The 72,089-nt window shown below is 44.0% G+C and overlaps 2 protein-coding genes and 1 long non-coding RNA gene across 3 annotated transcripts; 2 read left to right on the forward strand and 1 right to left on the reverse strand.

The window, feature by feature from the left end:
* The first annotated feature begins 39,389 nt into the window (after window positions 1-39,389).
* Window positions 39,390-41,341, forward strand: LOC124675453. Its single transcript, XR_006993288.1, has 3 exons — window positions 39,390-39,430; window positions 39,927-40,036; window positions 40,648-41,341. It is a non-coding gene; the product is annotated as an uncharacterized LOC124675453 (long non-coding RNA).
* Window positions 41,342-42,427: 1,086 nt separating this feature from the next.
* LOC124679393 (pentatricopeptide repeat-containing protein At3g26540-like) lies at window positions 42,428-44,852 on the reverse strand. The gene has a single exon (XM_047215160.1). The coding sequence runs from the start codon at window positions 44,850-44,852 to the stop codon at window positions 42,756-42,758; it is 2,097 nt and encodes a 698-aa protein (XP_047071116.1). The 3' UTR covers window positions 42,428-42,755.
* Window positions 44,853-70,761: 25,909 nt separating this feature from the next.
* On the forward strand, window positions 70,762-71,571 carry LOC124679368 (NAC domain-containing protein 104-like). The gene is made up of 3 exons (XM_047215142.1): window positions 70,762-70,921; window positions 71,021-71,313; window positions 71,422-71,571. Exons 1-3 carry the CDS (start codon window positions 70,762-70,764, stop codon window positions 71,569-71,571), a joined length of 603 nt encoding a protein of 200 aa, XP_047071098.1.
* The last annotated feature ends 518 nt before the right edge of the window (window positions 71,572-72,089 follow it).

Here is a 72,089-nt window from a genome sequence, read left to right on the forward strand (position 1 = left end):
GCTTGGTCGACATTGATGTCTACGGGTGCTTCTATTCTTGTAGACAGTGTTGGGCCTCCAAGAGCAGAGGTTTGTAGAACAGCAGCAAGTTTCCCTTAAGTGGATCACCCAAGGTTTATCGAACTCAGGGAGGAAAAGGTCAAAGATATCCCTCTCAAGCAACCCTGCAATCACGATACAAGAAGTCTCTTGTGTCCCCAACACACCTAATACACTTGTCAGATGTATAGGTGCACTAGTTCGGCGAAGAGATAGTGAAATACAAGTAGTATGGATGTGTATGAGTGGTAATAGCAATCTTAATAAAATATGGCAGCGAGTAAACACGCAACGTAACGAGTAAATAAACGGAGATTCGATGTTTGGAAACAAGGCCTAGGGATCATACTTTCACTAGTGGACACTCTCAACATTGATCACATAATAAAACCACTCTACACTCTCTTGTTGGATGACAAACACCATTAATTGTGTAGGGCTACAAGAGCACCTCAATGCCGGAGTTAACAAGCTCCACAACATTCGATGTTCATATTTAAATAACCTTAGAGTGCATAATAGATCATTGCAATTATACCAAGTACTAACATAGCATGCACACTTGTCACCATCACACTATGAAAGGAGGAATAGATCACATCAATACTATCATAGTAATAGTTAACTCCATAATCTACAAGAGATTACAATCATAACCTACGCCAAGAACTACATGATGCACACACTCATCGCCATTACATCATGAAGGAGGAATAGAGTACTTTAATAACATCACCAGAGTAACACATAGATGAATAGTGATACAAAGCTCATATGAATCTCAATCATGTAAGGCAGCTCATGAGATCATTGTATTGAAGTACATAGGAGAGAGATTAACCATATAGCTACCGGTACAACCCTTAGCCTCGATGGAGAACTACTCCCTCCTCATGGGAGACAGCAGCGGTGATGAAGATGGCGGTGGTGTCGATGGAGATGCCTTCCGGGGGCACTTCCCCATCCCGGTGGCGTGCCGGAACAGAGACTTCTGTCCCCCAGATCTTGCCTTCGCGATGGCGGCGACTCTGGAAGGTTTCTCGTACCGTGGCTTTTCCGTCAATCCGTGTCGATGTTTTAGGTCAGGAGGCATCTTATAGGAGAAGAGGCGGAGTCGGAGGGGCCACGGGGCCTCCTCACACTAGGGGGGCGCGCCCCCCCTGGGCCGCGCCGCCCACACGTGTGGGGCCCCCAAGGCTCCCCTCTGGTCCCCCTTTGACTTTCTGGAAGGTTCCGGAAAAAATAAGATGTTGGGCGTTGATTTCGTCCGATTCCGAAAATATTTCCTTTGTAGGATTTCTGAAACCAAAAACAGCAGAAAACAGCAACTGGCCCTTCGGCATCTCGTCAATAGGTTAGTTCCGGAAAACGCATCAAAACGATATAAACTGTGAACAAAACATGTAGGTATTGTCATAAAACAAGCATGGAACATCAGAAATTATAGATACGTTGGAGACGTATCAGACATCAAGGCTATGTTGCATTTGTGACTAGCCAAGGTGCTTGTGTGTTGCGAGGCATCCACCAAGCCTTGTGAGTTGTGTGGTTGTTCCTGTTGGAACTTGATCTAGTGTGGATCAGCTCGGCTGTGTTGTAATTATCCACCAGATGGTCATTTTCCTTAATAGCCAAGTGGAAACCTCTCAATACGAGAAACCGATAAAACCACCCAACTCGAAAATATGGAAACTAGTGGGGGTGATTTTATATGATTTTTAGAGTGAAACCTCTCAATACGAGAAACCGATAAAACCACCCAACTCGAAAACGCAACAAGTGATATACACGAAATCCGTTTTCGATGAACTAGAGATTGTCATGGAAATAACCACAAGCTCTAAAACACCACACGGATAAAATCCAAATAATAACCAAGAGATATGATGCAAGGATGCAAAGGTTTGACCACACTCCGAACGATACGATCGAGTTACTTACTCGAGAGCCTCTTGATAGTGCGACACTTAACCTATAAACCGGTCTCCCAACTAAACCATGAGACCGGTAAGAAAGAAACCCTATCAAGAGCAAACCTTTAACCTTGCGCATTCCACTTGAGCTCGATGATGACGATCTTGGCCACGAGATGGAATGCCTTTCTTGATTGTGCTTGCTTGCTGAAGTCTTGCGGATTTCTCCCCCATAATCCACTATGGGAGAGCTTCTTCTTCGGTGCATCTTCACAAATCCATGAACACATATGAATGACAATCTTCAAGCATGTGAGCTCTTCAAGTTTGACTCATCTTGAACTTGCCTCATTTCTTTATTGCAACCTTGACGCCAACTTATGGTTCAAGCATTGCCTATGGACAACTCCTACACATATAACTTAATGCAAACATTAGTCCATAGGGATTATCATTAATTACCAAAACCACACATGGGGCTCTATGCACTTTCACTAGGCTGCGATGATACGACATTGCGTTGCAAAGGCCCTACCAAGAAGTTGTGCACCTGGTCTCTCAAAAGAGAAGCAGCTTGCGGCGGCGGAGGCTCCACCGTAGCGATGCAGAACGCCTGATGACGAGCAGGCGGGTCTTGAGCGGAGTAGTAGTAAGAGCGCGGAAAGCGCACAGGGCCGCCATCGATGAACTGATGCCCGCATGGCAGCCAGGACAGAGGGTCAACCTCGAACACTGCCATCGTCTCTGAGGAAGAAGGCGAAGCGGCATGGTCTGGTGGTTGCTTAGGGTTAATGCACGGCCGATTCTGTCCTGACCCCAGGGGATTTTCCAATAAAGAACCAGGAGGTGGAACGGCGGACTCCTCTATTTCCTTAACGGGTATTGAATGTGTACTCTGTTTAGGAATCCATGTCTGAGACGATTTTCGCCGAGTTATTAAACATTTTTTCCTTATATGCCCATAATTAAAGCAAGCCCTGCATCTTACATCATTGACACAATCAGACGTGGCATGGCCCATATTCAAACACCGCCCACAGGCCCAAACTTTGTAAGCCATGTCATCTATCATCTTATGAAAGGCCTCATCCTCCTTAGTAGTTTCCACCGGCCCAATGATACGTCCATTTTGCATCACTATTTTATATCACAATTTGCTGTTATTCATTGATATATTTCATATTTGGAGATGATACTTATGTTATTTCATCTATTTTGCATGTTTCATGATTATTTGGGGATCGCGCACCGGAGCCGGGATTACGCTGAAAAAAGCACCGTCGAGAATGCAATATTTCGGAAGATCAACGATTGACGGAAATTATATGAAAAATCCTATTTTTCCGAAGTCGAAGGGAGCCGGAAGGGGAGCCGAGGGGACTCGAGGTGGGCCCACCTCATAGGCCGGCGCGGCCCAAGGCCTGGCCGCGCCGCCCTGTGAGGAGGGGGCCCACAGCCCCCTCTCGCCTCCTTTTCTTCGCGTACGTCTTCGTCCCGAAAATCTAAGCCCCAGAGGAGAGTCACGAATCGTCACAGCCGCCTCTGCAGGGCGGAAAACACCAGAGAGAAAAGAGCTCTCCGGCGGGCAGGAATCCGTCGGGGAAATTCCCTCCCGGAGGGGGAAATCGACGCCATCGTCACCATCATCGAGCTGGACATCATCTCCATCATCATCACCATCATCATAATCATCATCACCGCCATCTCCACCGCTGCACCTCATCACCGCTGTAACAATTCGGGTTGGATCTTGATTGTTTGATAGGGGAAACTCTCCCGGTGTTGATTTCTACTTGTTATTGATGCTATTGAGTGAAACCATTGAACCAAGGTTTATGTTCAGATTGTTATTCATCATCATATCACCTCTGATCATGTTCCATATGATGTCTCGTGAGTAGTTCGTTTAGTTCTTGAGGACATGGGTGAAGTCTAAATGTTAGTAGTGAATTATGGTTGAGTAATATTCAATGTTATGATATTTAAGTTGTGGTGTTATTCTTCTAGTGGTGTCATGTGAACGTCGACTACATGATACTTCACCATTTATGGGCCTAGGGGAGTGCATCTTGTATTCGGTTGCTAATTGCGGGGTTGCCGGAGTGACAAAACCTAAACCCCCGTTGGTATATCGATGCGGGAGGGATAGCGAGGATCTCGAGTTTAAGGTCTGTGGTTAGATTTATCTTAATTACTTTCTTGTAGTTGCGGATGCTTGCAAGGGGTATAATCACAAGTATGTATTAGTCCTAGGAAGGGCGGTGCATTAGCATAGGTTCACCCACACAACACTTATCAAAACAATGAAGATTAATCAAGCTGTAGGAAGCGAAAGCACTAGACTAAATTCCGTGTGTCCTCAAGAACGTTTGGTCATTATAAGTAAACAAACCGGCTTGTCCTTTGTGCTAAAAAGGATTGGGCCACTCGCTGCAATTATTTCTCTCGCACTTTACTTACTTGTACTTATTTCATCTGCTTTATCAAAACCCCCTGAATACTTGTCTGTGAGCATTTACAGTGAATCCTTCATCGAAATCGCTTGTCAACACCTTCGCTCCTCGTTGGGTTCGACACTCTTATTTATCGAAAGTACTACGATACACCCCCTATACTTGTGGGTCATCAAGACTATTTTCACGGCGCCGTTGCCGGGAGTGAAGCGCTATTGGTAAGTGGAATTGGTAAGGAAAACTTTTACTTGTACGTGCTGTTTTTATTTCTGCTGTCTTGCTATAATTCATTATGGAGAGATCTTCTCTTGAATTCCTATTTGGGAAATCTACTACTACTGCAAGGGTAGTGGATGAGGCGCCAGGTGAGAACGAGGTTCCATACAAAATACCTATGAAAATTATTGAACGTGTTGTGGATAACCGCTATGAAGGGGATGGAAGCTGTCCATCCTGGTGATCATTTACTTGTTTTTACATGAATTATGCGGGTTATTCAAATGTGCGGGTATTGCTATGGATGAAGTTAGAAAGAAACTATTCTCTATATCGCTTGTCTGGTAAAGCGGCGCAGACTGGTATAAATTGCTGAAGAATAGGGATTCTCTTAATTGGGAGGACATTGTGCCTTTATTTTATTCCAAATTCTATCCTCCAAGTGAAATTCACAAAGATCGGAACCGCATATATAATTTATGGCCTCATGATGGAGAAAGTATTGCCCAAGCTTGGGGAGATTGAAGTCTTTAATGCTCAAATGCCCCATTCATGAGCTTCCTGGTAATATTATTATTGATAATTTCTATGCAAGATTGTCTTTTCAAGATAAGACTCTGCTGGATACTTCTTGTTCTGGATCATTTACACGCAATAAAGAAGAGTTTAAAAGGGACCTTCTTGATCGGATCCAGGAGAATACTGAAGGATGGGAGAACGATAAAGATAGAGAGTCAGGTATAAACTATGATTATAAATGCATTGAAGTTTTTATGGATACTGATAAATTTCGTAATATTAGTGCTACTTATGGTCTTGATTCTCAAGTCGTTGTAAATCTTTATAAAGCTTTTGCATCTCACTTTGAATTGCCTAGGAAGAATTTTGATAAGTATCATGAACCATATAAAGATAAAATTGATCCATCTATAAATAAATGTGCTATAATTGAAACTGTTGATCATATTCTTCCTGAAGCTTATATTGAAAAAACTCCTTTCCCTGCTAAAATGAAGGAGTACTCGTTATATCTAGTGCGGTTAATAAAAGTGCAAAGAAACCTATAGAACTCGAAGAACAAATTAAGGTTGAACCTCGTTGTTGCAATAGTTAAAGATCTTGTGACTGAAAATGTAGAAGATGGTCATATTATTTTTTGTGAAGATGCTTCTAATATTGTTTCGCATCCTAATAAGTCTAGTAAAGCTAGTGTTCCTATGCTCTCTGTTAGAATTGGTGATCATTGTTATTATGGTTTATGTGACATTGGTGCAAGTATTAGCGCCATTCCTTATGAGCTTTATACGGAGATCATGCATGAAATTGGTTCTTGTGAACTTGAAGATATTGATGTGGTTATTCGGCTAGCTAATAGAGAAACTATCTCTCCTATTGGTATTGTTCGAGATGTGGAAGTTACGTGTGGTAAGATTAAATATCCTGCCGACTTTCACGGTACTTGGTTCTCTTCGCTAGTAAGTATTGTCCTATTATTTTTGGTAGACCATTCCTAAATACTTGTGGAGTCTGTTATAGATTGCAAGAAGGAAAAGATTGTTACTAAATTTGCTGGTGAATCTTATGAGTTTAATTTCTCTAAGTTTGCCAAAACTCCTTATAAAGCTGATTTGCCTAATAATGATTTTAGAGTTGAACAGTGTGCGTCTATTGCTCTTGCTCCTAATAATCCTTTGCAGCAACATTTGGAGAATAGTGAGAGTGAAGTCTTTAGGGAAGAAAGGAATGAGCTTGATGAAATTTTCCTTCGTCAACCTATTCTTAAACATGACTTGTCGGTTGAAGATCTAGGTACAACACCACCACCAAAGGAAGATCATGTTTTTGATTTAAAACCATTGCCTGATAATCTTAAGTATGCTCATATTGATGATAAGAAAATATATCCTGTTATTGTTAGTTCTAAGCTTTCAGATATTGAGGAAGAAAGGTTACTGGAAATATTGAAGAAACACCGAGAGCTATTGGCTACACTCTTGATGATTTGAAGGGGATTTCTCCCTCTATTTGCCAACATGCTATCAATATGGAAGATGATGCAAAGCTCGTTGTTGAACATCAACGTCGTCTAATTCCGAAGATGAAGGATGTGGTAAGGAATGAGGTATTAAAACTTCTTGAAGGCTGGTATTATATATCCTATTGCGATAGTAGATGGGTTAGTCCTGTGCATTGTGTTCCTAAGAAAGGAGGAATGATTGTTGTGCCTAATGATAATGATGAGCTCATCCCTCAAAGAGTAGTTGTAGGGTATAGAATGTGCATTGATTATCGAAAAGTTAATAAGGTTACTAAGAAAGATCATTACCCTTTACCATTTATTGATCAAATGTTAGAAAGGTTGTCTAAAAATACTCATTTTTTGCTTTCTTGATGGTTATTATGGGTTTTCACAAATTCGTCATTAAAGCTAAAGATCAAGAGAAAACCACTTTTACTTGTCCCTATGGAACTTATGCTTATAGACGTATGCCTTTTGGTTTATGTAATGCTCCTGCTACTTTTCAAAGATGCATGTCTGCTATTTTTTATGGCTTTTGTGAGAGTATTGTAGAGGTATTCATGGATGATTTTTCTGTCTATGGGAATTCTTTTGATAATTGCTTGCGAAACCTCGATAAAGTATTGCAGAGATGTGAAGAAACTAATCTTGTTCTTAATTGGGAGAAGTGCCACTTTATGGTTAATGAAGGAATTGTATTGGGACATAAAATTTCTGAGAGAGGTATTGAAGTTGATAGAGATAAAGTTGAAGCAATTGAGAAGATGCCCTATCCTAGGGATGTTAAAGGTATTCGTAGTGTTCTTGGTCATGCTTGGGTTTTATAGGAGATTTATTAAAGATTTCTCTAAGATTTCAAAGCCTCTTACTAATCTTCTTCAAAAAGATGTACCTTTTGTTTTTTATGATGATTGTAAGGAAGCTTTTGAAACTCTAAAGAAAGCCTTAACAACAGTGATGTCTACGTTCCCCCTCCTTTCCTGTAGACAGTGTTGGGCCTCCAAGAGCAGAGGTTTGTAGAACAGCAGCAAGTTTTCCCTTAAGTGGATCACCCAAAGGTTTATCGAACTCAGGGAGGAAGAGGTCAAAGATATCCCTCTCATGCAACCACTGCAACCACAAAGCAAGAAGTCTCTTGTGTCCCCAACACACCTAATAGGTGCACTAGTTCGGCGAAGAGATAGTGAAATACGAGGTGGTATAAATAAGTAGTAGCAACGGTGCCGAGAAAATAGCTTGCCGGCGTGTAGTTGATGGTGGTAGTATTGCGTGACAGTAGTAACGCGATAGAAACAAGTAAACAAGCGAGTAGTAACTCAGACGGTATTTAGGAACAAGGCCTAGGGATTACACTTTCACTAGTGGACACTCTCAACATTGATCACATAACGAGAATAGATAAATGCATACTCTACACTTTTGTTGGATGATGAACACATTGCGTAGGATTACACGAACCCTCAATGCCGGAGTTAACAAGCTCCACAATAATGCTCATGTTTTAGTAACCTTCGAGTGTAAGATAGATCAACGAGACTAAACCAAGTACTAGCATAGCATGCACACTCGTCACCTTCATGCATATGTAGGAGGAATAGATCACATCAATATTATCATAGCAATAGTTAACTTCGCAATCTACAAGAGATCATGATCATAGCATAAACCAAGTACTAACACGGTGCACACATCTGTCACCTTTGCACACGTGCAGGAGGAATAAAACTACTTTAATAACACATCACTAGAGTAGCACATAGATAAATTGTGATACAAACACATTGCAATCATAAAGAGATATAAATAAGCACCTCACTATGCTCTTCAACAGGTGAATAAGTATTCCGTGAAATATGGCCTAAGAGACCCACACGGTGCACACACTCGTCACCTTTACACACGTGGGACGAGGAGTCTCCGGAGATCACATAAGTAAAACTCACTTGACTAGCATAATGACATCTAGATTACAAGCATCATCATATGAATCTCAATCATGTAAGGCAGCTCATGAGATTATTGTATTGAAGCACATAGGAGAGAGATGAACCACATAGCTACCGGTACAGCCCCGAGCCTCGATGGAGAACTACTCCCTCCTCATGGGAACAGCAGCGGTGATGAAGATGGCGGTGGAGATGGCAGCGGTGTCGATGGAGAAGCCTTCCGGGGGCACTTCCCCGCTCCGGCAGGGTGCCGGAATAGAGACTCCTGTCCCCGGATCTTGGCTTCGCGATGGCGGCGGCTCCGGAAGGTTTCGTGGTTTTCGTCGAACGCCCCGAGGTTTTTAGGTCGGGGCTTTATATAGGCGGAGAGGCGGCGCGGAGAGGGCCGACGGGGGCCACACCATAGGGGGCGCGCCCCCCTTGGCCACGCCGGGGTGTGGTGTGGTGGCCCCTGCCCCCTTCTCTCGGCGGTTCTCGTGTGTTCCGGATGCTTCCGGGTAAAATAGGAACCCGGGCGTTGATTTCGTCCGATTCCGAGAATATTTCGTTACTAGGATTTACGAAACCAAAAACAGCAGAAAACGAGAACCGGCACTTCGGCATCTTGTTAATAGGTTAGTTCCGTAAAATGCACGAATATGACATAAAGTGTGCATATAACATGTAGATAACATCAATAATGTGGCATGGAACACAAGAAATTATTGATACGTTGGAGACGTATCAGCATCCCCAAGCTTAGTTTCGCTCGTCCGAACGAGGTAAAACGATAACAAAGATAATTTCTGGAGTGACATGCCATCATAAACTTGATCATATTGTAAACATATGTAATGAATGCAGCGATCAAAACAATGGTAATGACATGAGTAAACAACTGAATCATAAAGCAAAGACTTTTCATGAATAGTACTTAAAGACAAGCATCAATAAGTCTTGCATAAGAGTTAACTCATAAAGCAATAATTTAAAGTATAAGCATTGAAGCAACACAAAGGAAGATGAAGTTTCAGCGGTTGCTTTCAACTTATAACATTTATATCTCAATGATAGTTTGTCAATGCAAAGCAATATAACAAGTGCAATATGCAAGTATGTAAGAATCAATGCACAGTTCACACAAGTGTTTGCTTCTTGAGGTGGAGAGAAATAGGTGAACTGACTCAACAATAAAAGTAAAAGAATGGTCCTTCAAAGAGGAAAGCATCGATTGCTATATTTGTGCTAGAGCTTTGATTTTGAAAACATGAAACAATTTTGTCAACGGTAGTAATAAAGCATATGTATCATGTAAATTATATCTTACAAGTTGCAAGCCTCATGCATAGTATACTAATAGTGCCCGCACCTTGTCCTAATTAACTTGGACTACCGGATCTTTGCAATGCACATGTTTTGACCAAGTGTCACAATGGGGTACCTCCATGCCGCCTGTACAAAGGTCTAAGGAGAAAGCTCGCATTTTGGATTTCTCGCTTTTGATTATTCTCAACTTAGACATCCATACCGGGACAACATGGACAACGAGATAATGGACTCCTCTTTAATGCATAAGCATGTGGCAACAATTATTATTCTCATATGAGATTGAGGATATGTGTCCAAAACTCGAAACTTCCACCATGATCCATGGCTTTAGTTAGCGGCCCAATGTTCTTCTCTAACAATATGCATGCTCCAACCATTAAGGTGGTAGATCTCTCTTACTTCAGACAAGACGGACATGCATAGCAACTCACATGATATCCAACAAAGAATAGTTGATGGCGTCCCCGCAAACATGGTTATCGCACAACAAGCAACTTAATAAGAGATAAAGTGCATAAGTACATATTCAATACCACAATAGTTTTTAAGCTATTTGTCCCATGAGCTATATATTGCAAAGGTGATGATGGAATTTTAAAGGTAGCACTCAAGCAATTTACTTTGGAATGGCGGAAAATACCATGTAGTAGGTAGGTATGGTGGACACAAATGGCATAGTGGTTGGCTCAAGGATTTTGGATGCATCAGAAGTATTCCCTCTCGATACAAGGTTTAGGCTAGCAAGGTTATTTGAAACAAACACAAGGATGAACGGTACAGCAAACCTCACATAAAAGACATATTGTAAACATTATAAGACTCTACACCGTCTTCCTTGTTGTTCAAACTCAATACTAGAAATTATCTAGACCTTAAAGAGACCAAATATGCAAACCAAATTTTAGCATGCTCTATGTATTTCTTCATTAATGGGTGCAAAGTATATGATGCAAGAGCTTAAACATGAGCACAACAATTGCCAAGTATCACATTATCCAAGACATTTATAGCAATTACTACATGTATCATTTTCCAATTCCAACCATATAACAATTTAACGAAGAAGAAACTTCGCCATGAATACTATGAGTAGAGCCTAAGGACATACTTGTCCATATGCTACAGCAGAGCATGTCTCTCTCCCACACAAGCATGATGTAATCCAATTTATTCAAACACAAACAAAAACAAAAGCACACAGACGCTCCAAGTAAAGTACATAAGATGTGACCGAATAAAAATATAGTTTCAAGAGAAGGAACCCGATAAGTTGTCGATGAAGAAGGGGATGCCTTGGGCATCCCCAAGCTTAGATGCTTGAGTCTTCTTGAAATATGCAGGGATGAACCATGGGGGCATCCCCAAGCTTAGACTCTTCACTCTTCTTGATCATAGTATATCATCCTCCTCTCTTGACCCTTGAAAACTTCTTCCACACCAAACTTTAAGCAAACTCATTAGAGGGTTAGTGCATAATCAAAAACTCACATGTTCAGAGGTGACACAATCATTATTAACACTTCTGGACATTGCTCAAAGCTACTGGAAGGTAATGGAACAAAGAAATCCACCCAACACAGCGAAAGAAGCAATGCGAAATAAAAGGCAGAATCTGTCAAAAACAGAACAGTCCGTAAAGACGAATTTTAAAATGTCACCAGACTTGCTCAAATGGAAAAACTCAAAACTAATGAAAGTTGCGTACATATCTGAGGATCACTCACGTAAATTGGCATAATTTTCTGAGTTACCTGCAGAGAATTAGACCCAGATTCGTGACAGACAGCAATGCTGTTTCTGCGCAACAATCCAAATCTAGCATCAACTTTACCATAGAGACTTTACTTGGCACAACAATGCAACAAAACTAAGATAAGGAGAGGTTGCTACAGTAGTAAACAACTTCCAAGACACAAATATAAAACAAAGTACTGTAGCAAAATAAACACATGGGTTATCTCCCAAGAAGTTCTTTCTTTATAGCCGTTAAGATGGGCTCAGCAGTTTTAATGATGCTCACATGAAAAATAGAGTATGAAGCAAAAGAGAGCATCAAGAAGCAAATTCAAAACACATTTAAGTCTAACATGCTTCCTATGCATAGGAATCTTGTAAATAAACAAGTTCATGAAGAGCAAAGTAACAAGCATAGGAAGATAAAACAAGTGTAGCTTCAAAAATTTCAGCACATAGAGAGGCATTTTAGTAACATGAAAATTTCTACAACCATATTTTCCTCTCTCATAATAACTTTCAGTAGCAACATGAGCAAACTCAACAATATAACTATCACATAAAGCATTCTTATCATGAGTCTCATGCATAAAATTATTACTCTCCACATAGGCATAATCAATTTTATTAATTGTAGTGGGAGCAAATTCAACAAAGTAGCTATCATTATTATTCTCATCAAGTGTAGGAGGCATAGTATAATCACAATAAAATTTACTCTCCATAGTAGGTTGTACCAAAAGACCACTATCATTATAATCATCAGAAATAGGAGGCAAAGTATCATCAAAGAAAATTTTCTCCTCAATGCTTGGGGGACTAAAAAGATCATGAAAACCAGCTTCCCCAAGCTTAGCATTTCCATATCATTATCAACAATGGTGTTCAAAGCGTTCATACTAATATTACTACCGACATGCAAATAAGATTTCATAGGTTTTTTAATTTTCGCATCAAACAATCCATGTTTTAAATCGGGAAATAGAATAAGAAGCTCATTGTTGTCCATTATGCCAAACTAGTGTAAACAAGAAACAAAAAGATGCAATTGCAGGATCTAAAGGAAATAGCTTCGAGCACAAACACAATGGCGCCGGAAAAGTACTGTTACACTGGAACCGGAGTATGAGTGCCTTTTACCTTTCCTCCCCGACAACGGCGCCGTGAAAATAGCTTGATGTCTACGTCCCCCTCCTTTCCTGTAGACAGTGTTGGGCCTCCAAGAGCAGAGGTTTGTAGAACAGCAGCAAGTTTTCCCTTAAGTGGATCACCCAAAGGTTTATCGAACTCAGGGAGGAAGAGGTCAAAGATATCCCTCTCATGCAACCCTGCAACCACAAAGCAAGAAGTCTCTTGTGTCCCCAACACACCTAATAGGTGCACTAGTTCGGCGAAGAGATAGTGAAATACAGGTGGTATAAATAAGTAGTAGCAACGGTGCCAGAAAATAGCTTGCTGGCGTGTAGTTGATGGTGGTAGTATTGCAGCAGTAGTAACGCAGTAAAACAGTAAACAAGCAGTAGTAACTCAGCAGTATTTAGGAACAAGGCCTAGGGATTACACTTTCACTAGTGGACACTCTCAACATTGATCACATAACAGAATAGATAAATGCATACTCTACACTTTTGTTGGATGATGAACACATTGCGTAGGATTACACGAACCCTCAATGCCGGAGTTAACAAGCTCCACAATAATGCTCATGTTTTAGTAACCTTCGATGTAAGATAGATCAACGGACTAAACCAAGTACTAGCATAGCATGCACACTCGTCACCTTCATGCATATGTAGGAGGAATAGATCACATCAATATTATCATAGCAATAGTTAACTTCGCAATCTACAAGAGATCATGATCATAGCATAAACCAAGTACTAACACGGTGCACACACTGTCACCTTTGCACACGTGCAGGAGGAATAAAACTACTTTAATAACACATCACTAGAGTAGCACATAGATAAATTGTGATACAAACACATTGCAATCATAAAGAGATATAAATAAGCACCTCACTATGCTCTTCAACGAGTGAATAAGTATTCGTGAAATATGGCCTAAGAGACCCACACGGTGCACACACTCGTCACCTTTACACACGTGGGACGAGGAGTCTCCGGAGATCACATAAGTAAAACTCACTTGACTAGCATAATGACATCTAGATTACAAGCATCATCATATGAATCTCAATCATGTAAGGCAGCTCATGAGATTATTGTATTGAAGCACATAGGAGAGAGATGAACCACATAGCTACCGGTACAGCCCCGAGCCTCGATGGAGAACTACTCCCTCCTCATGGGAACGAGCAGCGGTGATGAAGATGGCGGTGGAGATGGCAGCGGTGTCGATGGAGAAGCCTTCCGGGGGCACTTCCCCGCTCCGGCAGGGTGCCGGAATAGAGACTCCTGTCCCCCAGATCTTGGCTTCGCGATGGCGGCGGCTCTGGAAGGTTTCTGTGGTTTTCGTCGAACGCCCCGAGGTTTTTAGGTCAGGGCTTTATATAGGCGGAGAGGCGGCGCAGGAGGGCTGACAGGGGGGCCACACCATAGGGGGGCGCGCCCCCCCCCTTGGCCACGCCGGGGTGTGGTGTGGTGGCCCTGCCCCCCTTCTCTGGCGGTTCTCGTGTGTTCTGGATGCTTCCGGGTAAAATAGGAACCTGGGCGTTGATTTCGTCCGATTCCGAGAATATTTCGTTACTAGGATTTACGAAACCAAAAACAGCGAGAAAACGAGAACCGGCACTTCGGCATCTTGTTAATAGGTTAGTTCCAGAAAATGCACGAATATGACATAAAGTGTGCATATAACATGTAGATAACATCAATAATGTGGCATGGAACACAAGAAATTATTGATACGTTGGAGACGTATCAAACAGCTCCTGTAGTTGAACCTCCTGATTGGAATTTGCCTTTTGAGATTATGTGTGATGCTAGTGATTTTGCTGTAGGCGCTGTTCTTGGACAGCGGGTAGATAAGAAATTGAATGTTATTCATTATGCTAGCAAAACTCTTGATGCTCGCTCAAAGAAATTATGCTACAACCGAAAAAGAATTATTAGTCGTAGTCTTTGCTTGTGATAAGTTTAGATCTTATATCGTTGATTCAAAAGTTACTATTCATACTGATCATGCCGCAATTAGATACCTTATGACAAAGAAAGATGCTAAGCCAAGGCTTATTAGATGGGTACTTCTTTTGCAAGAATTTGATCTGCATATTATAGGCAGGAAAGGTGCTGATAATCCTGTTGCTGATAATTTGTCTAGATTGGAAAATATTGCTTATGATCCTGTTCCTGTTAATGATAGTTTTCCAAATGAACAATTGGCTGTAATAAAGGTGAGCTCGCGAGGTAGTCCTTGGTACGCTGATTATGCTAACTTTATTGTATCCAAGTACTTGCCTCCAACCTTTTCAGCTCAGCAAAGGAGGAAATTCTTTTATGACTTGAGGCATTATTTTTGGGATGACCCACACTTATATAAAGAAGGATTGGATGGTATTCTGCGAAGATGTGTTCCTGAATATGAACAACAGGAGATATTGAGTAAATGTCATGGTAGTGTTTATGGAGGACATCACGCCGGAGATAGGACCGCGCAAAAGGTTCTACAATCATGTTTTTATTGGCCAACTCTCTTCAAAGATGCAAGGAAGTTTATTTTATCTTGTGATGAATGTCAAAGGGTTGGTAATATCTCCAGACGCAATGAAATGCCTATGAACTATACTCTTGTTATTGAACCATTCGATTGTTGGGGATTTGACTTCATGGGTCCTTTCCCTTCTTCAGAAGGTAACACTCATATACTTGTTGCTGTTGATTATGTTACTAAATGGGTGGAAGCCATACCTACAAGAAGTGCTGATGGTGAGACCTCTTTAAGAATGCTTTTGGATATTATTTTCCCTAGATTTGGAGTTCCTAGATATATTATGACTGATGGAGGTTCTCATTTTATTCATGGTGGTTTTAGAAAAACTCTTGCTAAATATGGTATTAATCATAGAATTGCTTCGCCTATCATCCTCAAACTAGTGGGCAAGTAGAATTATCAAATAGAGAGATTAAATCTATCTTGCAGAAGACTGTTAATAAATCTAGAAAGAACTGGGCTATTAAATTGATAGAAGCACTATGGGCTTATAGAACTGCTTATAAAAATCTCATGGGTATGTCACCGTATAAAATGATTTATGGGAAAGCTTGTCATTTACCTTTAGAACTAGAGCACAAAGCTTATTGGGCTGTGAGAGAACTAAATAAAGATCCTAAACTTGCCGGTAAGAAAAGATTGCTACAATTGAGTTCTCTAGATGAATGGAGAAGTGAAGCATATGAAAATGCTAAACTCTTTAAAGAGAAAGTTAAGAAATGGCATGATAGAAGAATTATCAAAAGAGAATTTAATGTTGGAGATAAAGTCCTATTGTATCGGTCTCGTCTCAGATTTTTCGCAGGGAAATTACTCTCAAAATGGGAAGGACCATATGTCATTGTGGAGGTGTATCGTTCAGGGGCAATTAAAATTAGCTCTCTGCAAGGTGATGCCACACAAGTAGTAAATGGACAAAGACTCAAGCACTATATTTCTGGAGATTCTTATAATGAAGATGTTGATGTTATTCAAGTGGTAACTCCGGAAGCTTTCATCAAAGGTCAAACTGACAGTTCTGCAGAGTTCGATTTTGAGTAGGTAACAGTACTGGTAATAAAAAGTCCGCGTTTTACTTTCCGAACAATGTTTTTGCTATTTTTGGAAAATATGAAAAATTACGAGATCGAAACGGAGTGGAGGAGACGCACGAGGGCGTGCCCCCACAGGCCGGCGCGGGCCCCAGCCTGGCCGCGCCGCCCTGTGAGGAGAGCCCCTCGTTGTCCCTCTCCGACTCTTGTTCGACCTGGTACTTTCCTTGTGTCGTGAAAATTTCTGCTATATAATCCCCCGGACCCCTGGAGGTCCGTATATCGTTTTCTCGTCGCGTTTTGTTTCGAGCTGTTTTCTGCCAGGATTTGTTTTTGATCTAGAAGCATCATGGTCTCCAACAACAAAGACAAGGAGCCTATGGAGGAAGATATTCAAGATTTCGAGCTGAAAGAAGAATTCAAGGAGGAAGTGAAGGAGACGTCATCAATGAAAAGGAAGCGGCAAACTGTGGGGAGTAAGCCAATATTGGTGGGATCGGTTAACACTGGACGTTCTTTTTCTCATAACTTGCAGGGACCTCTACCGCCTGCTCTTGGCCTCGACTCTTTCCCTTGCGTGGAAGAAGCACTACGGGTTACCGATGAGTTTTGTGATCAATACCGTGCACTGAGAAGGGAAGTGGAGATACTTCTTGAGGAGAACAACCGACTTCGCAGAATGTTGGAGTATTACTCGATTCCTATCACAAGGCCGCCACTGCCACTTTCAGATAACAATGAATCTCTTCGAGTCTTAGTGCAGAATTGCCAAACTGAGAAGCTGAAGCTGAAGGATATCCTTAAGGATCGCAGGAACAGACCATCACCATCATCATCGAAGGAGTAATTCATCATCGGTATTGGCATTCCCTTGGTTTGTTCCAAGCTTGGGGGAGTGCCGCGGTATCACATCATCACTATCTTTTACCTTTTTACTTTCAAGTAGTGTCATATCATGAGTAGGGAAGTTATCATATAAGATGTGTTGCGGTATGGGAGTATCTCTCTTTAGTTGGTTATCTATGTATCCCTTGGTGTGAGTTATCGTTATGGAATATTAATGAGAAGTTTTATCATTTACATATTGCACATCTTATTTTAGTTTGCAATCTCTATTATATGATTAATCTTGTTGTTAGTATTGGTATCACTTAGGGAGCATTGATTAAATCTATTTGGTTTTGGCAAACTTAGCATTGGTCAATAGCAATAACACTTTGAGTTTTAAGTAGAGAAGAGGAAATACATGTAGATATGTTATTATCTTTCTTGTTAGTCCTTAGCTTAGTATTCTGAAGTTAAAATTGTTTGTGCTTACAAGTAAGATGCATGATTGTTTCTATCACATGTATATTTGTTTGTTTCCCTCGACTCTTATGCTTGCTAATTAACCTTGCTAGCCAAAGACCTGTACCGAGAGGGAATACTTCTTGTACATCCAAACCCTTAAACCAAACCTATGCCATCAGTGTCCACCATAACTACCTACTTTGTGGTATTTCCCTGCCATTCCAAGTAAATACTTCATGTGCTACCTTTAAGCAATTCAAATGCTATTACCTCTTATTTGTGTCAATGTTCTATAGCTCATGAGGAAGTATGTGGTGTTTTATCTTTCAATCTTGTTAGGCAGCTTCCACCAATGGACTATTGGCTTCATCCACTTATCCTATAATTTTGCAAAAAGAGCTGGCAACGGGGTTCCCAGTCCCAAGTTAATTAACTTTTGTAATTTTACAAATAGACACTCCTCCATGGTATGTGATTGTTGGACGGCACCCGAGGATTCGGTTAGCCATGGCTTGAGAAAGCAAAGGTGGGGAGGAGTGTCATCTAAATAAAACTAAAATAAAAAAGACACTCCTTCATGGTATGAGATTGCTGGCTGGCACCCGAGGATTTGGTTAGCCATGGCTTGTGAAAGCAGAGGTTGGAAGGAGTGTCAACCAAAAATAAAACTTTATGGGAGCCGCTCTTTGAGAGTTTGTCTGGCAAGGGGGTTAGAGTACCCACTACCATTCGTTGACAACAACAAACACCTCTCAAAACTTTACTTTTATGCTCTCTTTATGATTTCAAAACTCGAAAAGCTCTAGCACATGATTTAATCCCTGCTTCCCTCTGCGAAGGGCCTGTCTTTTACTTTATGTTGAGTCAGTAAACCTATTTCCCTCCATCTCAGGCAAGCATTTGAGTTGTTGTGATCAAACCATCTATATTGTGATATATTTAATCATGCCTTTTATTCTTCATTGTTTAGTACAAGTTTTATCTGAATGAATATAGCTTTGAAGATTATCGATGATTATGAGGAGATTATTATGATTTAATATGCAAGTTTTGCTATAAGCTTTGATATAAGAGCGCTGCTCGATAAATAAGTACAATCTGTTAAATGTTCTCTGACCAAGAACGAAGTTTGCCATCACCAATTATGATTTCCTATGCACCTTTATTTGTGATTTCCTTTTACTTGTTTCAAGTTGAATCATATGGGGAGGTTGTTCACTAGAATGTCTTGTGTGAATTAATATGATGCTTCTTGTCCGTATTTTATTTATCGACTCTTCACTCCATAAACATGTGGTCTTGTTTATCGAGTTCGGTTTCGCTTGGGGACAAGCGAAGTCTAAGCTTGGGGGAGTTAATACGTCCATTTTGCATCACTATTTTATATCACAATTTGCTCGTTATTCATTGATATATTTCATATTTGGAGATGATACTTATGTTATTTCATCTATTTTGCATGTTTCATGATTATTTGGGGATCGCGCACCGGAGCCAGGATTCTGCTGGAAAAAGCACCGTCAGAATGCAATATTTCGGAAGATCAACAATTGACGGAAATTATATGAAAAATCCTATTTTTCCAGAAGTCGAAGGGAGCCAGAAGGGGGAGCCGAGGGGACCCGTGGTGGGCCCACCTCATAGGCCGGCGCGGCCCAAGGCCTGGCCGCGCCGCCCTGTGAGGAGGGGGCCCACAGCCCCCTCTCGCCTCCTTTTCTTCGTGTACGTCTTCGTCCCGAAAACCTAAGCCCCAGAGGAGAGTCGCGAATCGTCACAGCCGCCTCTGCGGGGCGGAAAACACCAGAGAGAAAAGAGCTCTCCGGCGGGCAGGAATCCGCCGGGGAAATTCCCTCCCGGAGGGGGAAATCGACGCCATCGTCACCGTCATCGAGCTGGACATCATCTCCATCATCATCACCATCATCATCATCATCATCATCATCATCACCGCCATCTCCACCGCTGCACCTCGTCACCGCTGTAACAATTCGGGTTGGATCTTGATTGTTTGATAGGGGAAACTCTCCCGGTGTTGATTTCTACTTGTTATTGATGCTACCGAGTGAAACCATTGAACCAAGGTTTATGTTCAGATTGTTATTCATCATCATATCACCTCTGATCATGTTCCATATGATGTCTCGTGAGTAGTTCGTTTAGTTCTTGAGGACATGGGTGAAGTCTAAATGTTAGTAGTGAATTATGGTTGAGTAATATTCACTGTTATGATATTTAAGTTGTGGTGTTATTCTTCTAGTGGTGTCATGTGAACGTCGACTACATGATACTTCACCATTTATGGGCCTAGGGAAGTGCATCTTGTATTCGGTTGCTAATTGCGGGGTTGCCGGAGTGACAGAAACCTAAACCCCCGTTGGTATATCGATGCAGGAGGGATAGCGGGATCTCGAGTTTAAGGCATGTGGTTAGATTTATCTTAATTACTTTCTTGTAGTTGCGGATGCTTGCAAGGGGTATAATCACACGTATGTATTAGTCCTAGGAAGGGCGGAGCATTAGCATAGGTTCACCCACACAACACTTATCAAAACAATGAAGATTAATCAGCTGTAGGAAGCGAAAGCACTAGACTAAATTCCCGTGTGTCCTCAAGAACGTTTGGTCATTATAAGTAAACAAACCGGCTTGTCCTTTGTGCTAAAAAGGATTGGGCCACTCGCTGCAATTATTTCTCTCGCACTTTACTTATTTGTACTTATTTCATCTGCTTTATCAAAACCCCCTGAATACTTGTCTGTGAGCATTTACAGTGAATCCTTCATCGAAACTGCTTGTCAACACCTTCTGCTCCTCGTTGGGTTCGACACTCTTATTTATCGAAAGTACTACGATACACCCCCTATACTTGTGGGTCATCACCCAACACTTGCTCTTTCATTCAAGCTTATTCCCTTTGGCAAATCCAATTGATCAGAGCCAGACTCATCAGATTCCACATAATCCGAAACAAGAGGAATAGAGGCAGGTGTAGCCGGTGTAGCAGGCTTGTTGATCTGAGACAAATTCAAGATAGGTTTACTATACCCCAGGCAGGCTTCATAACTAATGTCTGCATCAAACTTTAACTGTTTCTTTATAGAATGGGGTTTAGCAATATTGGACTATGATGGTTTTTTTTCTGCAGAGCAGCGAGTCCCTTCTGAACTGTGCGTTTTGTAGGACTAACCGAAGTCCAATCTGCTTCGCATTGTAAGCTCCAGTTTCTATATTCCCATTTCCAATTGGGCCCACCTCTACCCCACAGGTGTAAGAAGCATTTAAACTGAACACAAGAAAATCTCCTGAGCTTAAGAATATGAAAACCCACCTCTTTACTAGAGACACAAAAAGAGAACACCCTATCCTTGATTAGAGCCACTTTCAATTCACCATAGTAACCACCAATCACTGATTCCATAGCAATGCTAACTAAATCTTCCTCCATTCGAAAATTAGCTCTTCCAAAGGAAACCACCATGAAGAAATGTCCAAGCTTGGGTGAAGGGTGGACGTCAACATTGAATTCACTTCAAACATCCTTTGCAAAATTATTGCCATGAGAGAAATTAAGTCCCATAATAAAGATGCATGTACTGAATTAGCAAAGGAACTTGAGCCAGAGGAAGAATCAGTCGCAACAGTTGTGGGAATAACCACATGTTCCACTACTGGTGATGATAGGGCAAAGGTGGCCAATCTTTCGACGAGAGTAAGATAGCGTCGATTTGTTGGTGGAGTTCGTGCTTGACGATCCGACTACACGTGCAAAGCTCGTGCGCCAATGCAATCGCTAGGACAATCTCCGGGAGTTACTGATCTTGCGGAGGCACGATCAGCTCGACCGACGAGGGTCTTAATTCCTACCTGAAATCGAGAACAAGTAAGAACTAATATTGCAATCAGAATATTGCGGATATAGATGAAAACTTTATTGAAAAGGTGGGATTCCGAATAATCGGTCTTGTTTTGGGCGTTGGCCTCAAAAGAAGTACACGGGAGTTGCAGCAATGGCTAACTTTTAGTCTAATCAAAATCCGAGTCTAAACGTGATGGCTATGGGGGTATTTAAAGGAGGAAAAGGTGGGGTTTCGACCAGCCATACATATGGTGGCCGAACCAAACCCTAGAAGGTTTTTCCCCCTTCAATACGGACTCTAAAAAGTGGCTGACTTAATTCCTGCGAAAATAACATGGGCCTGGCCCAAAACTAAAGGTGACGCAGCACCATATTATGCTATGGACGAAATTATGAAGTAGAGAACTCTATATTTCGTCCATGTCTTCATCTCTTCTTATGGTGGCTTCAAAGATCTGAAATCTCCACTTGTGGCGTCATCTTCAATCCTCAAGTGCTTGCTGCCATCTCCTCCATGTGTGATCATGCTCCAATGCTTGTCCTCCTCATCCATGCTAGGTCCATCATTCCTAAGAGTAACAAACATATCTGATTTAGGCAGCATCATATTCTCATGTATATGAGGAACAATTCCAAGAAACGAAAGTACCTGATAGTTAAGTTGTTTGGCACGAGCTCAAGTGATTGGTCCTTGTATTTGTGTGGCTGTAGGTACAACGGTTGTATCAATAGATGGGATGTCCTCATCATGCCCCCCTTCTTGAATTGAAGTCGTCCTCGACGCAAGCTCATCTTCTTCACCGAAGTAAGGCTTCAAATCTGCAATGTTAAATGTAGGACTTACCGGACCCAATTCTGCAGGAAGCTCAAGTTTATATGCATTATCATTTATTTTCTCTAACACCTTAAAAGGGCCAGCGGCACGGGGCATTAACTTAGACTTGTGCAATGCAGGAAAACGATCTTTGCGCAAATACAACCAAACAAGATCACCAACATCAAACACAACATGCTTTCTTCCTCTATCCCCAGCAATTTTATACTTAGCATTCATGCGTTCTATGTTGTCTTTAGTAGTCTCATGCAATTTTAATATCAATTCAGCACGTTGTGTAGCATCCAAATCATTTTGCACCGAAGATGGTAAAGGCAATAAATCAATAGGTGCACGTGGAACAAAACCATACACAATCTCAAAAGGGCGCATCTTAGTGGTAGAATGCAGTGAACGATTGTAAGCAAATTCAATATGAGGCAAACACTCTTCCCAAAATTTTAAGTTCTTCTTCAAAACAGCCCGCAACATAGTAGACAATGTTCTATTTACTACTTTAGTTTGTCCATCAGTTTGGGGATGACATGTAGTACTAAACAGCAATTTAGTCCCCAATTTAGCCCATAAACATCTCCAAAAGTGGCTAAGAAATTTAGTATCATGATCAGAAACAATATTATTTGGCACACCATGTAAACGCACAATTTCGCGAAAGAACAAATCAGCAACATGTGTAGCATCATCAGTTTTGTGACATGGAATAAAATGTGCCATCTTAGAAAACCTATCCACAACAACAAAGATACTATCCCTCCCCTTACGTGTACGAGGCAAACCCAACACGAAATCCATAGAAATATCCTCCCAAGGTACACTAGGAACAGGAACAGGCATATATAAACCATGTGGATTAAGTCGAGACTTAGCTTTTTGACATGTAGTGCAGCGTGCCACAAATCTCTCAACATCTCGACGCATACGTGGCCAAAAGAAGTGTGCAGCAAGTACATCCTCCATCTTCTTGACACCAAAGTGACCCATCAATCCTCCTCCATGCGCCTCCTGCAACAACAAAAGACGAACGGAACTATCTGGGATGCATAGCTTGTTAGCACGGAACACAAATCCATCATTGAGGACGAATTTGTTCCATGTTCTACCATCCTTACAATTCAGCAACACATCTTTAAAATCAGCATCATGCAAATATTGTTCTTTTATGGTTTCTAATCCAAAAATCTTGAAGTCAAGTTGAGATAGCATAGTATAACGGCGCGACAAAGCATCAGCAATAACATTATCTTTACCCTTTTTGTGTTTGATAACATAAGGAAAAGACTCAATAAACTCAACCCACTTTGCATGGCGGCGATTCAACTTAGCTTGACTACGAATATGCTTCAAAGATTCATGATCAGAATGTATAACAAATTCTTTAGGCCATAAATAATGTTGCCATGTTTCTAATGTCCGAACCAGCGCATATAATTCTTTATCATAAGTAGAATAGTTCAGACTAGGCCCACTCAATTTTTCACTAAAATATGCAATAGGTTTGCCCTCTTGTAATAACACACCTTCCAAACCAATTCCACTAGCATCACATTCAAGCTCAAAAGTCTTATTGAAATCAGGAAGTTGGAGTAATGGAGCATGTGTTAACTTATCTTTCGGAATCATGAAGGCTTCTTGTTGTGCATCGCCCCACACAAAGGGCACATCCTTCTTTGTAAGCTCATTCAGCGGCGCAGCAATGGATCCAAAATCTTTCACAAAGCGCCTATAGAAACCAGCGAGGCCAAGAAAACTCCTCACTTGTGTGACCGTCTTTGGCTGCGGCCAACTCTCAATTGCCTCAATCTTGGCTGGATCAACTTCAATACCCTGCGCAGTAACAACATAGCCAAGAAACGCAACTCGATTGGTGAAAAAGGTGCACTTCTCAAGATTACCATACAAACGTGCATCACGTAAAGCATTGAAAACAGCACGTAAATGATCCAAATGTTCCTCCAAAGATTTGCTATAAATCAGAATATCATCAAAGTATACCACCACAAAACGTCCAATAAAAGCACGTAAAACTTCGTTCATCGGTCTCATGAAAGTACTAGGTGCATTAGTTAAACCAAAAGGCATTACTAACCACTCATATAAACCGAACTTAGTTTTAAACGTTGTTTTCCATTCATCTCCTAATTGCATACGAATCTGGTGGTAACCACTACGCAAATCAACTTTAGAGAACATAATAGAACCACTCAATTCATCAAGCATATCGTCAAAAGGAGGTATAGGATGACGGTATCGAATGGTAATATTATTAATAGCTCTACAATCAGTACACATGCGTGAAGAACCATCCTTCTTAGGTACCAAGATAATAGGGACAACACATGGACTAAGAGACTCACGAATGTAACCTTTATCTTGGAGAACCTGAATTTGTCGCTGAATCTCTTTGGTCTCTTCAGGATTGGTACGATATGGTGCACGGTTGGGCAGCGAAGCACCTGGAATCAAGTCAATCTGGTGTTCGATCCCACGGATAGGTGGTAGTTCAGGTGGTACATCTTGTGGAAACACATCAATGAATTCCTGCAAAAGGTTAGCAACCGCAGGTGGCAAAGAAGGAGGCATATCCTCAAATGAAAACAGAACTTCTTTGCAAATAATAGCATAGCATTGAGTAGTGTTCACATCAAGTTCAGCAATATCAGATTTGCTAGCAAGCAAACAAGGATTTTTCAAATGAATTTCAGTAGCATGGTTTGAATCAGATTTAGTATTAGTCTTATGTGGCACAAAATCTGCAGCAACAATCTGATTCTCACTCTTATGTTTCTCCTCATTTTTTACTCTACTAGCTCTAGCAAGATCATCTTTTACTATTTGTTCAGGAGTCATAGGTTTGAGACCAATTTTCTTTCCATCATGCATAAGAGAATACTAATTAGTTCTACCATTATGAACAGATTCTCTATCAAATTGCCAAGGTCTACCAAGTAACAAAGAACAAGCTTGCATAGGTACAACATCACAATCAACAAAATCAGAATATGTATCAATAGTAAAATGCACACGTGTAGTTCTTGTTACCTTGAGCTTCCGAGAGCTCTCAAACCATTGAATGTAGTATGGATGTGTGCGCTGTCTTGTAGGGAGAGAAAGCTTCTCCACCATGTCAACGCTAGCAGATTATTGCAGCTCCCTCCATCAATGATGATCCTAATAGCTCGCTCTTTTACAACGCCTCTTGTTTGGAACAGATTGTGGCGTTGATCATGCTCAGCTTTGCTCAATTGCACGCTCAACACATGCTGTGCAACTAAGCTCCTGTATCGATCGGCGGTGTCGGCTTCCATTACCTCCATCTCTCTCTCGGAATCGGAATTGGCACCATCACGTGCAGCAATAAGGGCCAATGTATCTTCATCAAAGTCACTTGCAGAATCATATTCGCCATCTTCACGCACCAACATCACACGCTTGGTTCTGCATTCTCTCTCTATGTGACCAAATCCCAAGCATTTGCGACATTAAATGTCGCGCGTCTTCCCCGTGGAGGCCATGGAAGATGAACTCCGAGGAGGACCAGCAGATGGTGGTGGAGCAGCAGCAGGTGGAGCTCGTGATGCAGGCGCGGTGTACTTGGAGGTAGTAGGTGCTGGTGCAGCCCCACGAGATGGTGGCGCTGATTGTCGCGGAGTCCATGACGATGTACGACCTGCAGAAACATTAGCTTTTCTCCATGGTGGTTGACGATCCTGCACTTCACGTTCAGCTTTGCAAGCAAGATGAAACAAGCGAGTAATAGTGTTGTACTCCTTATAATCTAAAATATGCTGAATCTCTTTATTCAAACCACCAAAGAAACGAGCAAGTATAGCCTCATTATCCTCTACAATACCACAGCGAATCATGCCAGTTTGCAATTCTGGATAATAGTCTTCTACAAAAAAAATTCCTTGTTCTAAGCGAGACAATTTTTTAAGAAAATCACGTTGATAATGTGGAGGAACAAAACGAGTACGCATAGCAAGTTTTAAACCAACCCAAGTAGTAGGAATATTAGCATGGTGTACTCTACAATGCTCAGACCACCAAATAGATGCAAAATCTGTGAACTCACAAGTAGCAGCACTAACGCGCAAATGATCAGAATAGCGTAAACATGCAAAGCGTTGATCTACTTCCAATTCCCATGTAAGATATGCATCAGGATTATATTTACCCTCAAATGGCGGAATATTCAATTTTAGTTTAGCAACATGATCATCATCACGTACCGGCCGTGGAGGTGGTCGAGCGTGGCGGTTCAGCTGCCGTGGACGACCAGGTGCAGGTTGTTGGACCTCCTCGTCATCCAGCACGTTCTCATCTACGTGCTCATCCTCGTTCCCTCCATAATCCTCGTATCCTTCATCAGAAGGCGCGTCATGTGCGGCTGCTGCAGCAGGAGCGGTACCCGCCGGAACGTTCGCACGAGGAACGCGGCATGCGCGGCGTTGCACATTGGCGCGAGGCGGCGGTAACTGAGTCAAGAGCTCCTGGAACTTGGCGTCGAGCTTGGAGTTGAAAGCTGCCTCGAGGCCATCCAGCTTGTCCAGCGCGTCGGTGAGTTTGGCATCCACGTCACCAATGCGCGCCTCGGTGTAGCGTGCATGCCCGCCCAAAAGGTGGGTGAAGTGAGCATGCAACTCCTCAGTCGTTATCTTTGCCGGGTCAACTCCCGGTGTAGGTCCTGTCATGGTTAGTACTCAAAAAGCACAAATGTATATGCCTACAAACTACGGAATATGGTGGTTCACGCGCAATTCGTCAAGCAAAATACAAAGCTCTTACAAGTTCTTACCAAACGAGGAGGAAGGCGATGTAACAACCGGCAAGGATCGGCGTCTCCAAAGATTGCCAAAGCGATTACCAAGTGTCGACACGGTGCACGTGGAGACAATATGTAGAAGCTGTAGGAAGGCTAATATGGTAGCAAAACAGCAATTGTCAAAACAGCAATGCGGTATTGAAAATATGCTCAACGACGGTATCGTGCTTGGTCCTAGGCTAGACCGTACTAGAGACGCGAGCCTAGAACACTAACGAGGTCACGGCGCGGCACACAAGCAACTAGCGGTGATGAGGTGGCGATGATGTGGCGACGCGAGGTGCGAAAAATCACTATGATGGCAAGTGTCTCAAACTGATCCCCAAGGTCTAAAAACAGTATAGCCTCAGAAATTTTTTTGTCAAAATTTCTGGAAAGTGCTCCGGAAAGCGCGCAGGCTCCAAAAAAAATGTCGCTATAACGGCCAGTGGCGAAAAGTGATCGCCAAGATGAAAAACCAATGTAGCCAGAAAAAAATTTCGGAGGCGGTTCCAGACTTTTTTTTGCTCTCCTTCCAATTCTTTATTGGCGGCCGAAACTTATCTCACGGAAATTTTTCTACAACACAGGATGAAATTAGAAGGCAACGGCTATTAAGGAAAAACAGGAAAACCTTAATCTACACGGACTCTACCGCGGCAGAAAAACAGCACCAATCAGTGTCGTGGTAGGAAACAGGGTATATGGCAGATGATCTGACGGTGGCGGAAACAATCTGGTTGGCGTATATGGCAGTGGCGGAAGTGTATATGGTGGTGTATATGGCAGTGGCGGAAGTGTATATGGTGGTGTATATGGCAGTGGTGACGGTGATCTGCGTATGGTGCGAGCGGCGGCGGCGTGACTAATGTGACCAGAACTCGAAACTCTAAAGGAACTAGACGCTAAGACCAGCAACTCGACACGAAGATGCAAGGCGTGGCAGGAGGGTTTATGGGACAAGATGATCTAAACCCTAACTGTATTTTTGGCTTTTTCGTGGTTTATGGATATGATGGCAGATGCAATCTGTACTAGGAAAACAGTAAAATCTCACCGAGCAACCTGAAATCTGATACCACTTGATAGGGCAAAGGTGGCCGATCTTTCGATGAGAGTAAGATAGCGTCGATTTGTTGGTGGAGTTCGTGCTTGACGATCCGACTACACGTGCAAAGCTCGTGCGCCAATGCAATCGCTAGGACAATCTCCGGTAGTTACTGATCTTGCGGAGGCACGATCGGCTGACCGACGAGGGTCTTAATTCCTACCCGAAATCGAGAACAAGTAAGAACTAATATTGCAATCAGAATATTGCGGATATAGATGAAAAATTTATTGAAAAGGTGGGATTCCGAATAGTCGGTCTTGTTACAGGCGTTGGCCTCAAAAGAAGTACACGAGAGTTGCAGCAATGGCTAACTTTTAGTCTAATCAAAATCCGAGTCTAAACTTGACGGCTATGGCGGTATTTAAAGGAGGAAAAGGTGGGGTTTCGACCAGCCATACGTATGGTGGCCGAACCAAACCCTAGAAGGCCTTTCCCCCTTCAATACGGACTCTAAAAAAGTGGCTGACTTAATTCCTGCGAAAATGACATGGGCCTGGCCCAAAACTAAAGGTGACGCAACACCATATTATGCTATGGACGAAATTATGAAGTAGAGAACTCTATATTTCGTCCATGTCTTCATCTCTTCTTATGGTGGCTTCAAAGTTCTGAAATCCCCACTTGTGGCGTCATCTTCAATCCTCAAGTGCTTGCTGCCATCTCCTCCATGTGTGATCATGCTCCAATGCTTGTCTTCCTCATCCATGCTAGGTCCATCATTCCTAAGAGTAACAAACATATCTGATTTAGGCAGCATCATATTCTCATGTATATGAGGAACAGTTCCAAGAAACGAAAGTACCTGATAGTTAAGTTGTTTGGCACGAGCTCGAGTGATTGGTCCTTGTATTTGTGTGGCTGTAGGTACAACGGTTGTATCAATAGATGGGATGTCCTCATCAGGTGAAGAGGACGAAGAAGTCGTCATGGGCACCTATACATTCTCTATCACCATAGGCTTATGATTAACCATCGTATTATCTGACAAGGCAACCTTAGACGAACTAAACGATGATGCAACTGGCTTTTCGAATTTCCATTGGGATCCCAGTCTAAGCACATGATTAGGAAAATAAAGTTTTGCACCAATACTGAAACTATTCGTGGTTTTAACTCCACATCTACCCACCATTGCACCCCTAGTATCTTTCAGAAACAACCAATTATCTTTGTCTGACAACAAGAGAGGTCCATCATAAGATTTCATAAAAGGGCTGGTGTTGCTAGGTGATTCTAGCAAAGTGTCAGGTTTAATTTCTTTCTAGTTCCTTCTGGATGTGCTACTGTTTTATTGGTGTTGGCATAACCAGGGTATCTGGCTTTGTTTAATTCCTGGATTTTGCTTTGTTTGCCGGCATCACTTGGTCTATGACCAAATGATGATTAAACAAGGTACTTCTACCCGGTGAGCTTTTCCTATTGAGCATGCTTATGCATTTAAGAACAAAACCCTAGGGTTTGTTCATGAGTTTGGTATACCTTGCTCCAGCTCCTAGATTAATGTGGTTGATGTAGAGGATTGCTTCGATTCTTTGCTGTCGATGTGCTTCTGGATGATAATGTCCTTCTCCTCCTAGCTGCTCATATTCCTTATTCTATGGTTTGTGTTCTAGATGAACAATAACTTGAACAGCTATATTGTTCTTGATGTTCTTGGTGGTTTGTGAGCTGCTGCTCAGCTGTGTCGATGAATGGCTGATTTCCTGGGACTCTGCTATTTATATTCCTGGGCAGGCTCTTGCTTGGGCAACAAGACTATGTTGCATCTGTGACTAGCCAAGGTGCTTGTGTGTTGTGAGGCATGCACCATGCCTTGTGAGATGTGTGGTTGTTCCTGTTGGAAATTGATCCAGTGTGGATCATCTCGGCTGTGTTGTAATTATCCACCAAATTGTCATTTTCCTTAAAAGCCAAGTGGCATTGCCACTTGGTAGATACTTGTGTTACTTGCTTGTTTCTTGCAGGTTTAAGAAGATCAAGATGATCAAGATGAACTAGGCGGTAGCTAGGTTTAGCATAGGTTTATATAGTATTGTTGTATATTTCCTTTTTCTTTTCTTTATTTAATTCCAATTCAACTTGTTGTAACATAATTGGATAATGTAAAGACATTGTATCTTGTGTGTTTATCAATAAAGCTCAAATTTCTCTATTGAGCTATTTGTAATTTATATTCAATGTCTTGTTAGTTGAATTGCATTGTTATTTCAATATTGCTTTAAATATTTATTATCTTATTCAATTTGTATTGTTTTAGTTTGAATATTAATTCAAAATCATTTCATTATCAAATATTTCAATGTGTATAACAATTCAATTGATCCTCTCTTTTCAAAACCCTAATTCAAAAGAGGTCATGTCCAAGTTTGTCGCACTCTCAAAACCCTAAATCCTAAATAGTGTTGAGAAAGAAACTTGACCCCCCTTAGTTTTTTATGAAATTAAGCGCGAAATTTTCCCAGTTTTTGCGATGAGATGCACATCCTTTTCCTAAATCTACCCCGCAACTATCTGGAAACCTGGGGTGTTACAGCTCTGGAGGCGCCCTCCAACCTCAAACCCAGACCGCCTCCACCCCCGTCCCCTGGTCGCCGCCGCCGCTTCCCTCACGGGCAGCGGTAGCAGCACCCTCCGCATCAAAGACGGCGGTTGGGATGGAGAGTTGCGGCCCGTTGGGTTCCTCGGGAGGTGGGGGAATTTTGATGGGAGCACAAGGCGGCGCGGCTTTCTGGGCGGAGCCTGACTCCTGAGGCCCTCCATCGGTGCGGAGGTGACGAGGAGGCTGTGCGTCTCCCTTCGACGAGCATGGCGGCATGCTGGATCATCGAGCCGAGATCGTCGGCACTTGCAGCCTTGCGCCTGGACTGCATATTTCCTCTCCGGCTAATCTAGCATGGAGGCGGCCGGCGGCGTGGGGGCATGCCGGTCTCGCGAATAATGGTGGTGGTCCTAGGGTTTCTCCTCCTATCAAGATGAAGACCTACCGGTTGCCTGACCTAATTGATATGGATGTAGTGGCGTGTTCCAGAAGGCTTCGTCTGCGTACTCCACCGGAGATTGTTGGATCGGGTGAGATTCGATCGTCGTGTTTTATTTCTCTGACCGCTTTCAAAGGGAGCACTTCGAAACTCTGCTGGTTGTTAATATCATGGGGCATGTTCTGGTTCTATCGTGCTGGCGGAGAATGTCATGAAAGCCGAGATCTGAGGACTAGTGATGATGGTTCGAATCCGGGTAGCGATGAGGAATTGGCTTGGTGTTTCGTGACTTGGAGCAGGGGCATGCTAGTGTGGGCAACTACATATGAGAAGTTTATAGTCTTACCTTTCAGAGTGAAAAATCGAAGGTCCGGTCTTAATTAATTGTGTCTAGCAATGTTTTTGTCGAATGCATTGTTTTGAGAGCGAGGATATTGTTGAACTTATAGTGTTGGTGTTGGTTCTGTTGCTCCGAGGAATAAATCGTTGTAGCTGGACTTTTCTGAAAAAAAACATTTTATCTGTCATCAAAAGGACGTACCTAGGTACCAGTCTGCAGCGCTGCTGCACACACGCGCGGGTCGCGATGGCTAACCAGACACGGGAAGCGGCGGCCTGCACGCAGCGATGCACACATGCGCGGGAAGGTTGCGGACTTGCGGTCACCACTGAAAATATAAATGGACCCTCTTTCGTCTGATGAAACTGCCGCACAAAGTATTGTGGTACCTAGGGGTGCAAAAGTGGAATCATGCATATCTCAGTGATTAGTATAAATTGCACTACATGTCTTCATTCTACATCCACGTAAATTATTCTATTTGGACACCAATCCGTACCTAAGCAAGAAGGAGAGAAAACGCGCATACATGCTTGCTTGATTCTTCATGGCTACCCAAACAATCAGGACAAGATACTGGATGCGAATTAACAATATGCAATAACTTAATTATGATCTACCCAAAGTGGAAGTAATTATGAACATGAGATAAAATATTGTTTTGTGTTATGCAAGTTGTTAATGCTATCCCAAAATACATGGACATTTATTTAGACTAAGGGAGCTTACTTGTTTGCCTTGTTGACCTTTGTACCCCTAAACTTCTGAAGAGGAAAAGAAACATGCATGTTCTACAGAGGAGACACTTTGCTTATTCAGAGAATTCACTCCAACCGAGTGAGTTTAACCGGGAGCAATTCAAGTAGAGAAATAGATATTTCTAAAATGCATAATTTAAGAGAAACTAGCTGATAAATCCTTATAAATACATATAAACAAAACAAGCACAACTAAATATCAACTAAAGGTTAACCAATCATTATAAATACATATAAAGAAAAGATGAATCAAGCATCTTGTGCAAGACATTTACTACATCGCTCAAATAAATGGACAAATAACATAGGCCCAACATTTTGTGCAAGCTGTTTATTACGTTGCTCAGGCAAATAACATATAGGATTATAGGCCCATATGTAGGATGAACTTCTGGACTAATTGTTTCCAGAGAACTCATCAATCCAGCATGGGGTGTATGGAAAAGAATAGACCCGCTCCTGTTCATTAGATAACACTTTGAACCAATAATAATCCCTTGGGTATATATCTCCCAATTCTTCAATCCTGGAGCCATTCAAATGATATGCAAGACATGTCTCTTGTGATGCGTCCAAGAAGACAATCTCTTTATACGGATGAAGCCCAAGTAGCTTAATGTCATAAACTAAACCTTCCCTGTCTTCTAAGTATCCATGATCCACTATGTCTGTGTCCTCAACATCCTCGTCAGAGTTCCATTCAAATTTGTCCGCCGCTGTTTCTCTGTTGCCGTCTTCCGGATAACTAGAAGCACGGAACAAGCGGTAGTTAATATCTTCTAAGATCCATTTAGCTCGTCTGCAAAACCACTGACATGGCGTGTGCTTAAGGTCTATGTCATGCTTCAGCATCCACACCATCTGACCAGACGATTCATTAAGGATCCAAACTCGAAGCCAGCGCTTGTCTTTATGCCATCTCGCCTCAAGTGCCACGAAGTAGACGCCCTTTTCGGACTTTGCTATTTTCATTTGCAGATAGCGCTCCCCTTTAAGATCCGCTGGTGGTTTGATTACACTGTATGTATTGTTAGACGATGATATTCTGCAAAGTCAAATCAACATACATTAAAAACAGGCCAGTAAGATAAAACTCTAATGAATTATTAAACGATTATAAGCGGTGTAGGTAACTCGTATACCTCATGAGGAAATCAGTTTGACAGTGTAGATAAAGCGCTCCTCGAAAGTAGGCGGCTGAAAATTCGCTATAACGCTCTCGCGCCTCGCCAGCAGTCCCCGCGGCATCACCTTGTCGGACGGAATCCTTTTCCTCCCAAGAGCCCAACTTTGACGAGAAAACATACATCTTGCACATGGACGGTGGCCACTCCGATTCCTCCATCAAGGGGTCTACGTCCTCTTCACGCCGATAGAATCGTAGAGTGGGGATGTTAATTACCTCATAGTACGGTGATACCATCGGATCGTAGGCTAACCGAGCCCGGTACTTCACATTCCCTGCACCGCGCTTAGCCGGTGCCGCCGGCAGAGTATTCCACCGTCGGGTGGCGGGGTTAACCACGCGGTTATTCTTAAGCAGGAGTAGCCCGTTGCAGTGGTCCTTGATGTTATAGCTTTTCCACTCGACGCCGTCCACGTCCCAGGAATAGCCGCAGTGGGGGCTGGCGGAAGGCAGGAAGCTGAGGTTGCCGCTGACGGCGCGGGCGGCCGCGGAGGGAGAGGGGCGGGCGAGGAACTCCGGGAGCTTGTGCTCGTCAAAGTGGACGAAGAGTCCGGCCAGCGATACCGGGAGCAGGTCGGCGCGCAGGAGGCGGCGGCCGTCCACGGCATCGCGCCACGCCCTGCACACGCAGCGGGCCGCGGCGATCCACAGCGGCGGGACGCGGCGCAGAATCTCGGCGAGCACGTCGGTCGGCAGGCGCGCCGCATGGTCCTCCGTCGTCGTCTCCTCCCTGCCGTCGATGCGAGCAGCGGTCGCGTCTCGGGGCTTCGGCGGCTGGTCCTCGTCGCGGCCCATCGCCTCGCCGCAAGAACACGGACATGAGATTTTGTGTGATGATTTGTGGTACGGGCTTCCGAATTTCCGATCGAGGAAGCAGCTCGGCTTCCGTTCTATGAAAGGGGATGGTGAAACATGGACGTATTCGGATGGATGGATGACCCCGATACCGACGTGGTCTCCCTAGGATCTTTTTTGTAGGACGTGTCTAGCGAGCGCGTAGGCGCTAGTTGACAAACTCTGGCGCACCCGGCAAAAAAGGCAAGCGCCGCCGCCGACGTTTTCCAACTAGCACAGACGGTCGGCTGGCCACGCCGGCGCCATTTTCGACCCTATTCCGGTGTCTCACGCGGCGGCCGCCCGATCTCCCTGCTCCATCTCGGGCGCGGCGCCTGGCCTCCCCTGCCCCCTCTCCCCTCAGGCGGCCGCGCGAGGTCCCATCCCATGCGTCTACCGCGCGCCGTCCCCAACCCTGCGACCTGCCGATAGCTTCTCCTCCGACATGCTCCGTGACCGCGGGATCGAGCGTGTCGTTGTCGCCGTCAAACTCCACTGTTATCAGAGTGGCCGCAACTGGTGACACACCAATACAATAGATAAGAGCATCTTCAGCCGCGTCCCCCAAAGCGTTTCCCAAAGGGATTTGAAGCGCGCCGGACCAAAAATGCGTTCCAGCCGCGTCCCCCAAAGCCCATTTTTGTCCGGCGCGTCCCCATACGGTGTCCGGCGCCCCGAGCCCGTCCCCGTCCCACAGGGGACGCTCCGGGCACGCCGGACACAACGAACAGCGAGCGAACCGACGCGGGCCCGACGCGTCGGCGGCTCGGAGCTCGGCCGCCGCCTACGTAGCGACGATGCGGTTGTCGGGAAGCGGAACCGTCGCATTGGCAACCGCGTCGACGACGCGAGCAACCGCCGGAATGGAGTCGGGACTCCTCGGAAGAGCAACCGCCGGGTCTTTTCGACTTCGCGCCGCCGATCATCCGCGCTCAATAAGACCCGTACGTCGGCGCTTTTGGATCTTCACCGACCGCATCCGACACCTCCGGCGACGATGAGCTACATCTCCGAGCTTCCGTCCGACACCTCCGGCGAGGGAAAGCTCGCCGGATGGCGCCATTGGTGGGAGAAAGCTCCGACGCCCGGCGGCCGACGACGATTCCCTCCCGCCACTTGACGGCGCGGAGGAATGGGCTGGGCGTGGAGGAGGACGCGGAGGAAGAAGGGTCGGAGGAGGCGGCGGTGGCCCGTGCGAGCGGAGGCGGACGCGAAGGCCAATACCGCCAAGGCCAAGGCCAAGGCGCGGCCGGCGAGCACCGGCGACAACGAGGAGGACTCGACGCGTCGGCGGACACCGCCTCTTCGGAAGAGGTGACGAGCGAGAAGCGCCACCGTGACGACGACGACGAGGCGGGGCCATCATCGAAGAAGAAGTAGTAGTTTAAAATAATTTGTATGTAATTTAATTATGTTTTTTCGAAGTTTTATATGTATTTTGTTTATGTTGAACCGATTTGAATATTAGTAAAGAGTTTTATTCTATCTATTTAAATTATTTTTAATGTTTGGGAGCGGCGTTTGGGGGACGCGACTGGGGAGCGACGTCCCCCAAAGGCGGCACGAACAAAACACGTCCCCCAAACGCTCGATCCGGCGCGGTTTGGGGGACGCGACTGGAGATGCTCTAAGGATGCCGTTGGGAGGGTGTACCGTCCCCAAATAGAGTGGGTATGGGTTTGGGCATAGATGATGGGTAGCCACTAGCCAGTGGCAGCCTTAGGCCCTGTTCGGTGCAAGTGTTTTATGAGAGGGTTTGTAGTGTTTCGGGGTGTAAAACTCGGGTCCGGTTAAAACACTTCCAAACACTCCAAAACGCTTCTGGGTCGTTCGGCAAACCGGTTTCGGCCGGGTTAAGGCCCAAGAACCACCCCAAAACACGTCGGGCCGGGGTGGAATCAAAACGCCCCACCACCCTCGCGTTTTGATGGTGCTGGACGGCTCCCACTCCTCCGCATCCCTCCTCCACCAACCCCCTTCCCCCACCTCCGGCGCCGGCCAGATCCCGGCGAACTCCGGCGACAGCCTGCCCCGCCGACCACCCCCCAAGAACCCCTCATCCTTCTCTCTCTATTCCACCGTGTGGAACCACCAAATCGCACCCCAACAGAAAACCTAGCCTAGGATCCTTTGGAGAAAACTTCGGCCATTTTTGTCCATGGCGGCCGGGGGCCCTGCTGCGGATGGTGGTGAGGCGGAGGGTAGACGGGGCTGCACCGGCGGAGGAGCAGGGTCTCCATGGCGACGGAGGCGCCACGGCAGCGGGTGGTGGTGACCCGGCTCGGCGTACTGTTGCTCCTTGCGTGCCAGATGCGACCGGCCGGCGGGCCCTCCTACTCTTCGTTACACATCGAGGCTGGCCTTCACCGCCGTCCTCGCTCCGACGGCAGCAGCCACAGCGGGACGACGGCTGCTCGTCGTGGGGGACTTCCGCGACCACCTCTTGGAGCTGCCGGCGTCGGCGTAGTCCCCAACCTGCACCTGCCGGCCACAACTCAGCAGGCCATCTCCCGAACCCACTACTCCCGGTGAGCTCCCTATGCTCCTCCTCCCTGCATTCATGCAAAAAAAAAAAAGAATCTTTTTCCCATGTTGAATGTGTACGAGTAGAGAGCTAGGCGTACTGGTATAAACCTATTGCTCATTTAATCAGACGTGTGTATTGTTTCTTTGTTCTTTGCAAATCATGTACTCCCTCCGGTTCATATTAATTGACTTCAATATGGATGTATCTAATCGGAGGGAGTATATAAAATTGCTCTTAGCCAGTAAGCCAATACATTGACCCGGACTTTGTTGCTTCCTGAGATATGTAGTTTCAGTTTTGCACTTGGTACGGATATTCAGATTTAGGCATTTTAGAAATAGATAAAATGCAATAGAATTTGCAATGGGTGCACACTCCCCTATGAATCATGAAATTATTCCAAACCGATGTGAACAAGCTCCCTACAGTGCTATTACTTTTTTCACCACGAGTAGATTAGTGACCTAGGCAAGGAAGCAATTTTGAACCTTAATTGTGTAAGATGATTGATATTACCTCCGATTGCTGTCAAAATCTTAGTTTGGCCACCTGGATGATTAAGGTGTAGCCATTTTTGTCTGAAAGATACTTGTACATTTGCTTTTACATTTCTGTAGCTTTGATTTTGTGTTCATGATGATTTTTTCTCGATGTATTTAATATAATCCTAGAAAGATTTCACAAGCAGTTTCTGTCTTCATTCTTCAAATCAAAACGATGCTACCTATGATAAGCGTAGAAGTATCTGATTATGATGTGTCTGGTCTTCAATGTCTGGTACTGACTTCTATTTGCTCTCTCCTCTCTGTTAGGAATTGCCATTCGTTCACTGGCCTGTGGTCATATTCCACGAACTCCATTTATCTTGGTGTCGATGGAAGCACTGGGTCTAATTAACTACATGGCGTGCTCTGGCTTCCCAAGATCTTTCTACTGGACTTTTTGATGTCTACAAAATAGGAATCCAGAAATCTATGAGTTCTCTCCTTGTGTAGTTGTGATTCTTTGAACATGGGTACTGCATGATTGTCTCCCTCTTATTATTTTATCCCATTTTTTCTTATGCTTACTCCTATTGCCAAGTTATTTTTTAGTTCCATGGTAAACATAGATGAGGGACAGTTCAAAAGATTGCAACATTATCAGTGTGTTAGTATCTAAGAAATTCATCTTTCCAAAGATTTTGTGAAACACCATTATGTCTGTATCTAAGGAAACTAATCAGGATTATCTAAGGAAATTAATCGTAATTATCTTTGTGAATGGTTCAACAAATTATTGAGTCAGTATATAAGGAAACTAAAATCACAATTATCTAAGGTACCTAAGGAAACTAATCACAGAATTTTGTGAACCGATCACGGAAATTTGGGGGACTAATCACGGAATTAGCAGGCACAAACCGTCTTCAGAACAACAACGGGAGCTCGAGTGGTTCCTGGTGGTGGAATCCAAGCGGCGCGTGATGGCGGAAGAGAGATAGGGGTCGGCGTGCTAGTGGTGGGGGTGGCTGGCTTTGATGCGGAACATGTGAGTCTAGCGGGGACGAGCACCAATGTTGATGCGGAATAGGTGCGGTCGACGAGTAGGAGCGATGGCGTCGATGCAGAACAGGTGTGGCCAACAGGGAGGAGCGCTGGCCTTCGCGTTTGATGACCTGACGGCGGTAGAGCAGTGGTGGAGGAAGTTGCGGATGGCGGGCCACGGCGTCGGACGCCCTCGCCGAGGAGCGGCGGCGTGTGGTCGTCCGGATGCGAAGAAGATGTCTTGAATCGGACATATCCGAGACGATTCGAATTAGGGAGGGGTACTTTTGTAAAATTGAATGTGTGAAGAGTCCGCACAGGTTTTTTTTGGGATGGATGGAGTAGTTTAAACTGTAAAAAAAATGTATTTTTATCCATTTGCGTTGAATACACTTGAATACACTAGTTTGTAAAACCAGTGTTCCAAACAAGTGTTTTGACAAGTGTTTTGAGTAAAACAGGTTTTCTAGTGTTTTAGGTAGTGTTTTGGGTGGTTGATGTTTTCACCCAAAACACCCCTCAAAACACTCCTCAAAACACAAAAATACTCTGTCACCGAACGAGGTCTTAGGCCTCGTTTGGCACAGGAGTATTAACCGGGTTTGTGGAGTATTATCCCGGCCTAAACTTTATACACGTGAAACCGCGAGCGAGCCGTTTGGCAGGCCGGTCTTGGCCGGGTTCAGCCCGAGTAAACCCCGCAATACACGTCGACCCGACGAGTTTTCCAGACGCTCCACCCACCTCGCGTTTTCCTGGTCCACACGCGTCGCAGCAAACACCGGATCTCCTCTCGCGGCGAGCCGGCGACGCCGGATCTCCTCTCCCAGCGACGCCGGCGGCTCCGTTGCCCCGCAAACAGAAAGTAACAGCTCCGGCGACGCCTCCTTCAGCACCTTGTGCCGTTGACTCAGTACCCGCCGCCGCCGTTGACTCAGTACCCGCCCCCGCCGCCTCAGAACCTGATGCCGCCGCCGCTTCAGCACCTGGTGCCCTCGCCGCTGAGGTTCCTGGCTTCCTGCCGACGTAGGCTCCTTCGGCCGTCCGTCCTCTCGTGTAAGTTCTCTTTCAACTCGTCCTTCCCCTCCCTATCTAGTGCTAGATACAACTGCTACATGAATGACCTAGGGTTCTTGATGCCTCCCATGAGATCCTGTTAGTTGCCTCTAGTTCTTGATGCCTAGGGTGAGCTAGTGGCTACGGATTCAGATTTCTGTTGGATCTGCCATTCTGTCAATTACTGTAGTGATATATGATTACAGTGTTTGCCTCTAGTTCTTGATGCCACTGCATTTCCTTTTGGATCTGTTAATTGCCTCTAGTAATATATGATTTGTGTTCCATTGCACTTCCTTTTGGATTTGTCAACTGCCTCTAGTTTTTTATGCCTGCTCTGCATGAGGACAAGTGCCTCGCATGCATCTGTAGAAATTAGCAAAATTAAATCAGCATGTCATTTCTCTATCAAAAGGAACATAAGTAGTGTATAAAAACTGAAATGTCCATAGTCATTTCTCTATCAAAAGGAACTTATGGCTGCGCTGAATGGCAGACTTGGAGGCTGCAGACTAGCAGATCTCCAGATGGATGGAGTGGTCGCATGCGCTCCATTCGTTCATCCGCCAGTTATTCGCTTCACCTCCCCAGGACACATGACAAGAGGTAATTTCTTTTCTTGCTTTATTCCTCACGTCAGCTACAATTTATGGATGAGGTACGATCTCTTGGCTAGTTGCATAGGAGCACGAAGTGTACTTGTGAACATAGGCTAATTTGATAGATGTGCATATGCCGATTCAGTCCATGGGCAATACTTATAAATTGTAATAAAAAATTCTTGCTTATGTTTGCTTCAGTAGATGGAACAAGTCTTGATTTTTTTTTCTTATCATCATTGTAGTCTAGTAACGATGGAGGTTCGGTGTGAGGAATTCAGAGCTGAGTTGTGCTATTGTAAATAACAACTTGTGATCTGTAGGATGACCCTGTGCAAACATGAAATTTGGAATGCTTATACAATTAATGTGCAATGTCACTTATACGGTCTGATGCATTGTTAGATGCAGTTTCTTGCAAATCTTGTATCAATTAAATAAAATTCACTTTAGCACACAGATGTTTTACAACCAAATATATTTGCATTGTAAGATGGGGTCTAGACAATTGGTTCTAAAAGAAGGAATTTCGCAAACAAAAATTGATGCTTATAGTTTTGCTCAATTAGCTCGTTCATCCTATCACACTGATGCATTTGTATGTTATGTTGATTTCAGTCCATTTCATCCTTTGTGAGAAGAGTGGAGGTAGGTATATTTTGCTAAACAGTATTCTTCCTTATTATTTATTGTCGTGCTTCTAAACCATTTCATCTTTGCCCTGTTTCTGTATCTGTAACCATTTCACCACTGCCATGTTACTGAACCAGTAACATGAAATTTATTCTTTAATTGTCTGCATCCCAGTTATAATATCCGTCTTTTATTTCTTATTCATGGCATGATTGTAATTTAGCTAGGATATAATGATTACTATTGCTGGATGTTTGGTTTGGTGCTTCCTGATTGAGTTAGGCTGCCTAGTGCTTCAAGTTAGCTATGCTTTCTTTTGAAGTCCCGGTTGCATCATGATTTGTTGTTTTACTAAGATGCTGATTAATACACATACTTGGTTTGGCAAAAACTCTGTTGGGTGGAAGTGCATCGGAGACAGCTTCTCAACATGATGCATGGCTCCGTTGGCGCGGCGGAGCGATGACACTGCCACTTGCCCGGCCTCTGCTGACTTAATATTCGCCGATGCTACCGCGTCCATCTTTAAGTCGCCTCACCTTATGTCCCCAAGCTGACAGAAGTCAAGGCCACTGCGCCTCTGATCCAGCATCTATTTTATGTAATGTGCTTGTGACCAGAGTGTAAAAGTTTAATTTTTATTCGAATTACTATGATCGTCCTAGCCTTGTTGTGTAAATTGCATTTTTGGTTGTAGAATTATCCCTGCCTGCCTGCCAAACAGATGAATAAATGGAGAGTATTGCTGACGAAGGGTTTTTTGGTGTAAAGAAGTGTTTTGGGTGACAGGAGTGTTTTCACCCAATCCGCTTGGAAAAAACACTCCCACTTACTCGGTAATACACTTCAACCAAACAAGGCCTTAAGAGTATATTCGTGAACAAGTGGAAACCCGCAGGCTCATTACAATGTACCATCAAATTAGTGCAGTGTTATTCATCGAGCACGGCGGCACGCCAACGTCTTGTACAAAATCTGGCTGATATGATTCGCATTCGCTGGATCGTGCGCTTTGGCAAGAGCTCGCTCTCCTCATTAGGAGACTCATTTCTGAAGCTAAAAAGGAGTGAATTGCGCGGCACGGCTACAGCTTGCTGGCGACGACGCCAGCAGCAAGTACGAAGAACAGAGCAGCAAGGACGGGGCAAGGGCAATACTGAATACGTAGGAGTACTACTCTTCCTAATGCAGGGAGTAATAAATTCACACCACGCCAGAACACCAGCGTAGTTCGGAGAGGCAAATAGCCAAATACTCTTCCTAGTATCATTTCACTGTTCACAAGTGGCTTATCTAAAATTGAAATAGTTTGCTTCCTTCCTACGGAAAAAATGTATAAATTCATGCGAAATAACACTATAAACAAGCCAAAGATTGAGCATCCCAGTCGCTGTTTCCGCATTCTCAACCAAAAAAATAATTGCATCTTTTTCTCTATCATGTATTATTAGGAATGCTGACACAAGAAATTAATTATGTCGAACTACAGTTTTCTTTTACAAATATGTACTCCCTCCGTTCCATCATTCTTGTCACGGTTTTAGTTACAAATAAGTACCACAAGAATTATGGAACGGATGGAGTAATTTACAACTTTATCAACGTCTTCCTGCCCGATGGGGACGCTGAGAGCAATCGTTGTAGAGAGGGAGTCCCAGCACTGAACATAGACTTACGTCATTGCAAAATAAAAAAGGACAGAAGAACCATGCAACATCAGGTCAGCAACTCAGAAAGGAACTTCACTGATACAAGACTATGTCTGTCACCAAACTGAGCTCCAATTCATACTCATCAGTCATCTGAGAGGAAAGCTCGAGGACACGTTGTTATATGTCAATTACATAAAACACGAGCTCCGTGTTCAGCCCAAAGACCCTGTCTTCAGCTCAATCGCTTGTCGAGGGTAAGTCTTGCCAACACTGATGCTATGAGTTCATACGCAGCTGAAAATTCTTATGCAGTCTGTTCCTTGACTTGGCAATTAAGCATTTCAGCTCATAGTCATGACACGGCACTCACATGGGCAACCTCAATCCTTCTTCGAAGCTCGTAAGTGACATGGACTCTTCACTGCCACCATCACTGCACTCCTAGTCTGGAGTAGCCTCATATCGAACGTGTGTCAGGGGATTGCTGTCGTTGATGCACTTGGCAGCCCGCTCCCCTAATTTCCTATTGCCATATTCCCTGCAGCAGTCAAAGATCCTTAGCCACATTGCAAATGTGGGCTCAAACGGCATGTGGTCGACAAACTCCTCGAGCTCAGCCATGTATCCATGCTTGCCGAACAGCTCAATCATGCATTCATAGTGCTCCATGCGAGGAATGATGGATTCATCAATCATCCGAGTGAAATAATTCCTCCCTAACTCAACATGCCCCTCGCTGATACATGAAACCAGTGCGCCAAAGAAAGTGGCGGAGTCTGCCCTAATACCCTGCTTCTGCATTTCATCAAACAGTCCAAGCCCATACTCACCTTTGCCACTGTGAGCACATCCGAAGATCATTGAATTCCACAGGATGACGTCACGAGATGGCCCTGCCTCAAATACCCTGATGGCACACTCCAACAGCCCGCACTTGCAGTACATGTCAACCAGTGCACTTCGCAGTATATCATCAACCTCATAGCCGTTTCTGATTACGTACGCGTGAATCTGCTTGCCGTGCTTAAGCAGAAAAATGTTGGCACAGGCTGCCAGCGCCGAGCTGAACGTGGACTGGTAAGGAGTTACCTCAGATTGCATCTCACTCAGTACATAAAGAGCTGCTTCACTCATGGAGTGGCGTTCATAACCTGAGATAAGCGAGTTCCAGGAGTATATGTCTCTGTCTGATCCCATCTCGAATACAAGAAGCCGTTCTGCACTCCTCAGACATCCGCACTTGCAGTACATCCTCAGAAGAGCATTCTTCAGGAAAGGGTGACTGAACAAACCAGACTTGAAAGCGAATGCATGAACCTCCTCACCTTTCCCGATATCAAGCATCCCAGTACAAGCATTGAGCACTGAACCAAGTGTAACAGCATCAAACTCCTTTGTCTCCTTCCTCATCTGTTGGAAGAAATGCAAAGCACCAGTCAGATCCATGGACCTGATATAGCCGGTTAACATAGCATTCCAGGACACTAGATTGCGCTCTTCCATTCCCTCGAACACCCTCTTTGCATCATCAATCCTCCCACAAGAAGCAAGTCCAGACAAAATTGAAGTTGATATTACCATGTCCTTCACTGGTGCCAGGTTGAAGAGCCTTTGGGCTGCATCGATGGCACCACATTTGGCGTACAGATCCACGACCGCGCTCTGCACATGCACATGCTGCTCATACCCATGTCGGAGCACAAAAGTATGTATGCACCGTCCTTCTTTAAGCGCATTGTTATCCCGGCAAGCGCTAATTGCATGGGAAACAGTATAAACAAGCGGCCTAACTCCTGCCCAGACCATCCTGAAGAACATGTCAACCGCCATATCCCCCATCCCAGCAAGAAGATAACGCCGGATAATGACATTCCATGAAATGGCATTAGGTTCCGAAATACCATCAAATGCCCGCCTCGCCTGTGGAAGCAACAAACACTTCCCGTACACATCGACCAGTGCCGTGCCAAGAATGACGTTGGACTGCAAGTGCCGCTTTGAGATATGGCCGTGGAGCTGCTGGGCACCACACAGGTTGAGGCACTCGGCACAACAGGCGAGCACTGATGCCATTGTAACATCGCTGGGACGAACGCCGAGGGAGTACATATTGGCAAAGAGGGAAAGCGCCTCAGTGGGCTTCCCGGCGCGGGATGAAGCATAGATGATAGCATTCCAAGATCCACCATCCCGGCGAGGCATTAAATCAAACAGTTCCCGCGCGTCGGCGAGGCTGCCGCAGGCTGCAAGAGACTCGATTGCGCGGTTCAAAAGGAAGGTGGGTACTGGTGAGCGGGAGGTGGAGGTGGAGGGGGAATACGTGGAAGTGACGAAGTGGGCCGCGATACGGCGGGCGGCAGAGAGGGAGCGGTGGGACGTGGCCAAGCGGAGGAGGGATGCGTAGAGAGAGGAAGGAATCCGGGAGGAGTACCAGGCAGGGGTGAGGGTGTCTAGGGCAGCAAAGAGGCGTCCGGCGGCTATGTGGGCGGAGGTTGCTGACACGATTGCGGCGGAACTAGAGGTGGCGGCGGCGGCCATGGCCGCGGCTCGCGGGAAGGACAACGAAAAGGAACAATGTTTTCGGTTTTCCTTTTTTTTTTTACAACTTTATTGTACTGTACCTCTTTACTCTTTACTACCTCCACCCCACTGAGCTTAAGGCTTTTTTTTTTAAAAAAAAAAAGTCAAACCAAGTAAAGTTTTATCAAACTTTAGAAAAATTTATCAAGTATGATGTTTTGTAGATACCATATAAAAATATATTTTATTATCTATCAATATATTTCATTATCTATAATGATATTGAATTTGTATTTTGCATGTTATGATTTTTGTTAAAAAATTAGACAAACATGACATAGTTTGGCTTTCTAAAAATAATATAAGCCTTAATTTTTGGGATGGAGGTAGTATTATTTACATTAGAATTACTCCACACATATATATCCAAATCTCGGACCCGAAATTCCTAATCTAGAACCCAAAAAAACCCGAGCACATATTCACGAAGGTGTTTGGAATTTCCAAATTTATTTGAGAAATTTTAGGCTTATAGTCTTAACACATGAATATCCCAAGGAGCACACCAACATTCAGAATCTAGAAAGCCCAGACATGGAGAAGCCTTGAGCCCAGCCCAAGTGGAGCAAGGTGTAACCCTAGACTACGAGTACCACAAGCGCACATCATCTTCTCCACTCTCCTCCCTCCACGTGACCCCAGACCCATCATCTTCTCCACTCCCCCACTCCCCGTGACCCCCAGACCTCCAGACCCCCACTCACCCACCACCGCTGGCCACAACCTCACCCACAACCGCTCTCCATTGCACACTACCATCTGCCATCGACAGCCATCACCATCTACCGTCGTCTCCTCGCCGTCAGTCGACACCTCCCCATCGTCCTCTTTTGTCAACACCTCCACGTCGACCTCAGCGCTCGATGGGATGCCTCCTCCATCCTCCTCGCCTCGTCGTGGAGGACCACAAGCTGCACCTCCAGCGCGTCGATTAAAGGACTACACCTCCAGCACTGATTCTTGGTGTCAGTTCTTTTGTTCAGTATGTAATTTCGGACTCATAGTTGTCAGAAATGTGATTCTACAACTTTACGACCAAAATTGAGTGAAACAATTCAAGGATTATGGTAAGTAGAATCTAAGATTTTACGATTGTAGAATTTAATATCCTACGGTTTGAGATTCTACCATAGAAGTTCCGATTCGATTCGGAATCACGATTCTGACAATTTTGTCGGGATATTCAGGAATTTCCAATCGTGAATCTCGATTGTCGGGGATCAAATATTATGATATTATGATGCACTTTCAGATGTCATTCTCGTAACCTTAAATATTTTTTCCCGAATTTTCCGTCCCAAAATTTCGAGATTTCCTGAATGCCCAGAGTGACAACACGTAATAGACCCTTGTCTCGATACGCTTGTATCTCTTGGGGCAGACGGTGAGGAGAAACACAACCTCACAACCTACCGGCATGTGTGAAATAATTAAATTCGAGGACACTACAGGAAAACAATAAACCCCGGTGGCCATTTATCGGGGACGTCGGTGTAGGACGTTGGAAAGGCCAACCCACTACTCTAATGTCGGCGTAGAACAGTTGTCGGCATAGCTCGACCTACACCGACGTCTTCCTTTGGCGTCGCTCTGGCCGTTGGCATAGCTGCCTCCATGTTTCGCTCGATTCCCACCGGCTAAGAGGTGTGAGACAATGCTAGTTTTTCAGAGCTACGCCGACCTTCTCACATTAATGCTTCTTTTCCAACGGAGGGCATGAACTTTCTTACCTAGATGCATAACTTTTTAAAAGTCTTTGTAGTTCAATGATAAAATAGATAGCTGTGAACTTAAAAAAGATTTTTTGCAAAAAAAATCAAGGGCAAACTATCATGCACGTGTAGTTCAAATTTCACACGCGTCCAGCTGAATCGGCAATAATTTTTTCCTTTTCATGAGAGGTACCTAGAAATAATTTGAGGTGCAAGCAGTTGGTGATTTGTACATACAATGTAGTCTAGTATTCTTTGAAAAATTGGATGGTACAATTTTGGAATGGTTTCTTGTTAGGTGCTACACAAAAAAACCCCGCTTTTGGCGCTCAGAAAATAAACAATGGATTTTTTGTGCAAAGACAATGAAAAATCCTCCAACAATAACATTACTTTCTATCTGAATACACACGCGGTATGCACAATATGGGCTCAGTTCGATAAACAATGCCATGCTTTAGGTCATGATCTAGCTCATTTGACCTTAAAGCCATAGAACTTTGTAAATGGTAGATCATTTCAGATAAATTTTTCTATAATATTTACAATACTCCAAGTTTGTTATTTTTCGTAGAAACTATGTCACATAAGATAACGCAATGCGAAGGTTTCACCATTTTTTTGAGTTTTTTTGAATTAGTTTTTCTTGATTCAAAATGCGGCCAAAACAACAGGGATGAACTTTCTTGGCTAGGGTTATAATCTTTCGAAACTCATTGTGGATCTATGATTAAATAGATAGTTGTGAACCTAAAAATGACTTTTTGAAAAAATCAAGGGCAAACTATCATGCACTTGTAGTTCAAATTTCGCATGTTTCCAGCTAAATCGGCAATAATTTGTCTTTTTGGTGAGAGGTACCTAGAAATATTTTGAGGTGCAAACAGTTGGTGATTTGTAAATAAAATGTAGTCTAGTATTCTTTGGAAATTTGGGTGGTGCAATTTTGGAATGGTTTTTGGTAGGTGCTTCAAATAAAAACCCTCGCTTTTGGCGTTCGGAAAATAAATAAATAAAATGATTTTTTTGTGCAAATACAATGGAAGACCCCAACAACAACATTGTTTTCTATCTAAATACACACACATGTGCACAGTATGGGCTCAGTGCCACAAACTATGCCATGCTTTAGACCTAGCTCATTTGACCTGAAAGCGATAGAATAAGATGACGTAGTGCGAAGGTTTCTCATTTTTTTTAGTTTTTTATTAGTTTTGCTTGATTCAAAATATGGCCAAAACAGTGGGGATGAATTTACCTAGGTTTATAATATTTCGAAATTCTTTGTAGATCTATGATGAAATAGATAGTTGTGAACCTAAAAATGATTTTTTGAAAAAATCAAGGGCAAGCTATCATGCACATGTAGTTCAAATTTCACCTGCTTCCATCTGAATCAGCAATAATTTGTCCTTTCGGTGAGAGGTACCTAGAAATATTTTGAGGCACAAGGAGTTGGTGATTTGTACATATAATATAGTCTAGTATTCTTGAAATTTTGGGCGGTGCAATTTTGGAATGGTTTCTTGGTAGGTGCTTCACGCCAACTGAATACACATGTGTGTCCGCAATATGGTCTCCGTTCGAAAAACTATGACATGCTTTTGCTTATAACCTAGCTCATTTAACCTGAAAGCTATATTAACTATGTACATGGTCGGTCATTTCAGAGAAGTTTTTTTCCTAATATATGCCAGACTCCAAGTTTGCTATTTTCCTAGAAAGTAGGTCATATAAGATGGCACAATGAGAATGTATCACTTTTTGATTTTTTTTGAATTATTTGTGGTGGATTCAAAATGTAGCCAAAACATCGAGGACGAACTTTCTTACCTAGGGTTATAATCTTTCGAAACTCTTTGTAGATCTATGATAAAATAGATAGATGTGAACCTAAAAATGATTTTAAAAAAAATCAAGGGAAAACTATCATGCACCCGTAGTTCAAATTTCGCCCGCTTTTAGCTGAATCGGCAACAGTTTTTCTTTTTGGTGAGAGGTTCCTAGAAATATTTTGAGGTGCAAGCAGTTGGTAATTTGTACATACAATGTATTTTAGTATTCTTGAAAATTTGGGTATTGCAATTTTGGAATGTTTCTTGGTAGGAGTTTCACAAAAAAAAAACCGCTTTTGGCGCTCAGAAAATAAAAAATGGCTTTTTTGTGCAAAGACAATGAAAGCCCTCAATAAGAACATTGCTTTCTATCTGAATACACACATCTGAATACACACGGGTGTGCGCAATATGGGCTCAGTTCGACAAACTATGCCATGCTTTAGGTCATGACCTAGCTCATTTGGTCTCAAAGCCATAGAACTTTATACATGGTAGGTCATTTCAGATAAAGTTTTTCTATAATACTTTACGATACTCCAAGTTTGTTATTTTTTCGTAGAAACTAGGTCACATAAGATGACGCAATGCGAAGGATTCACCATTTTTTTAGTTTATTTGTATTAGTTTTGCTCGATTAAAAAATGCGGCCAAAACAACGGGGATAACTTTCTTAGCTAGGGTTATAATATATCTTTCGAAACTCATTGTGGATCTACGATTAAGTAGATAGTTGTGAACCTAAGAATGATTTTTTTGAAAAAATCAAGGGCAAACTATCATGCACTTGTAATTCAAAATTCGCCTACTTAAAACTAAATAGGCAATAATATGTCTTTTTGGTGAGAGGTACCTAGAAATATTTTGAGGTGAAAATAGTTGGTGATCTGTACATACAATGTAGTATAGTATTCTTTGAAAATTTAGGTGGTGCAATGTTGAAATGGTTTCTTGGTAGGTGCTTAAAAAAAACCGCTTTTGACGCTAGAAAAATAAAAAAATTGGGTTTTTTGTGCTAAGACAATGAAAGCCCTCAATAACAACATTGCTTTCTATCTGAATACACACACATGTGCACAATATAGGCCCAGTTCGACAAACTACGCCATGTATGACCTAGCTCATTTGACATGAAAGCGATAGAAATTTGTACATGGTAGGTCATTTTGGAGAAGGTTTTTCTAAAATATTTGCGATACTCCAAGTTAATTTGTTGTTTCCCTAGAAACTAGGTCACATAAGATGGCGCAATGCGAAGTATTCACATTTTTTTGTTTTAAATTAGTTGTGCTCGATTCAAAGTGCGGCCAATACAATGGGGATGAATTTTCTTACCTAGGGTTATAATATTTTGAAACTCTTTTTGGATCTACGATGAAATAGATAGTTGTGAACCTAAAAATGATTTTTTGAAAAAATCAAGGGCAAGCTATCATGCACCTGTAGTTCAAATTTCACCCTCTTCCACCTGAATCATCAATAATTTGTCCTTCTGGTGAGAGGTACCTAAAAATATTTTGAGGCAAAAAGAGTTGGTGATTTGTACATATAATATAGTCTAGTATTCTCGAAAATTTGAGCGGTGAAATTTTGGAATGGTTACTTAGTAGGTGCTTCACAAAAAATCCCGCATTTGGCGCTCAGAAAATAAAAAATGGATTTTTTTTGCAAAGACAATGAAAGCCCCCAACAACAACATTGCTTGCCATCTGAATACACATGTGTGTCCGCAATATGGTCTCCGTTCGACAAACTATACCATGCTTTAGGTCATAACCTAGCTCATTTAACCTGAAAGCCATAGAACTTTGTACATGGTAAGTCATTTCAGAGAGGTTATTTTCGAATATATGCCACAGTCCAAGTTTGTTGTTTTTCCTAAAAACTAGGTCATATAAGATCGCACGGTGCAAATGTATCACTTTTTTTTTTGAATTAGTTATGGTGGATTCAAAATGCAGCCAAAACATCGAGGACAAACTTTCTTACCTAGGGTTATAATCTTTCGAAACACTTTGTAGATCTACGATGAAATAGATAGCTGTGAACCTAAAAATGATTTTTAAAAAAAAATCAAGGGAAAACTATCATGCACCTGTAGTTCAAATTTTGCCCGCTTTTAGCTGAATCGGCAAAAAATTGTCTTTTTGGTGGGAGGTTCCTAGAAATATTTTGAGGTGCAAGCAGTTGGTGATTTGTACATACAATGTATTTTAGTATTCTTGAAATTTTGGAATGGTTTCTTGGTAGGAGTTTCACAAAAAGACATCGCTTTTGGCGACCGGAAAATAAAAAATGGATTTTTTGTGCAAAGACAATGAAATTCCCCAACAACAACATTGCTTTCCATTGGAATACAGTTTGTGTGCGCAATATGTGCTCATTTCGACAAATTATGCCATGCTTTAGGTCATGATCTAGCTCATTTGACCTGAAAACCATAGAATTTTGTACATGGTAGGTAATTTCAGAGAAAGTTTTTATAGAATATTTGCGACACGTCAATTTTGTTATTTTTCTTAGAATCACATAAGATGGCATAGTGCGAAGGTTTCATTTTTTATTTTTATTTTTAAATTAGTTGTGCTCGATTCAAAATGTGGCCAATTAGAGAGCACAAACGAGCTAACCACGGATCAACCGAGCTAACCTCGGAGGACCAGATCTGAACCATCCACGTCCTAAGATCCAACGACCCAAAATCCACCACCCAAATCAAGGATGATATAAAAAAAACAACCCCCAACCCGGCCTACCGCCCCTGATCCTCCTCTCTGCCCACCCCTACCGCCGCCGCCTCCTCCTCCTGTGATATTGATGCCCTTTCTCTTCTCCGGCGTCCCGCCGCCGACAGCCGATGACCTCATCCCCGACACCCACTACTCGTACTTGTAAGGGTATTTTACCCTTATTCATTATTTTGGTAACTATGACACCGTGCTAGAGTATTTGGACTAATACATGTCTACAAGATGATTTCCAGGTATTAGCCAAAGAGGTATAATGGTGTAGCAATGGAACAAGAAGGCAACGGGTGACCCCCCCAATTCGATGAAGAATCAGCAAGGTTTTCCAGAGCCTGGCCGGTCCCAGATCCGGTCGGACCGGCCCTGGCACCGGACCGCCCGGTCACCAACCGGACCCAGCACCTGTGCCATCCGGGCAAGTTCCAGTAAAGAAGGGCGAGCTCTCCGGTCAGCGTCCGATCGCCAGCCCGGTTTGGACCGGCTGCTCCGGTCCATGGCCCAGTCGGACCGGGCACCAGACCGAGCGTTCCGGTCTGCAACCGGCCTTTGCGCCTGTGCCATCCGGGCGGTATCCAGTAACCTCAGAAGCCTGCCCGGTCAAGACCCGGTCCCAGCTCCGGTTGGAAACCGGCAGGTCCGGTCAGTGGCCCGGTCTGACCGGGCTGTGGACCGGCCTGTCCGGCGCCAAATCCGGTCGACCGGGTTCCTCGAGGAATCTGCTGATGTGGCAAGTGACCAACGGCCATATTTCGAAGAACACTATAAATAGGCCTTCTTCTACCTCTGAACAGTTAGGCACTACACTACAAGCTGTTCTTGAGCTCTCTCTCTCCTACTCCATTGCTAGAAACACCAAAAGCCTCAGATCTCCCTCCTCATCCACCCAAACTCAAATCCCTCCGGGGAATCGCTAGAGGAGGACCCGATCTACCGTTCTACCAAGCCAAATCTCATTCCCCCTTGTATTCATCGAGAAGCTTGCTTCCTAGGGTTCCTTGGAAACCCTAGGTGGGCAAGAGGAGTCCGGAAGCATCCGGGCTGTGGATTTGCTCCGGGCAAGATTGTGAAGGTTTGGAGGCTACCTCAAAGTCTACCACAAGTGAGTGAGCTAATCCTTCGTGGGATAGGCTCCGAAGAATAGGGTGAGCCTTCGTGGCGCGGGGAATCCTTCGTGGGACCTCCACTCCTCCAAACGTAACGTACCTTGTTGCAAAGCAAGGGAACACAGGAATACATCCTCGTCTCCGCGTGCTATCGGTTATCTCTAACCGAACTCCTTACTTGTGATTTAATCGTCCGTGAGAGCCTTCGTGCTCGAGTTAGTTGTATCCTTATATAGGTTGCTTCACCTAGTTTGCATTAGGCTCACCTTTATATTCCGCAAAGCCTAATATTGCAAAGAAAGAATTAAAATCTGTAGAAACCTATTCACCCCCCTCTAGGTTTACCATCTCTATACTTTCAATTGGTATCAGAGCCTGGACTCTTATTAAGGGCTTCACCGCCTTAAGAGTGAGATGGAAAAACTATTCGAGGGTCTAGATGACGACTCTAACCTTTCGGTTAAAGAAATGAAATCTAGACTCTTGGCATATGATGCCGAGAAGAAGAAAAAGGAGGATGAACTACAAAGCCAAATGGCAGAAATGACTGCCATGCTTAAGAACCTAACTGCTGGTGGAGCTCCTAGTGGGGCTTCGGCCTCTAAGGAAACCTTCCATGAAGTTAACCATGACTATCCCAAAAACACTTCACCCATGCCTCATATAAACCATAGTGGGACCGTTCCCCATTTTGATGGAACTCACTTTCCACATTGGAAATCTGCTATGGAATCTCATATTCGCAGCTTGCAGGTGTGGAGCTATGGGAGCTCATTGTTCATGGACATCGGGAGCCACAAGATCCTACTCGGTTGACCTCCACCGAGTTCTACAACCGTCAACTCAATGCCTCCGCACGTGACAAGATTAGAAGTGGCATCAACCGCAAGCTCCTTGATCAAGTCGATGACATTGTCTCCGCTAAAGAGTTGTGGGATCGGATCATAGTACTCCAAGAGGGAACCGATTTGATCCAATCAGCTCTTTATGAGACCGCAAAGCAAGAGGCCCACCAGTTCATGATTCGAGATGGAGAATCCGTATCCGATGCCTATGCTAGGCTTGGTGCTCTTAGAGTAAGGGTCAAGGGACTTGGTGCAGAGAAGTACAATGACGGCTTCGAAATGAATGAAGCATTCATAAAATCCAAGGTCATTTCTATGATTGCCGTCAACCAAGAAGACACCAACCTTGCACTCAACTTGCAAATCATGACCAAGAGTGCCGATCTCAACTCCGATGATCTTGTCTCCTATGTGGCCGCCAATGAAAACATGGACAAAGCCGGAAAGAGGCTCAAGGCAATGAACCGTGTTGATGAAGCCTCACACAACCATGAAGCGTCACACAACCTTGCTCTCAAAGCTAGAGCCGACCATGGAAGCAAAGAAGACTATGAAATTGAAGAAGATGAAGAGATGACTTCAACTAGTGACATTGCTACCGACTTTGCTTTCTTTGCCAAGAAGTACAAGGCAAAGTTCCCAATGCTCCTCAATGACAAGAAGAAGAAGAGAACTTGCTACAATTGTGATGAAGATAGCCACTTTGCAAATGAGTGCCCTTATGAGAAAAGGGTAGACAAGCCAAAGTTCATCAAAGGGGTCAAGCCAAGATTGAAGCCAAACCCAATCAACGATCGATACAAGAAGAACAAGGGAAGAGCTTTTGTTGGAGCCGAGTACTTGTCCGATGAAGAAGAGGAAGATGAGGAGAAGGAGGCCGGAGTGGCCGGCTTGGCTTTCTCTAAGCCCGGGTCACTCTTCACATATGACTACTCCAAGGATTACTCCACGGAAAATGATGTTGGCTCTTCCTTCATGGCAAGAACAACTCAAGATGATGACTCCGATGACTCTCCCTCCTCTACAATCGTTGGCTCTTGTCTTATGGCAAGGGAAACCAAGGTAATGGAACCTCCACCTTCCCTATCTAGTGTTCTTGATGATGAAAACGAAGATCAAGAAGAATTAATTGTGCTTAAGGAACTTTATGATGTTAGATGCACCCTTCGTGGTGAAGCTCTTGTCAAATTTGACTTCTTGATGGACTCACTCAAAGAAAAGGATGAGTCCATTGAGGAATTAGAATATCATTTGAATGAGAAGGAACGGAGATTCAATCTCCTAAGACAAGAGCTAAAAACCGAAAGGTGCATATCTCAAGGCCTTAAGCAACAAATTGAAACTTATGAACTTGATAAAGTTAAGGACCTAGAAATTATTGATAGGGCTCAATCTTTGACTCAAGTGCTTCATGCCTCAAAGGAGGAACTTGAAGTTGCTCATGCTTCTCTCACTAGGGATCTTGACCACCTTGAAAGAGCTAACAAGCTTGTTAAGGATGAGCTCAAGAAACTTGGAGAGAACCATGACCTACTCCAAGAAACCTACACAAAGGCTCTTGAATCAATGAAGGATCTCATTGTAGTTGAAAAGCTTGCTAGTTCCCCTACTTCTTTTACTAGTGAGCATGCTAAGCTTGTTGAGGAACATGTTCGTTTACAAGAAGAACTCTCTTTGCATGTTGAGACCAATGCATATCTTGAATCTTTGGTGACTAAATATGGTCTTAACTATCATCCTAATGAATCTTCTTGTGAGCAAGCATCTATTCTTGAGGAAAATGTTAGGTTAACAAAGGAACTTGCAAAGTTCACCACCGCCAAGAACAAGATGGGATTGGATGACCTCTTGAGTAAGCAAAGGTCAAACAATCAAAAGTTTGGACTTGGATATGTTCCCAAGTCTCACAAGAAGAAGAACTACAACAAGGAGAAACCCGCTCAAAATAAGAACAAGAAGGTCACTAATAATGGCAAAGCCACTAGTGGTGACCGCACGGGGCCAAACGATCACTATACATTATTTGTTGATTATTATGGTGATATCTATGCTAACTATGTTGGCCCTCCTAATGGCTATGCTTATAGAGGGTACTCAATTTGGGTACCAAAAGATATTGTTGCCATTGCAAAGGAACCCATTAATCGATGGGTTCCTAAATCATCTACTTGATTTTGTAGGGATATTCCTCCGGTGGTCCAAAATGGGTGTTTGATAGTGGATGCACCAATCATATGACCGGAGGAAGAGGTGTGCTTGATCAATTCATTGAAGACATCAACAAGAAGTCAAGCATCACCTTTGGTGACAACTCAAAGGGAAAGGTACTTGGGTACGGCAAGGTGGCAATCTCTAAGGACTTGTGCCTTGAGACGGTCATGCTTGTTGAATCCCTTGGCTATAACTTGCTTTCTATATATCATCTTGCCTATGCCGGTTACAATTCATATTTTACTAATTATTGTGTGATGGTCTTAAGGAGTGACAATCTCAAATTGGTCCTCGTTGGATATGTGGAGAACAACCTTTACGTGGTTGACCTCTCGAAAGAGAGCCCCTCTCACTCCACATGTCTAATGGCGACCAAGCATGACGAAGGTTGGTTGTGGCATCGCCGCCTTGGTCATGTCAACATGAGAAATCTCAAACTACTCCTAAAGGGTGAACACATTGTGGGATTAACCGGCATTTCTTTTGAGAAAGATCGTGTTTGCAGTGCATGTGTAGCCGGAAAGCAACTCAAGAAGAAACATCCTATCAAGAGTATAGTCACCACATCTAGGCCTTTGGAGCTCCTTCATTTGGATCTCTTTGGGCCATCACATTATGATACTCTTGGTGGGAGCAAGTATGGACTTGTCATTGTTGATGATTACTCAAGATACTCTTGGGTCTTTCTCCTTAAGTCTAAGGACGAGACCCATAGGGAGTTCATCATCTTCGCCAAGAAAGCTCAACGTATGTATGAATCCGAGATCAAGGCGATTAGAACCGACAATGGCACCGAGTTCAAGAACTACACCATGCAAGAGTTTGTCGATGATGAGGGCATCAAGCATGAGTTTTCGGCGCCATACACCCCTCAACAAAATGGTGTTGTTGAAAGGAAGAACCGGACTATCATTGAGATGGCAAGAACCATGTTGAGTGAATTCAACTCACCCCACAACTTTTGGGGAGAAGCCATCTCTACGGCCGTCCACTACTCCAACCGGCTCTTCCTCCGTCCCCTCCACAACAAAACTCCATACGAGCTTCTTACCGGTAACAAGCCTAATGTCATGTACTTTCGTGTCTTTGGATGCAAGTGTCTTGTTAAGAACAACAAAGGAAAGCTCGGTAAATTTGAAACTAGAACCATAGAGGGCATATTTGTTGGTTATGCGGAGAACTCTCACGCCTATAGATACTACAACCGGTCCACTGGGACTACTGAAGTATCTTGTGACGTGGAATTCTTGGAGGATAATGGCTTCCAAGTGGAGCAAGTTGTTCCATGTGTTGTAGGTAATGATCATGATCCATCTAGTGCCATCAAGCATATGGGCATTGGACACATCCGGCCCATAGAAGTTCATAATGATGATGGAGTAGAAGTATCAAGCACGGCTCAAGTGGAGCCTAGCTCAACTCAAGTCGAACCATCAAGTGCAACTCAAGAACCATCCTCCACTCAAGATGAGTCACATTCCGAAGAACAAGAAGAAAGTCCTCATTCCATTGAGCAAGACCATGATGATGATCAAGAGACATCCACAACTCATGATCAAGCTCAAGTGATCCCTCATGATCAAGTACTAGCAAGGGATGAATTCATTGATCATGAAGGAACCATTCGGAAGATCAAGGCCGCTACAAGGGCAAGTGACATGAAAGTAGATCAAGTCCTTGGTAGCATCTCAAGAGGAGTGGTAACTCGTAGACACCATGCATTACTTATCACTTATTATCAACACCATGCTTTTGTGTCTAGTTTTGAACCACTCAAGGTACATGAAGCCTTGGTTGATCCGGATTGGGTAATTGCCATGCAAGAAGAATTGGAGTGTTTCACTCGTAATGAAGTGTGGTCTCTAGTTGAGAGACCCAAAGATCATCGCATCAATGTTATTGGGACCAAATGGGTATTCAAGAACAAGCAAGATGAGAATGGCATTGTCATACGAAACAAAGCAAGGTTAGTGGCGCAAGGGTTTGCCCAAATAGAAGGTACGGATTTTGAGGATACCTTTGCGCCGATAGCCCGTCTTGAAGCTATTCGTCTTTTGCTTGCATTTGCATCTTTCCACAATTTCAAACTATATCAAATGGATGTGAAAAGTGCATTTTTGAATGGTCCTCTAAAAGAAACCGCATATGTGGCTCAACCCCCGGGTTTCGAAGACCCATGCCGACCCAACCACGTGTATTTACTCCATAAGGCACTCTACGGTCTCAAACAAGCTGCACGTGCTTGGTATGAGTTCCTTAGGGATTTCTTACTACATGATGGGTTTTGCATGGGTATGGTCGATTCCACCCTTTTCACCAAGCGGGTTAAAGGGGGTGGCCTATTTATATGTCAAATATATGTTGATGATATTATCTTTGGTGGAACTAACCCCAATCATAACAAAGCTTTTGAGCTATTGATGACTAGGAAATTTGAGATGTCCATGATGGGAGAGTTGAAGTTCTTCCTAGGCTTCCAAGTGAGGCAACTTGCAAAAGGCACCTTCATCTCTCAAGAAAAGTATGTGAAGGACATGCTCAAGAAATTCAACATGACCAATGCAAGCCCAATGAAGACACCCATGCCCGTAAAGGGGCAACTTGGCTCATGTGACGGTGAGAAGGATGTGGACATAAAGGTATACCGCTCCATGATAGGATCCTTGCTCTACCTTTGTGCCTCTAGGCCGGATATCATGCTAAGTGTAGGGATGTGTGCTCGTTTTCAATCCGCTCCCAAGGAGAGCCATTTAATGGCGGTCAAACGGATTCTAAGATACCTTGTTCTCACTCCTACTCTCGGGCTATGGTATCCAAAGGGGTCAACCTTTGAACTCATTGGCTATTCGGATTCCGATTGGGCCGGTGATAAGGTTGACCGGAAGTCTACCTCCGGGGCTTGCCAATTTATTGGCCGGTCATTGGTGAGTTGGTCATCCAAGAAACAAAACTCCACCGCTTTATCCACCACCGAAGCCGAATACATATCCGCGGCATCTTGTTGCACTCAATTGTTATGGATGAAGCAAACCTTGAAAGACTATGGTGTGTCTCTTGGTACGGTGCCTCTTCTTTGTGACAATGAAAGTGCAATTAAGATCGCCAATAACCCGGTTCAACATTGTCGCACCAAACATATTGACATTCGCCATCACTTCCTACGTGATCATGTTGCCAATAAGGATATTGATCTCACTCATGTGGGAACAACCTACCAATTGGCGGATATTTTCACTAAGCCTTTGGATGAAGCCCGCTTTGTTAACTTGAGAGGAGAACTTGGTATTCTTGATCCTAAAAACTTGGATTGATTAACTTCTTGCACTATATTCTTGCATTTATCTTGCTATCTAGCTTAGAGGCATAGCACATATGGGGATAGTCATCTTACCATGTCTTGGTATGATGCATACCTATGTGTGCAACATAAATAGACCCAATGTCATTATATGGACCCAAGCATGTCTCTTCGAGGTCTCATGACATTTGCGCTTTCACATAGGGGGAGTAATCCCCCGCCCCTCATTAAGCCTCAATTACAACTTGATTTGACTAAATAAGGCTAAATGATTTTATTGCAAAAACTATTTCAAAAATGTTTTATGGTTCTTGATATCCTTCGAATCATGCCCATTGTTGCTATTTATATCTTGTTTGGATTTTCTCTCCAATGGGTATGCCTAGAAAACTTTGTGTTTCCAACCCCATGTCTATGCTCATCTCATCATCATCTATCTATCTATATGTACATGTCATCTTCTGAGCATTCACACACATTTACACAAAGAATAGGGGCAAAACGAGGCAAAACGAGACAAAACTGGGCAGTTTGCCCCTGGCCGGTCTCTGGCCCGGTTGGACCGGCCTCTGCGCCGGACCAGCCGGCGCCAGGTCCGGTCGACCGGGCGCCCGACCGGCCGTGCGGGCTGTTATGTGTTGGGAGAGGATACCCCTTGGGGATCTTCTTCCTCATTATCCCCCACCTCCCAAACCTCCATGGCCGCCGCCTCCACCATCTCCACCACGCCCTAGGCTCTTCCCACCACTAGTTTCTCCCCAAACTTCACCCAACCATAGATCGGGATCTCTCAAGCCTCTTCACCAAAGGATTTGGTCCCTCTCAAGCTATTTTGGAAGATCTTGGGGATTTGGTCCTCAAGCCCTCTTCACGTGTTCTTCCTGCTCACTTGGGCAAAGAGGACGATGTCTTCGGGTAAATCTTCCTCCCTATCCCTCTCCCTCTTGCTTTCCCTCTCCCACTGCCCAATTTTGCGGAAAGTTGAGAAAAGTTAGGGTTAGGGTTAGGATTAGTAAGTCCTCGTTCCATCTAGAGTGTCTCACCCTCCTATGCACATTGTTCACTCTCCTGGTATAGTCTATGTTCAAGTTTGTGAGTTTTTGCATGATTTTGTGTCGAATTTCTGGGCAAACATCACAAGTCAGCACGACCCGGTTTACAGCCCGGTCGACCGGCCTCTCAACCAGCTGGTCCGGCGCGCCGCCCGGTCAACCGGATGGCCAACCGGCTGGTCCGGTCTGTCGGCCGGTCGGACCGGCCCCTGCGCCGGCTCGCCTAGCTTTTTCGCATAATCTCGTTGAAACACTTGGATATATGCTATGCTTTTGGCTTCCTCATATATGCTGATGACATGTACACTTAGCCCTCCTGCTCTCCTCGCTCTATTTTGCTGATTCACAGGAAGTTGGAGCGGTGAGGATCGTGGCACTACCGCCAAGAGAGGGAGGCTTGCAGCGCCTCCACCACGGCGTACTAGTGGCCGTGCATCTCAGCCCACTGGTGGCAGCTCAGCTAGGGGACGAACCAAGACAACTACCAGTAAGAGGAAAGATAAACATGCAGCACAGGACGGTGATGAGGTATTGCCAGAGTTCCATGTTGGTGATGTACATGTTGGTGCATGGAGAAGACTCAGAGAGTCCAACCCCTATCGCTTTGAGGAACCCACTTACACAAGGGGAGATAAGTTTTTCTGGACCAAGACACTCAAGTCATGTGGGACGACTACTATGACTCCCAAGAGCACATGAAGACAGGCACCATTGTTATGCCCAAGGCCATCAAGGATGTCATTGGAATGTATGAAGCCACCAAGTTTCGCTTTGTGGTTGAGACCTTGAGGCGGATGGGGTTGTATGATCTTATGTGTCTGACACCTACTGATGGGTGCTATTGTCCAATCTTGGTGAGACAGTTTCACTGCACAGTCTTTTTCCATGATGATGAAGCTCGGACTATGACTTGGATGACTGGCAAACAGAAATACACTTGCACCTATCTTGATTTCTGTGAAGCCTTGGGGTTTGCTAGAGGCAGTGCTTGTGGTTTCAAGCTATATTCTCAGCAGAAGTTCACCAAAGGGGACATTGCCTTTTGCTATCCTCCGGATCCCACACCTGGACCTCCCACCATCTCTGGCATGTACTACTCCTATCTTCTACTTGCCAAGCTATTCCGTGAGACTCTCATCAGCAAGTCCGGAGATACAAGTGAATGCCGTGCATACCATCTGAACTTGATGTACTACTGCCACCCTGAGCACCGGAAACTTATTGATGGCTGTGATCTCATCTACTGTGAATTACGGCGCTGTGTTCGCGAACAGTTGACTCCTAACCTTGCCCAGTACGTTCAGCTGCTCATCAACAAGGTTGTGCAAGCACCTCTCAATACGCAAGGTGAGCGGGTCAGGATGGAAGCCTTCAAGGTCCCTGCCCAAGGTGATAGACCGGAAGTCGCTGACATGATGCCTTCTGAGCGCCGGTCCAAGGAACGCCATGACCATGCTAGCTCCAGCTACTCTAGGCGCCCCCAGCATGGTGTCTCACGGTTCTTCTCTAGCCTATGGCAGATGTGCAAAAATACCAATGATGTTGCACATCAAAGTCTTTCTTTGAACCAAGAGACAAGGAGGCGCCAAAATGAGTTCATGGCAACTAGGAATGCACCTGTTCCTCCTCCTGGCCCTGAGTTGGAGCCTGTCCATGCACCAAACTGGGAGATGCCTCTCCTTTCTGATGAGCTGTTCCAGAACTTTGATCCTTCCTTGTACACCTATGGTGGTCCACCTCCTAGGCCTGCTCGTGCACCTACTGCTGATGAGGATGATGAAGAGGATGAAGGTGATGAGGATGACAATGGCGAGGATGATGATGGAGAGGATGACGATGAGGATGGTGATGACAGCTCTCCATCCGCGGGGCACGAGTTCTATTGATGGGAACGCTAGCATCTCTCCTCTTTTTCTTCGCCTTTTTGGTGTTCCGATGCCAAAGGGGGAGAAGAGAGTAGAGTCTAGGACCACGGGGTTCTTTGATTGTCACAAGCCATGGGTGTTGCTTTATTTGAATCTTATATGGCTTGTGCTTATTTGCTTTGATTTCTCAAGAACCGTTTGCTACTTCGAATAATTCGTGTATGGACGTGTATGGACGACTATTTGTATGCTTAATCACTCTATTAGGATAATCATGCTTTATGCTTATATATCTTGATATACTTGTCCATACCATGCTTGTTTCCTAAAGATATTGGGGGAGCTTCTCATATTCCACAAATGGTGCACTTTGAATTCAAACGCAAATTCTCCAAGTGCACACATTATGGGGGAGCTGTCGTAATATCTTATATGGAATCAAGGTTTAGAGCTTATCATAATATCTTTATGTGACTCTAGCTCGGTTTGTCATCGTATACCAAAAAGGGGGAGATTGTAAGGGTATTTTACCCTTATCCATTATTTTGGTAACTATGACACCGTGCTAGAGTATTTGGACTAATACATGTCTACAAGATGATTTCCAGGTATTAGCCAAAGAGGTATAATGGTGTAGCAATGGAACAAGAAGGCAACGGGTGACCCCCCAATTCGATGAAGAATCAGCAAGGTTTTCTAGAGCCTGGCCGGTCCCAGATCCGGTCGGACCGGCCCTGGCACCGGACCGCCCGGTCACCAACCGGACCCAGCACCTGTGCCATCCGGGCAAGTTCCAGTAAAGAAGGGCGAGCTCTCCGGTCAGCGTCCGGTCGCCAGCCCGGTTTGGACCGGCTGCTCCGGTCCATGGCCCGGTCGGACCGGGCACCAGATCGAGCGTTCCGGTCTGCAACCGGCCTTTGCGCCTGTGCCATCCGGGCGGTATCCAGTAACCTCAGAAGCCTGCCCGGTCAAGACCCGGTCCCAGCTCCGGTTGGAAACCGCAGGTCCGGTCGCGTGGCCCGGTCTGACCGGGCTGTGGACCGGCCTGTCCGGCGCCAAATCCGGTCGACCGGGTTCCTCGAGGAATCTGCTGATGTGGCAAGTGACCAACGGCCATATTTCGAAGAACACTATAAATAGGCCTTCTTCTACCTCTGAACAGTTAGGCACTACACTACAAGCTGTTCTTGAGCTCTCTCTCTCCTACTCCATTGCTAGAAACACCAAAAGCCTCAGATCTTCCTCCTCCTCCACCCAAACTCAAATCCCTCCGGGGAATCGTTAGAGGAGGACCCGATCTACCGTTCTACCAAGCCAAATCTCATTCCCCCTTGTATTCATCGAGAAGCTTGCTTCCTAGGGTTCCTTGGAAACCCTAGGTGGGCAAGAGGAGTCCGGAAGCATCCGGGCTGTGGATTTGCTCCTGGCAAGATTGTGAAGGTTTGGAGGCTACCTCAAAGTCTACCACAAGTGAGTGAGCTATTCCTTCGTGGGATAGGCTCCGGAGAATAGGGTGAGCCTTCGTGGCGCGGGGAATCCTTCGTGGGACCTCCACTCCTCCAAACGTGACGTACCTTGTTGCAAAGCAAGGGAACACAGGAATACATCCTCGTCTCCGCGTGCTATCGGTTATCTCTAACCGAACTCCTTACTTGTGATTTAATCGCTCTGTGAGAGCCTTCGTGCTCGAGTTAGTTGTATCCTCATATAGGTTGCTTCACCTAGTTTGCATTAGGCTCACCTTTATATTCCGCAAAGCCTAATATTGCAAAGAAAGAATTAAAATCTGTAGAAACCTATTCACCCCCTCTAGGTTTACCATCTCTATACTTTCAGTACTCTACCAATGCATTTTGCTCCTCCTATTCTCCGTCGTCCCGCCGTCGACGACCGACGACCTCGTCCCCGACAGCCACTACTCCTACTCTATCGATGCCTATTGCTCCTCCTCTTCTCCGGCGTACCACCGCCGACGGCCGACGCGCCCTGCTCCTCCACTTCTCCGACGCCCCACATCTGACGACCAACGCCCCTCCTCCTCCTCTACGCGCCAACGCCCTCGAGTTCCGGAGCACCGTACACCACCAGAACGCGTCGGCGGCTCGGACACGGGCCTCACAGGGAAAAATCCTCGCAGCGCGAGCTGTTAGGGCTAGATGCGAGCCTTTTTATTTTTGTTGGTCGGGTATGGCGATGGCAATGCTGTCGGTGTAGGTTCTAACGGCCGTCAACCAACGCTAACTTACGGCGGGTCAGCGCCAACTACGCGGCACACTAACGGCCCCTGTCATCGTAGATGTGGCCTGATGGTCTCATGTTGCTACGCTGACGGGAGCCGTCCGTCGGCGTTGATGCCACTTCCTGTAGTGGGATAGCTTCAAACAATAGATATGCAGTGGAAAACACAAGCACACACAAGTAACAGAAGGATTTACGTGGAAACCGTCCGTCCTCAAGATGAGGAGGGGAAAACTACGGGTGTGGACCAACCGGTCCATGCAAGTTTCACGGTGAGCAACCTGGGTACAACCTTCTCTAGAGCATCTAGATATTAGAACACACTTCACCTCATTGCCCATTAGCGACAACAACCACCACCAAAGGTAAGGCAGAGATATCACAATTTCTACCCCATTCGGTAATCAATGAACTGCTCTTAAATTGCAGATCCAATCAACACCAAATTTAGTATATACGTAGACATATGAGTCCCCAACGTACTACAACAATCATCTCAATCGTACACCATTTGCATACCTAAACTATTCATCTCCCAAAACTGATGTGTGCTGAAACTGCAATAATCAAAACTGACAAAATCGCTCTCAAATCTGATTCTATCATGGCCCAAATCTCGAACCAGCTAAACATATTGAAGTATTGAAAGTAAGGAACAAGCTCACCAAGTTTGGAGTCAATCCAAAAACATTTAAGCTTTCAAAGACCAGCTTAAAAACAGACCGATCAGATCTAAAAAATCTAGACATAAATCACCTCTCCTTTCCCTCTTCACACTTGGTTGTGATGTTCTAGTGTGTCCTCTCACCTCTCACAAGTCACAACAGTCACGTTCTGACTTGATTCTTGCTTTCTCACGTACACTACTAGAAAATCATTAGTTCCGGTCATGTTTTGATCTGGGACTAATGTGAGCATTAATTTTTTTAGGTTTTAGGTTTTGCAGAAAACAATTTTAAAATTTTAAAAATTTATTGTTTTTTATTTATTCAAAATTATTATTACATCATTATTTTTGTTTATTAAAAGAATTATTTGAAATTCAAACAAAAGAAGTATGACATCGTGACTAACATGTTAATATGATTGATATGATACTAGTATCAATAACGTGGATGTCAGAGCACTTGGAAGCGGGACGGAAGGAACTGAGAAGTGAAACGTGCTAGTGCTGGAGCAGTCTGAGGATGAGTGACCGAGCGGGAAGTTTGACCACAAGTGAGCAATTGGACTTGAGAATAACTGTAGTTAGAGAGTAAACTAGCCAAATAACTGAAATACTAGAAATTCTGAAAAAAATATAGAAAAATGAGGGAGTGGAAAAGAATAAGAAAAAAATTAAATAAATAAATAGCCGCCATGACCTTTAGTCCCGGTTGGTATTACAAACCGGAACTAAAGGTTCTTCGCCTCGACGCGCGTCCCACGTGGAGAAGCCTTTAGTCCCGAGTCGCAGCACAACCGGGACTAAAGGAGGGCCTTTAGTCCCGATTCTGTAATCTCGTTTGCAAAACAGATTCTGTAATCTCGTTTGCAAAATAGGGACTAAAGACCCGTTTTCTAGTAGTGTTAGTATCTAGACATGTTTAAGTGCGGAGATACATTCGTATTTAGAAAAAATGGAGCAAGTTATTGTAGGATAGAGGGAGTAGCTTTGTTTTAGGACACCAGATTGTCTTACGGCATTACTGAAGATCAAGACGGCCATTCTTGAGTAGAAAGATGGAAAATTTCCATATAAAAAAATGGATCATCAAGGTGCAACTTACATGCAATTCCCCACGCAATAATGATAAATTAAATATGTTGGGAGGTTGACTTTTATAATTGAAAGTTTCACTGTTACGAAGTCCTGTAATCTTACGAAAAACATAGGGCCTGTGTGTTGTGAAATGTATATGTGGATCTAGCCCTTTCGAACAGTTCGGATTTTTGGTTCAAGTGGCTAGTGCATGAAGCTTAACATGGTATCAGAGCCCCAAGTCTCGAGTTCAAATTCTGGCTTTCACATGGTTTTCGCAATTAAGCCTAAAAATTGTTGTTGCCCCCTGATGCCCCCATGTCTCGAGTTCAAATTCTGGCTTTCACATGGTTTTCGCAATTAAGCCTAAAAATTGTTGTTGCCCCCTCTTTAGCCACGCTGATGCCCTGTTTCGGTGTGCTCTTCTTCTTTCACGTGTTGACTTTCTCTTCTCCCGTCACACGTGAGTGGGGGTGTTGTGAAATGTATATGTGGATTGTCTAGCCCTTTCCAACAGTTTGGACTTTTGGTTCAAGTGGCTAGTGCATGAAGCTTAACACTGTGAACCTGTAATTTTGGCAGGCGGGTATTTGCCAATTCGGTCCTGTGTGGCATATTCAAAGTGGCCTACACCCGTGCGGTGGCGCGTCTTTTCCACGGGAGACAGGTCTTATAATTCAACAAGATATCCACCATAGGTGAACAGGGAAGGGTAGAGGAATAACTGGTACAGTAGTGGTAGATCGATGCTAGTTAGTAGCTTACACGTCAGTAAGTACACAAGAAAAATTGAGCTGCACCAAGAAGATGCCAATGCGTGTGGGGGACTGGGCCAGCTGGGGGGATATATTTCCTCCTAGTGTCTTTGCAGTCTTTCAGGAGATGGCTTGTCGACGACAATTGATCCCTTCCTTAGTCCAGGGTCTTGCAAACCATGTTTAGCTTAGCACAAGCAACACCATTTTCAAGCAGTAACCGTCGGTGATTCACATGCTTGTCAATGTGAGCTAGAGAAAGAAGGGGAACGGAGACAAGTGTACAGCCCGAGAGAGAAGATGGGAAACATGCTACAAGATGAAGCAACCATTCTATCAGAAGTGACCGAAACGTACTGTAACAAACAGTACATACGCTATTTGATTGCGTCAGTGATGTAACGATCAGTGGAAAACACAGCTCGGTCGATGTCTAATTCGATTTGCCAAGGAAGAGACCGGAGGACGGAAGATGGGCTCATCTCACGGCATTCATGCCAGGGATAAAATAGAAAGAAAGCAGAGGAAGGAAGCTGATCTTCGCCTGCTGTTGCTCCCTCCAACACCGCCCACCGATCCACTGCCAGCAGATGGATGATGCGTACTGGGATGGCAGTGCAGCTGAGGGAGATCCATACATGGTGGTGCACTGGTGCTTGCAACAGTAGCAGAGGGGGATAAGCCCGGAGGGCAGAGTACAGAGCACATTCGAGACCCCAAGATAGAGGAGTGCTGGAGTGGAAGACCCACCCACACGGAGAGCGATTGTACCCAGAACCTCATGGTAATATAATCAATCACACATTGCCCCAGTTGAGAGCTCAGATGAGCTCGACTGGGAGCATGCAGATAGAGGTAGGTTTTTTTTTTTTTACGAAATAGGGAGGAAACCAGTTTTCAAGAACTAATTAACGGGGACAAAATAGGTCGATCAAGTTTTGAAAAACAAAAACATAATGTACAGAATAGTAAAGATCTGTTTCTGCATATTTGGGTACTACCTCCGGCCCAAATTAATGAGACGGATTAATTGGCGCAGTCATATACTATGTCCACTTCTAATATACTCCTGAGCTGTGCCAGTTAATTTGGGCAGGATGAAGTAATGAATATGACCATATGCTAGCTCTGAAGAAAAGTTGCAATACAAAGAAAGATACACTACAAGAGTTACTCAACCTGTTGCGTATAAGCTAATTTTGTGATTTTTTAGCATGTCGCAGATGGTCATATGTTTTTTACCAAAGTTTACAAGCTCAAGTTTCTATCCACTTTTATCCGAATGAACTTCGAATCCATAATGTTTTCTGAAGTTGGAAGATGTGATTTTTGCAAAGTTTCAGAAATGGTTTCCCTATGTATCCCATGTCCAGCACTTTCCCATGCAAATCCAGGTTAATAAGTAAATAAGTATCATGGTAACTAGTTCAGGAATGTAGTTGGTATCTAACTAGAGATTTTAATTCAAGCACGTCACAATCTTTGATCTGTTTATCAATCTAAACAATCATGGAAAAGCAGAGGCAGGATTACTCAAGTCCTAGCGTAAGATTATGAGGAAGAAACATGCATGTGCTGAGTTGATAGTGCAAGGACACTCGTACAATGGTTGGAGATTCTGTCGAGCTGTTCCCTTGCTTGCCTTGTCCACAGAAGATTGATGCAGATACACAACTGCGTCATCAAGACGTCACCCGAGTGGGCGGACCCACGGAAACTCCGTTCCTATGATCCGTGGGCCTTTCTCTCCGGGGGTTAGGTACCCCCACCTCTACGTGTGCTGCTGCTGCCATGCCACCACCAGCACCACGGCACCACTTCATCTGCATGCACCGGAGCTCAAGTGGTGCATGGACTTTGCCTAATCTTATATGGGCACGGCCTGCCATAAAGAGACACAGCATGCACAAAAACCCTTCCTAAAGAGAAGCGCTAGAGAGAGGGGCAGAAAAAGTAGAATGAAAAGTGTAGCGAGTAGTGTCTAGTGTGTGCATGCATGAGTGTGTGCACCATGAAATGATTGACTATCATATCTCTCTTTTCTTTCTTTTATATGAGGGCACAGATTGAGCTGTTAGGATACTTACCTGGAAGATTCTGATGATCAGGAGGGCTGTTAAGCTTGTAGACTGCATGCATCAGGATAAGCATCTCACCAAATATTATCATGTAGTCATTGAAGAGATTAACAGCTTATCCAAACTGCATCCACCCAAATCAATCCCCTCTGTCAGCTGATACATAAGCCTGTCTCTGCTATAGGCAGATGTGTCTCTTACTGATTGGGCTACATCGCTTACTTAGCACGGTGGTATTTTACCAAAATGCTCAACAGCTTCGCTCACTGTCATGGATCATTGTCATAATAGTGATGTCTGCCGAATTATCTCTGTCTCTTGCTAACTGAGCCAGAAGTAACTTGAAATGATTGATATGTCTTTTTTTGATGAAGCAGTTCGCAAACATGAGCACAAAATCGATGGGCGAAAAGGATACTGGAGGGAGCTTGAGTGGCTTCATCTCCAAGTGATGCGCTTTGTACTTTGCCACAACTCCACTGAACTCTCTGCTGCAACTTGCTCTGGCCTGGGGGATTATAACAATGGTCAAGATGTATGAAGAAGGGTGACGACGGCATGACATGAGGAGGAATGCAGCCATGCCAGACAAAATGTATACAGTGACTGCACCCACAAGAACCCACTACTGGGATGCAGGACGCTTCCTAGACCATTTGTGCTGGTAATTTCAGAACACGGTTGATGATGCCCAATTGTGTTGGACCTGACCTTTCCATCACATATCACCCAGTGAGAAGTTAAGCTGTCATGATATGGGCAAAGAAATATGGGCATGTCAGTTTGACAATGGAGGGAATAACAAAAGGGTGGGTCTAGGATATAGCCTTCAGACACCAACAGAAATGATCTAGTAATAATTTCTTTATTGTTCTGATACAAGTTGGAGTTACTTTACTAACTGGTTCACTTTTCTTTTTTGAGGGGAAAACCAACATGGCTGATTTCATTAAATTGGCAGAATAGTTACATCATTCGACACAATTGAGACCAAAAACTCAGGGGGTTCCTCCTGCCAAACAATTGACAAAGGACCTTCTGAATGACTAGCTACAGTATCTACCACTATATTAGCTTCCCTAGGGCAATGATAAAACTGAACAGCTACAAAATTACGACAAAGATTGGCACATTCTTCATAAATTACTAACTGATTCACTTGAGATAAACAGATTCACTAAGATGAACCAACAAGACTAATAATATACACTCTACAAAACTATTAAAACCTGAAGAGTATAGAACATCTGGTATTGCCTTAAAATAGAAATGACGTATGCAAAATTATTTCATATTCTTTATTATTTCAATATCTCTGATATGGTGGGGCTGCGGACAGAATATGCAGTTCAGCTATAGAAATCATAACTATGCATAGCAGCCATCAAAACTAAATCAAGGTACTTTTTTTTGGTTCAAACAAATTCAACGTGCTATTTGTTGCATGATTGCTTGATATCTACAGGATATCCATCACACATCAAATAAGAGAGGAAGTCAAAGCTCCCATCTAATCAGCACCATAATTTAATTGCAAGATGAGGTTTCTCATTACTTGCGCTTGCAACCTAAACAAGCCAATTGTTGATTCTATCACCTCACCTAGCTCGTCATTCACATCTCCAGCCAGACCTCAGATATGGATGGACATATGTAAGAACTGAGAAAACTCCAATCACATGGTATTACCCTATATTGACAGTTCTCTTGGGCAGACATGGTATTTTGAAGTGTACCTAAAGTAGCACACAAGCATTATGTTAGATTATGACACAAGAGTCTGCCATTGAAACTTTAGATGACATGGTTATGCAATGTAACATATCCAAGAGAGGTCAACGATCAATGAACCCTCAAAAGGCTATCCTAATTAAGGACACCCAAACCAGCATCATTGCTAGACAAGAAACTGTCTGTCTTGCTCTTCAGCTTTGTAATAAAATATGTAGAACATGATGAGGCACCATGCATGCATGCATTGATAGGCTCTGTTAGCTCATAACGATCGATCTAAATAGTACACCAATTTGCAGTATGTCCTCTGAAACTTAAATAGGAGACACTGATCCTCTGTCCAAATCCAACATCAGTCTTTGCATAACATCATTAGTTTCCTCCATATAAAAAATTGAGAGGAAGGAAAGCATGGCACTTAAGTTGGCAGGCTTCTCAAAGCAACCTTGCCGCAGCCGCCTCAAAAACCTCTCAACACTCCTTCAATTGCACGTCTCTCCCTCTCTCTACATACAATATATACACGCATATAGCCCCTATAAATACCACTAAGACACACGTGAAGCAAGCACCCCTGCTCTCGTGTTCCTTCCTCACAGCCTTCCATCTGCCTCTAGTCTATCTACTTCTAGTGTGCTTGCATCCCAGCACATATGGGTGGATCTACTAACCTTCCTCCTGGTTTCCACTTCTTCCCCTCCGACGAAGAACTCATCATCCATTTCCTCCGTCGCAAGGCCTCTCTCCTCCCATGCCGACCTGATATTGTCCCTACACTGCCTCTGAATCGCTACGATCCATGGGAACTGAATGGTATGCACCTAATACTTTCTTTCACAAATCCCTGTACTTATCCCAAGTCATAGCATCATGCCATTAATGTTGAGTCTTCATACCGACGACTCTTTCCAGGCCAAGCACTTAAAGCAGGGAACCAGTGGTACTTCTTCAGCCACGCAACACAGAGTAGGACTTCACGAAATGGGCACTGGAATCCCATTGGCTCCGATGAGTCGGTAAGTAGTGGTGGTTCTAATGTCGGCCTGAAGAAGACGTTCATCTTCTCCATTGGAGAAGAGCCCTTTCAGGCGACCAAAACCAACTGGGTTATGAATGAGTACCACTTACTTGACGGGAATGGGAGTAGCAGCAGTTCAGGTAGTTCACGCAAGCGGTCCCACAAGAAGAAAGGCCACTCGGACAAAGTGAGTCGCTGCATACATGTTATTGCATTTAGCATTTTTTTACTCTGCATTTAGCATTATTACATATTCATAACAAGCGTGTCCAACATGCATGGATTATCATTGCAGGAACCCAGCAATTGGGTGATATGTCGGGTGTTCGAGTCGAGCTGCAATTCTCATGCAAGCTTCCAAGAGGAGGACATGGAGCTTTCATGCCTAGACGAGGTGTTCCTATCCTTAGATGACTATGATGAAGTCAGTTTACCGAAAAATTAGAACCCTTGTAAGCACGGTTCATAGAGTAGGTCTTGTGCCTATCATGCCATCTGATCATGATGATTCTCATAAGAAAAGTTTCTTCCTTGACGATCAGATGATCTGGTAGGCGTTAAACCTAACTCACTCCAGCTAGACCAGAGATGTAATTATTCTCCTCCAAGAAGGTGCATGGAAAAAAAAATTATATGCTTTAACTACTATGCAATATTAATGTGTAATAGATACTCCTTTTCTACCAGAGATTACTCAAGCATTTGATGGTCCTTTCTTAATTACAAGTGAATGTCCTGGATGACCATTGTCTGAAGTCAACAGTGAGCACCATAAAGTGGCTTGTGGGGGTTAGGACTTAGGACTGGTTTTGGATATATGCAGGCAATGCTTGCGCCTGCCTACTTCCCATCCAACTCATTGTGTTTCTATGTGCCGTGTCTCGATGTTATTGTGACCACAAAGCAAAGGCCAAATGGGGTCAGTCATATGCTTTTAGATCACAGGGATAAAAAAGAGCATGG

This window comes from Lolium rigidum, chromosome 7 (genome assembly GCF_022539505.1).
Source record: "Lolium rigidum isolate FL_2022 chromosome 7, APGP_CSIRO_Lrig_0.1, whole genome shotgun sequence".
Lineage (NCBI taxonomy): Eukaryota > Viridiplantae > Streptophyta > Magnoliopsida > Poales > Poaceae > Lolium > Lolium rigidum.

Excerpts from the sequence above, each read along its gene's own strand:
- LOC124679368 (XM_047215142.1), top strand. The coding sequence starts at position 70,762 with ATGGGTGGATCTACTAACCTTCCTCCTGGTTTCCACTTCTTCCCCTCC. Across the intron at positions 70,922-71,020 it reads CGATCCATGGGAACTGAATG|GCCAAGCACTTAAAGCAGGG; the intron begins GTATGCACCTAA and ends GACTCTTTCCAG. Across the intron at positions 71,314-71,421 it reads AGAAAGGCCACTCGGACAAA|GAACCCAGCAATTGGGTGAT; the intron begins GTGAGTCGCTGC and ends TTATCATTGCAG.
- LOC124679393 (XM_047215160.1), bottom strand. The coding sequence starts at position 44,852 with ATGGCCGCCGCCGCCACCTCTAGTTCCGCCGCAATCGTGTCAGCAACC.